General features: G+C 43.0%; 2 protein-coding genes across 4 annotated transcripts; both read right to left on the reverse strand.

Moving 5' to 3' along the window:
* Positions 1 to 3,274: 3,274 nt before the first annotated feature.
* LOC115205972 (sodium channel subunit beta-2-like) lies at positions 3,275 to 29,756 on the reverse strand. Of its 3 annotated transcripts, none has more exons than XM_029772430.1 (5): positions 29,411 to 29,756; positions 14,025 to 14,191; positions 13,076 to 13,286; positions 8,778 to 8,973; positions 3,275 to 6,208 (listed from the first exon to the last, which is right to left on the reverse strand). In XM_029772430.1, exons 1-5 carry the CDS (start codon positions 29,493 to 29,495, stop codon positions 5,995 to 5,997), a joined length of 873 nt encoding a protein of 290 aa, XP_029628290.1. In that variant the 5' UTR covers positions 29,496 to 29,756; the 3' UTR covers positions 3,275 to 5,994. The 3 variants fall into 3 exon arrangements, with proteins under 3 accessions (XP_029628290.1, XP_029628292.1, XP_029628293.1); XM_029772432.1 differs by having other exon boundaries at positions 6,114 to 6,306; positions 29,411 to 29,749; XM_029772433.1 differs by lacking the exons at positions 3,275 to 6,208; positions 29,411 to 29,756 and adding an exon at positions 15,978 to 16,064 and having other exon boundaries at positions 8,774 to 8,973.
* Positions 29,757 to 34,081: 4,325 nt separating this feature from the next.
* LOC115206782 (uncharacterized) lies at positions 34,082 to 39,166 on the reverse strand. Its single transcript, XM_029773982.1, has 8 exons — positions 39,013 to 39,166; positions 37,743 to 37,799; positions 37,405 to 37,559; positions 35,390 to 35,550; positions 35,071 to 35,236; positions 34,823 to 34,880; positions 34,428 to 34,514; positions 34,082 to 34,204 (listed from the first exon to the last, which is right to left on the reverse strand). Exons 3-8 carry the CDS (start codon positions 37,488 to 37,490, stop codon positions 34,082 to 34,084), a joined length of 681 nt encoding a protein of 226 aa, XP_029629842.1. The 5' UTR covers positions 37,491 to 37,559; positions 37,743 to 37,799; positions 39,013 to 39,166.
* Positions 39,167 to 72,089: the final 32,923 nt, after the last annotated feature.

Raw genomic sequence — 72,089 nt, forward strand, 5'->3', positions numbered from 1 at the left:
AGACTGTTTTATTTCTTTGCCACGGGGGAACTTGACAAGGTGAGTGATCGTCCTGTCTGAAGGTTTGAACCGCTACGTCGTGGAGTTGGTGAAAGATTGTAGCCATACATCCCTAATTATAGTTATACTATTGTATGTTCAGTGTTTTGCATCGGGTGATGGTAATCAAAGGTGTGTGTATGGGGGATTGCTGTACGTGTGGAGTAAAATAAAACAACGACAGGTTCAGGAGGTAGTTTGTCCAAATGATATGTTCTTGTGTAACGGCTGGCAGTGACGTCATTGTGTAAGAACGGATACTTTGTGCACCTGTAAGTTCTGATGGAGGCATGACTTGCTATATTGCAGTTATCATGTGATGAGTTAGGCCCCCCAAAAAAATCTATATTTCAGAACAAGCATAATTTGCTACAACGACTACAATATTTGAAGAATCATTGTCGTAAAATACTCGATATATTAAACTCTGTGTTCTTACGGTAAGCAATTGTAAACTGAATGCTCTCAGGCGACGGCTCCAAGATAACTTCAGTATCTTCATTTTCAGCACTGTGTGGTGTGCTTCTATGTGGGATAGTAAGAGTTTGCATGGAGTGCTATTACTAAAGTGTACATAAACTGCGTTCAGCCAATAACCTCTGCTTGTGGCATCCATAATTGAAGACCGGTCTCAAGTGAGACTGAAATGTATGGCTACTAAGAGCTTCGCAAATGTACTGTTCAGTGAGATGGACTGCAGTGTTCATGTTGGTGTATTTAGAAGTTGGGGTCAGTATGACTGTTGTAAAGAAATGGAGTACAGTAGGTCAGAGATTCAATAACTCCATGATTTTGATGGGCTACTGTAAGACATCACTGTGAAAAATGTTTACCGATGACATTTTTTGGGGACAAACATTGACCCTAACATCTGATGATTTGAATGACGTACAAATCTAATTGGTGCCTAATTGATGCCAGGATCAACATGTTTGGTCTATCTCGGTACAGCACTAAATTAAAACATCTGGGCTGTAAGAGTCACAGCTTGTTTTTCTGATGGACACGATCCGTTACAATTGGCCGCAATCTTTGCATGGACACAATGCATTTTGGGGAGTCCTCTGTAGACAACTTTTTTTGCGAGACAGGATTTACCATTAATTGTCGTCATGTCATCATGACGTTGTCAAGCTTTTATGCTTGTGATGGGTAAGTTAGTATGTGCATTGATGGCTAACCCACTAACAATTTGACAACACCACAATCATCAAAATAGACAAGTAAAGATTGTTTTAAAGCAGTTAACAGTATCATTCTGAGGTGTTTGGAAGTCCTGGTTTTGCTTCAACGCTGCAGTCAGATGACTGTGTTAAATGGCTGGTGTCCAGCAGGGATGTATCCTTAGCCCTACAGAGTTCCAGCATCCACCACCATGTTCTCTAGGGAGGCTTCCTCAGACCTGCCCAAGGCCTTGGTACTCTGGGAAAGAGGAGGCTAGGACTCATGTGGGGTTGGCTGTTTTCATGGTCAATAGTGAGTGGGCAAACCAGACAGAGTTCTGCACAACGGAGCTGAACCTATCAGTAGGCCACAACATGGAGTTTTCCAGGTAAATAAGACCAATCTTGTCTAGCACTGAGAAACAACAGTCATGTTGTAGCATGTTTGGGTAAGTTCATAACTATTTAATTCTGTTTCAAATTTGTTTACATTTTGTGATGCTCCTTGTTAATATTCATCAAGAGTGGTTTGAAACTATTCTATCTAAACTTTCACAGAAATAGTACATTTGTCTGAGACCAAAAAGTGCATATATTTGTCAGTTTGTGAAAATAATAATTTAAATTCACCATTGGGCTTATTATTCAATATGTAGCTCTCATCAGACCCAGTTCTGCTGAGGAATGTCTTTTATAATCAGCATGACAACCGGGAACTAAATATAGATTTTAGAGATGGAGTCCGATTTCAGATAAGCTTTATTTCTTTTGATCAGGAATTCCCGGAACTGAGAGGAGGTGTTTTAAAGGGAGCGGAGGAAAGAGAAAGCGAGAATAACTCCAATGGGCTGATGACTTAAGAGCTGAGGACTGGAGAGCTGCAGGAATTACTTGTATTGTGTGTTATGTAATGCAGTTAAGAGCCCAATAGAGAAACAATGAATAATGTAGCTTGGTTAGGGTCTTCCTAATTCTATATTCTGAGACCAGATTTACTGACGGCTATTTAGGAGTTTTGACTGTAGTGCACTCATGGCAAAATACTCCAGCTTTTAGTGTTGGCAGCTCCCTCTCCTTCCACACACACACACGCTCACACACTCTCACACACGCTCACACACGCTCACACACACACACACACACACACACACACACACACACACACACACACACACACACACACACACACACACACACACACACACACACACACACACACACACACACACACACACATAGACACACACACACACACACACACACACACACACACACACACACACACACACACGCTCCCACACTCTCTCTCACACACACACACACACACACACACACACACACACACACACACACACACACACACACACACACACATCTTTACCTAACTGACTAGCGCAAACGGCTAAGGTGACAGAATTTCTGAAACTGGACAGCAGCTGCTGCATTTTTGACCAAGCACGCCTGAGTAGGGTTTGACCTGTGAAAAGGAGTATGTGTGTCTATAACTGAGTTCGTGAGCATTCATTTGCATGTGTGTGTCACCTTCAGTCCTGTCTGTGCCGGAGACCCCTCTCTTGGCTTACCGCGACACACTCTGCAGTGATCTTTTGACCTTGCTGTTATCTTAACCCCTGCCAGGCCCATTGATTAAGAACCCTCCCACTGAGACCCAGATACCTGCACTACATGTGTTACATATCCATCCTCTCTCCCTCATCCCCCCTCCCTTTTTCTCCAGGCTCCAGCAGAAAAGCTGACCTTCCTCTCTCTATTTGTCTCACTTTCAGAGAGCCAGAGGGAGAGAAAAAAGGAAGTGTAGAGCGAGAGAGAGAGAGAAAGAGAGAGAAAGAATATCTGCAGCTTGAGTTGCTGTTTCTTTTTTCTCTATCCAGCAAGATTAAGTCTTTGGATGTTGCACACTGGTGCACTGGCCATAACCCAGCCTCACAGCCTCGGCACTTCACCTGCTATTATTAATCACCCCTTCTCACCAGTAGTAATTCCACAGGGAAGTTTTAGAGCTCATTTGTCAGAGGTTAGTAAAAAAATGGCTGACAATAAAAGGCACACTGTAATATTTCTATGCTCATTTTTATTTCAAAATACAATAATGAATACAGCTCATTATTAGAGACAAGCATTTCTGGTGTTCGGTGCGAGAGGTCCTGGTTAGAGCCATGCGTCACAGAGGAACAACTGCAGCAAAAACATGCTCGACCACACAGAGACAGACAGTCAAACGCAAAACTCTGGGACCTCCACTATCCCAGCTAGCTATCCCGGCATTCAGGAGTCCAGCGGAGACGTCAGAGTGAGTGACAGGGGAAATGGAGGTGAGGTTTATTTCATTAGGCTACATGTATTGCTTTGTCCCCTAGCCATCGGTAGCAGTGTGTGTAAGTGTGTGTGCTCGTGTATAAAATACAGTACAATCTAAATTATTATTATTTGTAATTCTTGAGGTTACTTTGGATAATTAAGTCTGATTGTGATTGTTATCGTCTCTGGTTGTGGCAACAAGCTTCCCAGACATTTCTCACCATGATTCTAGCTGTCTCAGACTCCCTACATACTGATTTACACACCACACACAATTGCACATAAGTTGAATTAATTTATATTAGTCATTAAGTACGTCTAGAATGGGAGCGTGTACGCCCTACAAATGGAGATCAGCATTGACCTTCCACTGTTTAATTAAAGATCTTTCAGATGTGAGCTCCCCAAACTCAGGCCAACTCCCCAAAGACCAAGTAATGATGGCTGCAACAATTTCAACAGCTAGAACAACCACAAAGTTATGGCATAAAGTACAAATTGCATGACTATGTGGTACAAAATTCAACAATATCAAAGTGCAATCCTCGACCAAGAGAGATCTAAACTAGAACGGCTAAGAGATCTGAGGAGACAAATAAAAAGTAGAAAAGAAAACATGCTTTGGCAGTGAATAACGTAAAGGCAGCCAATGAATGGAGTGGCCATTGCAGAGACAGGCAGAGACTATCTCCAGATGAGGTAGGGCACTCCTGGGCACAGAATCAGCGTGGCCCCTGGCTTTAGCCCTTTAAACCACATCAGACAATATCAGAGGCACCCAGTCATATAACTACAGTTACACTCCCATAGCCTGTTTGCTCCCCCAACAATGTCTGTTGAAAAAATATAAAGCCAAGACTTTTAGACATATTACAAATATTGACTAAAATAAATAATGCTACTAATTTGCAGTTGTGATGTTGTTTAGCAAATCCAAAGTTCATCTGTGCTTTTGGATACTTTTTGTGATCCTTCACAGACTTACATACATTATAATGCTCTTATGATAATGTCATTTAAGCCCTACATCTTTGAAGGTAGTTTGAAATGCAATGGGTGGAAAGTGGAATGATTGATTGTATATTAATTACATCTCACGTTGTCTCCCAAATACAATACTCTTTTAGCTAAATATGTAACATCCAAAGAGCATCCAATATCAATTACCTCAGACGAGAGAGGTCCCATACATTCAAACATTGATAGTTTAAGACAGTGAGGACCACACCTAAATAGCGACAGCAATCAAAGCACACCTCTTAAGTACAGCTTGTTATTAGGACAAAATGTAGAAATATATGTATCTGATATAAATGTTACTCTATCTTACTTTTTTTCTGTTTTCCCTGAAAGTGCTCAGCTTGTGTGTATGTGTAGGCCTCTTTGTGTGGACTTCTGATGTGCAAAACAGCTACGTGGCTGTATGTGGTGGTCGAAGCTTATGTGTTGGTTCAAGTATAGTCAATGTGTCTGCGTGCTGATTTGAGTGTCAAGGGTTACTGCAGGTGGACAAAAGGGGGACATCATTTGGGGATTGGACTTTTTGTGCAATGTATATTACAATATCATCAAAGACCAACAGCTTAATGATCCATCCATCGTAGGCAGAATTGTGCCTGTCATAATATGTGCAAAAAATATCATGCTAATATACAATACAGTAGTAACTTAGTATGAGGAAGCAACACAGGCTAAAATATCATATTGGAGGTGAAGCAAGGGTTCAGAAGGGTTGATTACTGATAAAATCATCCCTGGCTTCTCCATTCAGGGAGAGTCTGAGTTTGAAGAGAAGACACTCAAACACTCTAAGGACACTCAAACGCATATTCACACACGTGTATACACCCACACTGCCCGTAGTGACATCTAAAGGTCATTCACAAGCTTATACCCTGTACATAAAAAACGAACACACACAGACAAAAAAATCCATCCATACCATTCGCACACAGAACGGTTGTCATTTGGACACATACTAGCTGTCAGAAAAAAACAGGGAACTTTTTTTGCCTCAGCCATTATGCCTTGCTAAGTAATGTGATAGAGCAGGAAAAAGAGAGAGAGTGAGAGAGAGAGAGCAAGAGAGCGAGAGAGAGAGGGAGAGAGAGAGGGAGAGAGGGAGAGGGAGTGAGAGAGAGAGGGAGAGAGAGAGAGAGAGAGAGAGAGAGAGAGAGAGAGAGAGCAGGATCTTTCCCAGTAATCACGGCTGTCAAACCAATCCATTTACTCCGCAGATGCAGGATTTTAATTTGAGCCAGTTTGCTACAGTAGGAAAATAATCCTGCAGCAACAGGACATGTTAATTATTATGTGGATCATAATGAATTGATATTTCTCTAGGAGTTGATACATTTTTCGTAAGGGAAAATCAGGTCTAAAATGTCCAAGTGGAAATTACAAACTTCAGAACCCTTTTTAAACCTCAAATACAGTACACATTTTAAATGTCCTGCATTGCATTTTACATGTCCTACGTCTGTATTTTAAGAGAGACTAGAAGCGAGGAAAAAGTGGAAAGAGGAATGTCGTTTGGAGGCTGCCGTCCACTAGCCTCCTCCGCCTTTTGTGGCTTCTTGTCAAAGAAGAGAGAAGATAAGATGGCCGACTGAAGACAGAGGCAGGCGTGGGTGGCGTGGGTGGCGTGGCTGGCGGCTGGGGCTTCCCATAGCGGCAATCTTGTTTGGCTGGACAAGAGGAGGGAAGGAGGGGGCGTGGGGTGAGGCAGATGCTGGACAAGGATTCAAGGAAGGGTCACTATACATCTTCAGGCAGGAATGCTTTCCTGAAGGTTATGGTTCATCGGAAACAGAGAGGCAGGGAAAGAAGAGAGCAGAGATATATATGAGCTCAGCGATACAGTACATACAGTACATCAAATCCAGCTATTGAACATATACAAGGAAACAACACACCTAAGATCAACACACTAAAGATATGTCCCACAGAATAAAGTCACATGAGGGTAGAAGACAAGATAGTTTAAACATCTAGGTCAGTGCTTTCTAAAGTAGGCACTGGTTATCTTGCCAACCGGACTTGTTTTTAAATCGGATTTCCATGCTATTGCTGTTGTAGAGTATTTGCATCCCACTGTAGGATCAGGGGGAAAAGTCGGGACTAACTTGTACAATCCCATACACCAAACACAGACTGCACCACACACACCCATCACCACACCACATTGGCTAGGGCCACAATGCAAACACAGCAATAGCTACTGTGCAGAAACAGGCAGGGGTGGATCTCTCATAGAGTTAGTGTGGAAAACAGGTTAGATACTAGTCACTCAAAACCTAGTAAAAACATGCAAACACTCTGCCCTGAGACATGGCTGTAGACTCCTATAGTCTGCAAAAAAAGCTATGACACACATGTGCATAGTCCCTTTGTAGATGCTCTACAGACCATCTACTATCTACTATCAGTAATATTTCCACTAACTATCTACTAACCCTAACCCTATCTCTAACCCTAACCTTAACTCTTACAGTAACCCTAAACTTAACACTTACCCTAATCCTAGCCCTAACCATAACCCTTATTCTTAACCTAACCCTAACCCTACAAGCAGTTGCTTATCAACAGACGGTTTGCTGAAAGTACGACCATGAAAATCCAGGCCTATCCAAATAAAGTAGGACAGAAATTCATCCTTGAACCTTGCATGGCGGAGTCTACAGCCATGTGTCAGGTCAAACAAACACCTGACTGCAAACTAATGGACAAAATCTAACTTGAGATACAGTGAGCACACGTAACTTTTCCTTCCCCCGTGAATCATGTTAGACGACAGTTTGTGCAGAAAAGTTCTGTGTTTGTATCTGAAGTTAGGATTGAGACCTACAGGCATTCAGAATCAGAACTGATCAGATCTAAGGCCTGGAAGAGAGATCCTCAGGTAGAAAAGAGGTTGAAAGTAGAAGGGAGAGCAGACCAGAGAGGGAAAGGTAGAATAGAATTGACCGTTCTATTGGATGAGATCAGGACAGAGGTTGAGAGTGAGACTGTGTCTGAACAGTCCTTTCCATGTCTTCTGTCCTTCACGGCCACTGATACATGAGATGACAGCACACTGTTTTAATCTATTGTCCTTTCACATCAGTGGTCATACAGGACATGAGCCAAGGACACACTGCTATTATCGTAGCTAAATATCAAACAGAATTTGAAGTTCCCATCACCATGGTAACGAGAGAGCGGGATAAACAGCAAGGTTTGGGGAAGAAGGCCATAAGTGGCCACTTCTTCTTGGGTAACTGGGGTCACATGACCAGCACAAAACACCAATCACAGATTGTTACCAGCGTGAGGGAGGGGGTGTGGCTCCAGCGAACCTTGGGCCTCCAGGACCATGCAGGCCGGTTATAGCTGCCTGGCTCATGGCAATATACACACATACACATGGGGCACGAGCACGCACGCATACACACACACACACACAAGAACACACATACAAAACGCAGACACACATACCCGCAGGAACACACATTCAACACAAAGAAGAATAAAAGAAGGGGAAGAGGGGATATTTGGCAGCTTTGTTCAACCATTTGTGGTTTTAAGAGAAATGTATGAATCCACTTTTAACCGGACATATTTCTGGCATGTGTTTCTGGGGTTATTCCAAAATGTTGTGACTTGTTCGGTATAAATGATGGACCACCCCCATCTGCGCCTATACTGTACTATAGTATGTACAGCTGAAAAAGAAAGATAATGAAGTAGATTTTAAGACTCTCCAGTTTTGCCTCAAAAGCATTGCCTCAAGTAGATGACAGAAGATGAGAGCGAGAGCACTAGAGAAAAGGACAAACGGCAAAGAGAAATGAAAGCAAGAAAGAGGAGGATAGTGCAAATCAGGGTATGCGCTATTAGAATTTCACAACCTTAAGAAAGAGTCCTAGAGCAAAGCAATATAGAGATGTAGGATTTTAATATGATCACCCTGTTGCAGCACAACTTTCCTGAAATGCAGGAAAGTTGTGCACTTGTGCTATATTTGAGGTTTAAAAAGGTTTCTGAAGTTTGATATTTCCACTTTGAAATTTCAGACTTGATTTTCCCTTATACATACGTAAAACCCCAGAAGAATGTCCAACTTCCCATTTCCTGTTGCTGCAGAATTATTTTCATGCTGTAGAAAACTGGCTCAAATTAAGAGCCTACATCTGTAGAGGTATCGAGGAATAAATAGGATGGCTAAAGAAGAAGACATCACTTCAAGAGAAGGTTAAAACAAAGGGGGGTTCTCACTTGGTTCCCTCCTCGGTGCCCCCCTCTGCATCCAGCTTGCCCTCTTCCTCCATTTTCTGCTCGTCAGAGATGAGCTCCTGTTTCTTGTGGCGCCTTATACACTTCACCACCACCATGGACAGGATGAGCAGAGCCAGCGCACCGCCGACTGACGCCCCGATCGCCACCGCTATGGTCGAGTCCCGCGGGGGAGGCACTGTGGGGGGGAGAGGAGGAGGGAAGAGGAAGAGAGGGGAAGGAGGTGAGATAGTTCTGTAAATAGAGTGTACAGTTGGCAAAGGGCTGATTAAAACCAGTGTGAGGACACAAAAAAAACAGGATAGCAATGCTGAAATAGCCTTCTATGTATGTGTGTGTGTGTGTGTGTGTGTGTGTGTGTGTGTGTGTGTGTGTGTGTGTGTGTGTGTGTGTGTGTGTGTGTGTGTGTGTGTGTGTGTGTGTGTGTGTGTGTGTGTGTGTGTGTAAATGCATGTGTGTCTTCATGCAAACACGTGTGTGTAAAAGTGTGTATGTGTGAGACCAACATTTGTGTGAGGCAATGACTGTGAGCTGGGTTGGCACTCCCATCAATAAGTAAAAAGCTGTATAGTGTTGAGTCATCACGTCCTGGGCTGAAGGAAAGTTGAGACTGAGACCAGTGATGAACAGGCACACAACCAGACCAGGAACGTAAGGAGGGATGGATTGATGAGTGAATGGATTGATAAATGGATGAATGGCGAGGCCAGGACACATGAATTAATGGCATGAAGGCACACAAGCCTCAAAGCCAGGGATGGGCTAGTATGGATGGATGGATGGACCAGTTGTCCACAGATTAGTGCTGAGCGATTAGTGTTTTTTGAGGTCGGTTCGGTTTCAGTTCTATTATAAAAAAAAATAACCATGGTTTTCAATTTAGGTTTCAATATGTATTTTTTATACAGTAAACGCAGTATGCTTTATGTGGGATGAATAAACAACACTGAATAAAACAATGAATAAAAGCCCCATGTTGGCCCATTACTGCTTATCACTTACTAACCATCATTTACTTTAATAAAATAATTGTTTTCTTTGATTACTTTATTATTTCAAGTCGTAATTTCTATAGAGCTGCTGCCTATTCGGTCTGACAAAATCACAATTTTAGTAGATCTTCAAACAAATAAGGCATACTTTTATGACTGTTGAATACCAACTATCAAATCAAATCAATCACTTAGATCATGTATTTTCAGGCTCACGAAGCAACAGTGAAGTAACTTGCCCCCTGTCCCTCTTCTTGCTCCCTGCCTTGTCCTCTGTCCCTCTTCTTGCTCCCTGCCTTGTCCTCTGTCCCTCTTCTTGCTCCCTGCCTTGTCCTCTGTCCCTCTTCTTGCTCCCTGCCTTGCCCCCTGTCTCTCTTCTTGCTCCCTGCCTTGCCCAATGTCTCTCTTCTTGTTCCCTGCCTTGTCCTCTGTCCCTCTTCTTGCTCCCTGCCTTGTCCTCTGTCCCTCTTCTTGCTCCCTGCCTTGCCCCCTGTCTCTCTTCTTGCTCCCTGCCTTGCCCCCTGTCCATCTTCTTGCTCCCTGCCTTGCCCCCTGTCCCTCTTCTTGTTCCCTGCCTTGCCCCCTGTGGCTCTTCTTGTTCCCTGCCTTGCCCCCTGTCCCTCTTCTTGTTCCCTGCCTTGCCCCCTGTCCCTCTTCTTGTTCCCTGCCTTGCCCCCTGTCCCTCTTCTTGTTCCCTGCCTTGCCCCCTGTCCCTCTTCTTGTTCCCTGCCTTGCCCCCTGTCCCTCTTCTTGTTCCCTGCCTTGCCCCCTGTCCATCTTCTTGCTCCCTGCCTTGCCCTCTGTCCCTCTTCTTGCTCCCTGCCTTGCCCCCTGTCCCTCTTCTTGTTCCCTGCCTTGCCCCCTGTCCCTCTTCTTGTTCCCTGCCTTGCCCCCTGTCCCTCTTCTTGTTCCCTGCCTTGCCCCCTGTCCCTCTTCTTGCTCCCTGCCTTGCCCCCTGTCCCTCTTCTTGTTCCCTGCCTTGCCCCCTGTCTCTCTTCTTGTTCCCTGCCTTGTCCTCTGTCCCTCTTCTTGTTCCCTGCCTTGCCCCCTGTCCCTCTTCTTGCTCCCTGCCTTGCCCCCTGTCCCTCTTTTTGTTCCCTGCCTTGCCCCCGTCCCTCTTCTTGTTCCCTGCCTTGCCCCCTGTCCCTCTTCTTGTTCCCTGCCTTGCCCCCTGTCCCTCTTCTTGTTCCCTGCCTTGCCCCCTGTGGCTCTTCTTGCTCCCTGCCTTGCCCCCTGTCCCTCTTCTTGCTCCCTGCCTTGCCCCCTGTCCCTCTTCTTGTTCCCTGCCTTGCCCCCTGTGGCTCTTCTTGCTCCCTGCCTTGCCCCCTGTCCCTCTTCTTGTTCCCTGCCTTGCCCCCTGTCCCTCTTCTTGTTCCCTGCCTTGCCCCCTGTCCCTCTTCTTGCTCCCTGCCTTGCCCCCTGTCTCTCTTCTTGTTCCCTGCCTTGCCCCCTGTCCCTCTTCTTGTTCCCTGCCTTGCCCCCTGTGGCTCTTCTTGCTCCCTGCCTTGCCCCCTGTCCCTCTTCTTGTTCCCTGCCTTGCCCCCTGTGGCTCTTCTTGTTCCCTGCCTTGCCCCCTGTCCCTCTTCTTGCTCCCTGCCTTGCCCCCTGTCCCTCTTCTTGTTCCCTGCCTTGCCCCCTGTGGCTCTTCTTGCTCCCTGCCTTGCCCCCTGTCCCTCTTCTTGCTCCCTGCCTTGCCCCCTGTCCCTCTTCTTGTTCCCTGCCTTGCCCCTGTCCCTCTTCTTGTTCCCTGCCTTGCCCCCTGTCCCTCTTCTTGTTCCCTGCCTTGCCCCCTGTCCCTCTTCTTGCTCCCTGCCTTGCCCCCTGTCCCTCTTCTTGTTCCCTGCCTTGCCCCCTGTGGCTCTTCTTGCTCCCTGCCTTGCCCCCTGTCCCTCTTCTTGCTCCCTGCCTTGCCCCCTGTCCCTCTTCTTGTTCCCTGCCTTGCCCCCTGTCCCTCTTCTTGCTCCCTGCCTTGCCCCCTGTCCCTCTTCTTGCTCCCTGCCTTGCCCCCTGTCCCTATTCTTGTTCAATGCCTTGCCCCCTGTGGCTCTTCTTGCTCCCTGCCTTGCCCCCTGTCCCTCTTCTTGCTCCCTGCCTTGCCCCCTGTCCCTCTCCTTGCTCCCTGCCTTGCCCCCTGTCCCTCTTCTTGTTCCCTGCCTTGCCCCCTGTCCCTCTTCTTGTTCCCTGCCTTGCCCCCTGTCCCTCTTCTTGCTCCCTGCCTTGCCCCCTGTCTCTCTTCTTGTTCCCTGCCTTGCCCCCTGTCCCTCTTCTTGTTCCCTGCCTTGCCCCCTGTGGCTCTTCTTGCTCCCTGCCTTGCCCCCTGTCCCTCTTCTTGCTCCCTGCCTTGCCCCCTGTCCCTCTTCTTGTTCCCTGCCTTGCCCCCTGTGGCTCTTCTTGCTCCCTGCCTTGCCCCCTGTGGCTCTTCTTGTTCCCTGCCTTGCCCCCTGTCCCTCTTCTTGTTCCCTGCCTTGCCCCCTGTCCCTCTTCTTGTTCCCTGCCTTGCGCCCTGTCCCTCTTCTTGCTCCCTGCCTTGCCCCCTGTCTCTCTTCTTGTTCCCTGCCTTGCCCCCTGTGGCTCTTCTTGCTCCCTGCCTTGCCCCCTGTCCCTCTTCTTGTTCCCTGCCTTGCCCCCTGTCCCTCTTCTTGTTCCCTGCCTTGCCCCCTGTCCCTCTTCTTGCTCCCTGCCTTGCCCCCTGTCTCTCTTCTTGTTCCCTGCCTTGCCCCCTGTCCCTCTTCTTGTTCCCTGCCTTGCCCCCTGTGGCTCTTCTTGCTCCCTGCCTTGCCCCCTGTCCCTCTTCTTGCTCCCTGCCTTGCCCCCTGTCCCTCTTCTTGTTCCCTGCCTTGCCCCCTGTCCCTCTTCTTGTTCCCTGCCTTGCCCCCTGTGCCTCTTCTTGTTCCCTGCCTTGCCCCCTGTCCCTCTTCTTGTTCCCTGCCTTGCCCCCTGTGGCTCTTCTTGTTCCCTGCCTTGCCCCCTGTCCCTCTTCTTGCTCCCTGCCTTGCCCCCTGTGGCTCTTCTTGTTCCCTGCCTTGCCCCCTGTCCCTCTTCTTGCTCCCTGCCTTGCCCCCTGTCCCTCTTCTTGTTCCCTGCCTTGCCCCCTGTGGCTCTTCTTGTTCCCTGCCTTGCCCCCTGTGGCTCTTCTTGCTCCCTGCCTTGCCCCCTGTGGCTCTTCTTGCTCCCTGCCTTGCCCCCTGTCCCTCTTCTTGCTCCCTGCCTTGCCCCCTGTGGCTCTTCTTGCTCCCTGCCTTGCCCCTTGTGGCTCTTCTTGCTCCCCGCCTTGCCCCCTGCCCTTACGTTCTGTGACGACAAACATATTGATGATTCCGTGGCCTTGGATCCGGTCAGGGGGATTGCGCACGTAGCAGTTATAGATGCCCTTGTCCGACAGCTGGACATCAGAGAGGGTGATGGACAAGTCATTCTTTTCCAGATTACCCACAAACTGCACCCGGTCACTGAACCGGTCTGTCCGCAGGGGCATCATCCCCTTCTTATAGGTCATGAACTGGAGGAGAGAGGAGGAAGAAGAGGGGGATTAGCAGAAAGATAGACAGGAAACATGTCGTTTTTATTGAACCCAGGACTCCCTGGAAAACAGTGGAAATTGTTACTGAGTACAGATGTAGGATCTTCATTTGTTCACTCTTTTGTTATTGAGAATTTTCCTGCACTGCAGGAAATCCAGATGAGCTTCGTAATTTACATACATTCACTGAAAACTACACGGTTATATTAACAGTATTGCACTTTTCATGTACTTCAGTCTACTTTTGTCCAGCTCATAGCCTAACCACTGATGAAGCAACATTATGGACTAAACGTTAAAATCCTGTTGCGGCAGGATTATTTTGCTTCGACAATAATGAACAAATTAAGATCCTACATCTGTAGACTATCCTGGGTAAATAAATAAAATCAAATGAAAGACATCGAAATAGTTGGAGAAAGCATGGCTTTTAAAAAAGTAGATAGGAGACAGGAGAGAGAGGAGAGGGAGTTGACACCGGAAACGCAAGGAGGATGGAGAATGCAAAAGAAAAAAGATGAATCTTACTGTATATCATGGCAGCGTGAAGAAAGAGCCAGGCGTATGGTGTCCATTTTAGCCTTACATCTTACCCCTCCTTGAGCCAGTCCTCACCTTCCTTGAGTCAATCTGAGACTGAGGGTGTCCTAAAATGGACATGTACATCTGCCTGACATTGACACAAGACAAGGGCAGACACACAGTCTGATCTCTCACCATCTCCTCAGTCTTGTTGGTGTTCTCCTGGTAGGTCCAGTTCATGGCAAACTTATTGACGTCCATCTTGTAGCAGGAGGTGAAGATGCACTGGATCCTCACCATGGTGCCGTTCAGGACGTCGATCTGGTTATGGACCAGCACATCCATACTGGACGCAGGGCAGGCTGGGGGAAGGAGGGAGATGGAGGGGACTGGTTAAGAAACACATAGATCTGCTACCAATGGAAGTATGGGTATTGTTGTTTACTGCTCTACAGGAAGGAGTGAGTTCATTCACGAGAAAGAGCATTCTGATTATACACATATGTATGGCGATCATCACATAAACAAACTGCTACAGTATGTATTTCAAAAGTTCATTTTTTGGGGGGGGGGGGTCAGTGAAATCCTCTGTAAAGTGACCAACATTAGCAGACGGTGATAGCAGTATTAGAATACTGCTTTAGCAGTAGTGTTATAGACGCTATTTGTCCGCACAACCTGGGAGGCATTGCACAGCACAGAACCATACTGTAGCAACATCTCGGTATGCACACAGTGACTCACTCCTGCTCCGGTTACTCTTAACGCAGCTCTATACACCTTGCACTTCCTCCGCAGTGCCCTGAACCATACCGAAGGAGTATGTGAACGAACGCTTAGACAGCATTTTGAACAGCCGGTTGAAGCAGTGGTTCAGCTGTAGGCACGGAGGTATTCTACCCGGTAATTCTGCCCTGTAATTGTTTCACTCATCGGTATAATGGAAATCATTGTTTGCGGATTGGCGTTTGTTGCGGCGATGGCTTATGCATGAGCATTGGCTAAAGCTGCAGAAAAATAGTCTGGCTGAATCTCCTGAATACATAACTCATTGAGGCATTGAGGCAGAACTGTGCTTTATACCTGTGTGTGTCTATACTGCTGTGTCTGTGTACAGCGTATGATGACAATGCACAGTATCAGTGTGCATTGTGTGTTTGTCTGTGTGTGTTTGTGTGTGTTGTGTGTGTGCTGGGCAGGCACCAGAACGAATAGGTTGGAAGGGCCTTTGATATCCATAGGTGGCCATGTTTTTTCACGGGTCCTCCTATGTGTGCACCCGCTTGCATTGGAAAGATTTTTCAAATACTGAGGAACTCATTCGCAATGGATGTTAAAAAAAACGGACTTTGTTTACAATGTGTGAGGTAAAGAAAATATTGCTGAAAACCTCAGCTCAGCATTTCAAATCATTGTCACAGGGTTAATCATAAAATTATAAAAATATAAAAGTAAAAATTAAACTAAGGCCATATGGACACGTTGATACACTGTGGTCCATTGGCGGCTAAAGAAATTAGCGCATATAACCCAGAGATAGCCTACTGGCCAATGCAACAGTAGACCTATAACTACCATCGTCAAATAAGTAAATTCATAAGCCTACAAATAAAAACAGTAGAACATATAGCATGATGAAAATTCTGGTTCTTTCAATCACATTCATCTCTCTACTCTGCCTCCCTTTGACTTGAGCTATTGATAGTGCAAAAATGTATCAAATCATCAACTGGGTCCGCCAATAATGTCGCTAGCGCACTTCTAGCATTGTATCAACTAGCCCCTACCAGGCTCTCATAGTTTCCCATGCCAGTGAGCTTGGGACAGACAGCTGTTTTTATAAAGTTTCCAATGGGATCATCAGCTCATGATATTTTGCATTTCCGACCGAGGCTTGGTGATCGAGGACAGGAGTGTTGTAAAGAGCTTTCAAATACTGAGGAACTATCATTCGCAATGGAAAAAAACAGACTTCGTTTACAATGTGTGATGTGAAGAAAAAATGACTGAGAAGATTGGCTTATTAGTGGTGGACGTGGTGAGTTAAGACATCAGAAATCAGACATTGCCAAATGGGCATTTTGCTACATTTGCATGCAGCAGGCCAGGTAAATTACTGTAATTAATACATGCATTAACAGGAATTACTGTAAGCAAATGACGTGCTCCCTCTGCCGTTTTCTGAAGTCCATGATCAGCTCTTTCGTTTTGTTGACGTTGAGGGAGAGGTTATTTTCCTGGCACCACTCCATCAGGGCCCTCACCTCCTCCCTATAGGCTGTTTCGTCATTGTTGGTAAACAGGCCTACTAAATCAAATCAAATCAAATAAAAGTTTATTTGTCACGTGTGCCGAATACAACAGGTAGACCTTACAGTGAAATGCTTACTTATAGGCTCTAACCAACAGTGCAAAAATAGTATTAGGTGAACAGTGTAAAGAAATAAAAACAACAGTAAAAAGACAGTGAAAAATAACAGTAGCGAGGCTATATACAGTAGTGAGGCTATAACAGTAGCGAGGCTACATACAGGCACCGGTTAGTCGGGCTGATTGAGGTAGTATGTACATGTAGATATGGTTAAAGTGACTATGCATATATGATAACCAGACAGTAGCAGTAGCGTAAAAGAGGGTTTGGCGGGTGGTAGGTGGAGGGACACAATGCAGATAGCCCGGTTAGCCAATATGCAGGGGCACTGGTTCGTCAGGCCAACTGAGGTAGTACGTAGATGAATGTATAGTTAAAGTGACTATGCATATATGATAAACAGAGAGTAGCAGCAGCGTAAAAGAGGGGTTGGGGGGGCACACAATGCAAATAGTTCAGGTAGCTATTTGATTACCTGTTCAGGAGTCTTATGGCTTGGGGGTAAAAACTGTTGAGAAGCCTTTTTGTCCTAGACATGGCACTCCGGTACCACTTGCCATGCAGTAGTAGAGAGAACAGTCTATGACTGGGGTGGCTGGGGTCTTTGACAATTTTTAGGGCCTTCCTCTTACTCCGCCTGGTGTAGAGGTCCTGGATGGCAGGCAGCTTAGCCCCAGCAATGTACTGGGCTGTACGCACTACCCTCTGTAGTGCCTTGCGGTCGGAGACCGAGCAATTGCCATACCAGGCAGTGATAGAACCAGTCAGGATGCTCTCGATGTTGCAGCTGAAGAACCTTTTGAGGATCTGAGGATCCATGCCAAATCTTTTTAGTTGCCTGAGGGGGGATAGGTTTTGTCGTGCTCTCTTCACGACTGTCTTGGTGTGTTTGGACCATTCTAGTTTGTTGGTGATATGGACACCAATGAACTTGAAGCTCTCAACCTGCTCCACTACAGCCCCGTCGATGAGAATGGGGGCGTACCTACCCTCACCACCTGGGGGCGGCCCATCAGGAAGTCCAGGATCCAGTTGCAGAGGGAGGTGTTTTGTCCCAGGATCCTTAGCTTAGTGATGAGCATTGAGGGTACTATGGTGTTGAATGCTGACCTGTAGTCAATGAATAGCATTCTCACATAGGTGTTCCTTTTGTCCAGGTGAGAAAGGGCAGTTGGGAGTGCAACAGAGATTGCATCATCTGTGGATCTGTTCAAGCGGTATGCAAATTGGAGTGGGTCTAGGGTTTCTGGGATACTTGTGTTGATGTGAGCCATTACCAGTCTTTCAAAGCACTTCATAGCTACGGACGTGAGTGCTACGAGTCTGTTATCATTTAGGCAGTTTGCCTTTGTGTTCTTGGGCACAGGGACTATGGTGGTCTGCTTGAAACATGTTGGTATTACAGACTCAATCAGGGACATGTTGAAAATGTCAGTGAAGACACCTGCCAGTTGGTCAGCACATGCCCGGACAACACATCCTGGTAATCCGTCTGGCTCTGCAGCCTTGTGAATGTTGACCTGTTTAAAGGTCTTACTCACGTCGAATACGGAGAGCGTGATCACACAGTCGTCTGGAACAGCTGATGCTCTCATGCATGCATCAGTGTTGCTTACCTCAAAGCTAGCATAGAAGTGATTTAGCTTGTCTGGTAGGCTCATGTCACTGGGCAGCTAGAGACTGTGCTTCCCTTTGTAGTCTGTAATAGTTTGCAAGCCCTGCCACATAAGACGAGTGTCGGAGCCGGTGTAGTACGATTCAATCTTAGACCTGTATTGACGCTTTGCCTGTTTGATGGTTCATCGGAGGGCATAGCAGGATTTCTTATAAGCTTCCAGGTTAGAGTCCCGCACCTTGAAAGCAGCAGCTCTACCCTTTAGTTCAGTGCGAATGTTGCCTGTAATCCATGGCTTCTGGTTGGGGTATGTACGTACAGTCACTGTGGGGACGACGTCCACGATGCACTTATTGATAAAGCCAGTGACTGATGTGGGGTACTCCTCAATGCCATCGGAAGAATCCCGGAACATGTTACAGTCTGTGATAGCATAACAGTCCTGTAGTTTAGCATCTGCATCATCTGACTACTTTTTTATAGACCGAGTCACTGTTGCTTCCTGCTTTAATGTTTGCTTGTAAGCAGGAATCAGGAGGATAGAATTGTGGTCGGATTTACCAAATGGAGGGCGAGGGAGAGCTTTGTACGTGTCTCTGTGTGTGGAGTACAGGTGATCTAGAATTGTTTTCCCTCTGGTTGCACATTTAACATGTTGATAGGAATTAGGTATATCTGATTTAAGTTTCCCTGCATTAAAGTCTCCGGCCACTAGGAGCGCCAGCTCTGGGTGAGTGGTTTCCTGTTTTATTATTTCCTTATACAGCTGACTGAGTGGGGTCTTAGTGCCAGCATCCGTCTGTGGTGGTAAATAAACAGCCACGAAAAGTATAGCTGAAAACTCTCTAGGCAAGTAGTGCGGTCTGCAATTTATCACAAGATACTCTACTTCAGGTGAGCTGTTGTTTACAAATATGCACAGACCGCCCCCCCTCATCGTACCGGAGTGTGCTGTTCTATCTTGCCGGTGCAGCGTATATCCTGCTATCTGAATATCTATGTCATCATTCAGCCACGATTCCGTGAAACATAAGATATTACAGTTTTTGATGTCCCGTTGGCAGGATATTCTTGATCGTACCTCGTGTAATTTATTGTCCAATGATTGAACGTTGGCGAGTAATATTGATGGTAATGGCAGCTTTCCTACTCGCCTTCTGCGGATCCTTATGAGGCATCCCACTCTGTATCCTCTGTACTTGCGTCTCTTCCTCTTGCAAATAACTGGGATGTTGGCCTTGTCGGGTGTTCAGAGAATGTCCTGTGCATCCTGCTTGTTGAAGAAAAATCTTTGTCTAATCCAGGTGAGTGATCGCTGTCCTGATATCCAGAAGCTCTTTTTTTCCCACGAGATACGGTGGCAGAAACATTATGAACAAAATAAGTTACAAATAACGCAGAAAAAAATACATAATAGCACAATTGGTTGGGCGCCCGTAAAACTGCTGCCATTTCTTCTGGCGCCATCATACTGTTGTAAGACGTTGTAAGATACTGTTGTATCGTCTGCAAGCTTGATGATTGAGCTTTAGGCCTGCGTGGCCACGCAGTCATGGATGAACAGGGAGCACAGGAGGGGGCTGAGCACGCACCCATGAGGGGCCGTTGTGTTGAGGATTAGTGAAGTGGAGGTGTTGTTTCCTACATTCACCACCTAGGGGTGGCCCGTCAGGAAGTCCAGGACCCAGTTGCACAGGGCAGGATTCAGACCCAGGGCCTCAAGCTTAATGATGAGCTTGGAGGGTACTGTGGTGTTGAAGGCTGAGCTATAGTCAATGAACAGCATTCTTACGTAGGTATTCCTCTTGTCCAGATGGGATAGGGCAGTGTGATTGCGATTGCGTCGTCTGTGGACCTATTGTTGCTGTAAGCAAATTGGAGTGGGTCTAGGGTGTCAGGTAGGGTGCAGGTGATATGGTCCTTGACTAGTCTCTCAAAGCACTTCATGATGACGGAAGTGAGTGCTCCGGGGCGGTAGTCATTTAGCTCAGTTACCTTAGCTTTCTTTGGAACAGGAACAATGGTGGCCCTCTTGAAGCATGTGGGAACAGCAGACTGGGAAAAGGATTGATTGAATATGTCCGTAAACACACCAGCCAGCTGGTCTGTGCATGCTCTGAGGACGCGGCTGAGGATGCCGTCTGGGCCTGCAGCCTTGCGAGGGTGAACACACTTCAATGTTTTACTCACATTGGCTGCAGTGAAGGAGAGCCTGCAGGTTTTGGTAGCGGGCCGTGTCAGTGGCACTGCATTGTCCTCAAAGCGAGCAAAGAAGTTTAGTCTGTCTGGGAGCAAGACATTGTGTCCGCGACGAGGCTGGTTTTCCTTTTGTTGTCTGTGATTGACTGTAGACCCTGCCACATACCTCTCGTGTCTGAGCCGTTGAATTGTGACTCAACTTTGTCTCTATACTGCCGCTTAGCTTGTTTGATTGCCTTGCAGAGGGAATAGCTACACTGTTTGTATTCGGTCATGTTTCTGGTCACCTAGCCCTGATTAAAAGCAGTGGTTTGTGCTTTCAGTTTTGCTCGAATGCTGCCATCAATCCACGGTTTCTGGTTTGGGAATGTTTTAATAGACGCTGTGGGTACAACATCACCGATGCACTTGCTAATAAACTCGCTCACCGAATCAGCGTATTCATCAATGTTGATGTTCGACGCTATGCGGAACATATCCCAGTCTACGTGCTCGAGTTGCAACATGCAATGCCCAAGTTGGGAGCTTTCCAAATAGACATAGGCCTACACACTTGGGATTTGAAACAAGTGTTTCACTTCTTCATCTCTGCTGAAACTCTCTCATTGGGGAAAGCATTAATGAGCGAAACAGCGCCCCTCTGTCTTACTGTATGTAGCCCATGTATTTGATGCTGTCTGGACAGAAATAGTATGACATGCCATTCTCTTTTGGTCCAGACAGCATCAAATACATGGTCTATACATACTGAGACAGAGGGACGCTGTTTTGCTCAGTCAGATGCTTTATCTGAGATTGATGCATCTTTCTGTCAGCGCACATCTTGGTCAAATAAATCTTTATTTCAATATTTTACTTGGATGGGCAAGGAGGTACAGTAGGATCCCCTAAGGGGGCACTGTGTGTGTGTGTGTGTGTGTGTATGTGTGTGTGTGTGTGTGTGTGTGTGTGTGTGTGTGTGTGTGTGTGTGTGTGTGTGTGTGTGTGTGTGTGTGTGTGTGTGTGTGTGTGTGTGTGTGTGTGTGTTCTGTGAGTGCCTCAGTGGGATGTCTATGTATTGGTCTGAGAGTGGCTGTTAGTGAGTGCAAGCACGTGCTTGATCGCCGGGGTGGGATGGGTGTGTTAGCTCTGCACCATTCGTTCCCTCTGCAGTCTGCCGAGTTTTGTGTTCCTGGACAAGTTCCCACTGCTGCACTCACTCTTCATCGTACCGGGTCTCTGCTACAGATAGACCTTCTACTCACACATCTCTATCTCTCTCTCTCTCTCTCTCTTTCTCTCTCTCTCTCTCTCTCTCTCTCTCTCTCTCTCTCTCTCTCTCTCTCTCTCTCTCTCTCTCTCTCTGTTTGTGTGCTGTAGTGGTGCAGTTAGTGTCCTGTCCCTCGGCTCCTTCACTTCCTCCCTATCCTCTTGCCTTCCCTCCCCTCCCTTCCTCTCTCTGAATCAGGTGTTCTCTGGAAGTACTGCAGCACAGCACCTTCTTAGATAGGAGGGAGGGACAAATAGGCTGACACCCCCCCCCCCCCCCCACACACACATATGCTCACATATAGACCCATATAGACCCATAGCTACACAGTGGCAAAACATATGCACAATATATACGTCACACACACACACAGCACACAGCCCACAGCACATGTACTTGCAGAGTCAGCACTCAGCCATGCACGCTAGTATTTACTGGTGATATGTGAATGTCTTCCCAGACTATGCCTTGCCCTTGAATATTTCCAATTAGCTATATACAGATGTAGGATCTTAATTTGAGCCTGTTTGCTACAGCAGAAGAAATAACCCTGCAGCAACAGGAAAAGTGAATTATTATGTGGATTATAATTAATGGCCATTTTTTTGTAAGGGTTGATACATTTTCCCTTAGGGCAAATCAAGTCTGTTTGTAATTTACGGTGGAAATTACAAACTTTAGAAGCCTTTTCAAACCTCTAATACACTACAATTTCTGCCATGTAGGGAAATTCTCAGCAACAAAAGAGTGATCAAATTAAGATCGTACATTGTACTGTATCTTGTGCACCTACATGGTGAGTACATTCCCACACCGAGGAGGGGGTTCATTTACAGTAGGTGCATCACATCCTTATACTGTACATACACAATCAGCTAATCCCATCCATGCTTAGTCAGCTGACATGTCTTAATGACGCTCAAAGTCTACATCCCCAATGTAACGGGAAGTAATTGGAAGTTACTGTAGCTCACTGCCAATACTAAGAGATTAGCTAACCTAACTTGAGTAGCATCTGGTTCTGCAGTTACTTAAAGGGGGAGTCCAACGAAAGTCTCCTCTATCTCTTGTGCAAGAGGCTTTGGTTGGGAAAGTTACATCATGTCAGTAGGGAGCACATGCATGATGAGTTGACGTTGATCATACATGAACATTGCGTTGCGCTAACTTTGACACACTTCTTCACTGCTGAAGGTGAACTCTGAGTTAAACGCTATCTTGAACAAATGTACATGTTTTCTGTACGTGTTACTGGGAGTTAAGAATATGTCTGATGCCAACATCATTGTCTAAAACTATAGGCCTATACACACACATATTGAACTATAATCTCACAGTATGTGTAGCATTCTGAGAGAGATTATCTCATCCTATAAGGCAAGCGTGTCAATAATGTGTAACACCCATGTGACCGTATGCTTATGCTGCACTACTTTATCTGCTATCACAAGGCAGGAAATACTGCAGTGTAGCGCCCTCTCCCTCCCTCCTCCCTTCTTCACTCTCCCTTCCTCTCCTCTCCCTCCCTCTGTACACCCTAGATCTCCCTCCCCCTCTCTGTCTTTCAGCTTCTTTTTTTTTACAGAGGCTCGAGGTCATCGTAAAAGAGAAGGTAAAGACAAGATGCTCTGCGGTGCTGTAGAAACGACTTTCAAATGTCATTGGATTACTGTGTGGCAGCTAAATACATACGGTCGCACACACACACACACACACACGCACCGACACGAACAGTTGCGTTCTACATCAGATGCCATTCTCTCAATCAGGAACTCTCTCGCTCTCATCTCATACGCAAAGTACAAACACATTAGGCACGCACGCACGCACGCACGCACACACACACACACACACACACACACACACACACACACACACACACACACACTGCACCAAGATAACTTCAGGTCATCAAGATGTGTTCTCTACAGTTAACATCACATATTGCAAACACAATAAAAAAAGGTTACGCTCTTAGAGAAAAGGTTTCCAAAAGGGTTCTTTGGCAGTCCCCACAGGTGAACCCTTTTTGGTTAATTCTAAAACCCTCAGTACAAAGGGTCCTACATGAAACCCAAAAGGGTTCGACCTAGAACCAAAAGGGTTATTAAAAGGGTTCTCCTACGGGGACTGCCAAAGAACACTTTTAGGTTCTAGATAGCACCTTTTTTTTAAGAGTTTATATGCAATACTGCACTAATACACCTATCATTTCAGATGCAGCTGTGAAACTAGCCAAAACACTAATGCATGGAAGAGAATGTAAGCTTTTGTTGAGGTTCTACCATACCACCTCTACTAATCTCTGAGTGTGTTTTGCGGGGAGAGTGGGATTGTAGTTTCCTGTGGTTTCTTAGCTAACAGGACATTGCATTCACCCACTGTGTGTGTGTGTGAGCATACATGTGTGTAGGACACACTATCTACCGAGAGAGTGTTCATCTATGTTCTTCGTAGCTGTCGATTTACCACCACAAATCGATGCTGGCACTAAGACCGCACTCAATGAGCTGAATACGGCCATAAGCAACCAGGAAAACACTCATCCAGAGGCGGCGCTCCTAGTGGCCGGGGACTTTAATGCAGTTTTACCTAATTTCTATCAGCATGGTAAATGTGCAACCAGAGGGAAAAAAAACTCTTAGACCACCTTTACTCCACACACAGAGACGCGTACAAAGCTCTCCCTGGCCCTCCATTTGACCAATCTGACCATAAATCTATCCTCCTGACTCCTGCTAACAAGCAAAAATTTAAGCAAACAGGCAAAGCCTCAATACGGGACTAAGATCGAATCGTACTTCACCGACTCAGATGTGGCAGGGCTTGCAAACTATTACAGACTACAAAGGGAAGCACAGTCGAGAGAGCTGCCCAGTGACACAAGCGTACCAGACAAGTTAAATTACTTCTATACTCGCTTCGAGGCAAATATGACTGAAACATGCATGAGAGCATCAGCTGTTCTGGGCAACTGTTTGATCACGCTCTCAGCAGCCGATGTGAGTAAGACCTTTAACCTGTTGGGGATAGGGGGCAGTATTTGCACGGCCGGATATAAAACGTACCTGTTTTAATCTGGTTACTACTCCTGCCCAGTAACTAGAATATGCATATCATTGTTTGATTTGGATAGAAAACACCCTAAAGTTTCTCAAACTGTTTGAATGGTGTCTGTGAGTATAACAGAACTCATTTGGCAGGCCAAAACCTGAGAAGATTCCAAACAGGAAGCGCTCTCTCTGACTATTTCTTGGCCTTCTTGATCATCTCTATCCAAAACAGGGGATCTCTGGCATAACGTGACATTTTCTAACGCTCCCATAGGCTCTCAGAAGGCGCCAGAACATTGAATGGTGACTTTGCAGGCCATGGCTGAAAAACAGTAGCGCATTTGGATAGTGGTCGATCTGAGAACAATGAGACTGGGGCGCATGCATGCATGTTTTTATTTTTTCGTCTTTCAAGAAAACAGGGTTTCCCGGTCGGAATATTATCTCTTTTTTCCGAGAAAAATCGCAAAAAAATTTATTTTAAACAGCGTTTGACATGCTTCGAAGTACGGTAATGGAATATTTTGAATTCTTTTGTCACGAAACACGTCGGGCGCGTCACCCTTCTTTACCCTTTGGATAGTGTCTTGAACGCACAAACAAATGCCGCTATTTGGATATAACTGTGGATTATTTGGAACCAAACCAACATTTGTTATTGAAGTAGAAGTCCTGGGAGTGCATTTTGACGAAGAACAGCAAAGGTAATCCAATTTTTCTAATAGTAAATCTGAGTTTGGTGAGTACCACACTTGGTGGGTGTCAAAATAGCTAGCCCGTGATGGCTGGGCTATCTACTCAGAATATTGCAAAATGTGCTTTCACCGAAAAGCTATTTTAAAATCGGACACCGCGATTGCATAAAGGAGTTCTGTATCTATAATTCTTAAAATAATTGTTATGTTTTTTGTGAATGTTTATCGTGAGTAATTTAGTAAATTCACCGGAAGTGTTCGGTGGGAATGCTAGTCACATGCTAGTCACTTGCTAATGTAAAAAGCTGGTTTTTGATATAAATATGAACTTGATTGAACAAAACATGCATTTATTGTATAACATAATGTCCTAGGAGTGTCATCTGATGAAGATCACCAAAGGTTAGTGCTGCATTTAGCTGTGGTTTGGGTTTATGTGACATTATATGCTAGCTTGAAAAATGGGTGTCTGATTATTTCTGGCGGAGTACTCTGCTGACATAATCTAATGTTTTGCTTTAGATTTTGCTTTAGATTAACAACGATGAGACAGTCTATAGGGAGGAGGTGAGAGACCTGGCCGTGTGGTGCCAGAATAACAACCTCTCCCTCAACGTGATCAAGACAAAGGTGATGATTGTGGACTATCTGAAAATGAGGACTGAGCACACCCCCATTCTCATCGACGGGGCTGTAGTGGAGCAGGTTGAGAGCTTCAAGTTCCTTGGTGTCCACATCACCAACAAACTAACATGGTCCAAGCACACCAAGACAGTCGTGAAGAGGGCACGACAAAACCTATTCCCCCTCAGGAGACTGAAAGATTTGGCATGGGTCCTCAGATCCTCAAAAGGTTCTACAGCTGCAACATCGAGAGCATCCTGAAGGGTTGCATCACTGCCTGGTATGGCAACTGCTCAGCTTCCGACCGCAAGGTACTACAGAGGGTAGTGTGTATGGCCAAGTTCATCACTGGGGCCATGCTTCCTGCCATCCAGAACCTCTATACCAGGCAGTGTCAGAGGAAGGCCCTAAAAATTGCCACCCCAGTCATAGACCGTTCTCTCTGCTACTGCACAGCAAGCGGTACCGAAGCGCCAAGTCTAGGTCCAAGAGGCTTCTAAACAGCTTCTACCCCCAAGCCACAAGACTACTGAACATCTAATCAAATGGCTACCCAGAATATTTGTATTGCCCCCCCCCCCCCACCCCACCTATTTTATGCTGCTGCTACTCTCTGTTATTATCTATGCAAAGTCACTTTAATAACTCTACCTACATGAACATATTACCTCAATTGCCTCGACTAACTGGTGACTCCGCACATTGACTCTGTACCGGTACCCACTGTATATAGCCTCACTATTGTTATTTTACTGTTGCTTTTGTTTATTTTTTTGTTGTTATTTTTCTTAAAACTGTATTGTTGGTTAGCGGCTTGTAAGTAAACATGTCACTGTAAGGTCTACAACTGTTGTATTCGGTGCATGTGACAAATACAATTTGATTTGATTGTCAGCAGAATGTTTGTTTAGTGTGTATAGAAATATGAAACTTAATGGTTCAATAAGTGTGTGTGTGTGTGTGTGTGTGTGAGCATACTTGTGTGCAAAGGATTTTAAAGTGGTATGTCAGTGTTGGGAAATGTCACGAACTAGCAAACATCTCCAATCCACTGTGGTTCTGCCTTGGTACTCTTTCACCTGGTTCAAGACTATTTCGGACCAGAGCCATGTATTTTGAGAGTGGGGCCAACTTTTCGAATTTTGAACATTTTTCTAATTCTAGGCATTCAGTTACATAGCATTATTTAAATATTCTCCATGTAAAGTAATGGGGTGTTATGCCTAACATAGCTACCATAGAATTTGTACGTTTTCTGCAAATGTACCATAATGCAGAAACCTCAAGGGCACAACTTTCTAAACACTACCTGCCTGCTGACAAGGTGGTTGATGGACCAGGTTGTCTCATAGACCGTGACCTCCCCATGACCTCTGGGCCCATTAGCTGCCCAGTGATACATAGCCTTGAATAAAAGTGACTGCCAATGTCCTTGGTCCTGTGTGTGTTCAGTGTGAATGTGTGTGTGTGTGTGTGTTTGGCTGTAGGCAACGGCTCAGCATACTCAATGACTGGTGAGTTCAATAGGGGAAAGGATGATGTGGTGGAATACATTACTGAGGGACTGACCTAAATATGGTGGTCGTAATGTTTTTACGTTTGGCTTTATGGAGGTAACAGTGGTCAAAATCTATTGGATCTCTGTCTTTTCATGGCTGAGGTACATGTATTTGATATGACACAGGACACAATATTAGGTGAACCTGCTGACAGGCAAGGTCCTCGTGCAGGAGTCTATGGGATCACAAACGACGCCTGTACCTTACAGCTCAATCTAATCATGTACCCTACCTCATCCCTTCCATGATGAAGCAGCTACTCCTAGTCTCTACTTTCTCACATTCAAAAGGAGCCTTATGGCACTATCCTGAGAATGAGAATTTATGATCTATCCTATGAAATAAATGCTGCCAGCTCCAAACTAAAATGCTGCATAGCCACGGTATGGTACAGACTACAGTATGGGCTATACAGTGGCTGTGGATTAGCCTGCCCCCTTGTGGATGAAATTATAAAGTGCACTCAAAGATCCCAACACCGAATGGATATTACAAATACTCTTGGCTGTTAGTCTGCAACCGGTTGACATCCAGTGTTGCCTAGTCCTCTATATCAATCATCCATACTGTTGTTAAATAGCATTTGTGAGCTCCTAAAAGTCTACTATTACCAACTGCTCCTTGAAATAGTATGAGAGGATGTATACGTGAGCTCAGCAGGCCAGCATTGCCTGCTAGACATTGCTGCTGGTCTATGAAGTACAATGTGTGCGTGGCAATGTCTCCCTCTGGTGTAAAAGTCTAGAAGGTGCAGCAGCATGACAATACACGACTGTTCTGAAATGGTGAAGGTTTCAGAGGCTGTTGTGGTATTAGTCATCTCTTCTGCTGCATACTGCACAATGACCAGACAGTGTGAACCAGGTGACACACACATACAGTCGCATCATCACAACAGTTTGAAAGTGTTAGGTTATAGGCACTGCATGGCAATGCTATTTTTCCAATATATATTTTCCACATTTTTCACCTATTTTTTATTTGTAATATTCTACAACATTATGATAACACAGATATGAACAGGCATATGTTGAACATAAAGGTTTAGGCTACTGCATAGGCTTAATGGTGTCATGGCATCAAAATTACAGTTCGTCAAATTCATCTCATGAGCTGTCATTACTCATCAGTAGCCTGTTGCCAAGCAGGCCTCTGCTGAGCATAAAACAGCGCTTTCACTATCCATCTTTACCTGAGTGCTATTTGGGATACGAATAATAAAGTGTAGGCTATGTAAATGAACGGGAAATATAAGCTAAACTAGTGAGGCAATGTGAATAGATTATTGTATCCGCCCAGATGCGCTAAACTCAGTATAGGCTTCGTCATAGCCAGTTGACCGAGGCACAGCAAGCTGTCAGTCACGCTTGGACCCGCTATTATGAGAAAGCAAACACTATGAAGATTTCTTTATTTTAAATTGAGGATAAACGACAATTTTTTTCAGATTCAAGGCCTGTTTACAAATAGCCTGTACGCAAGGCGATGTTGCTAGTGATGCGTCTCTAGTGCAGAGATGATGGAGATATGCGGTGTCCGTGCGTCAGCGTCCATCCACTCCACCCCGCACCTGCATCAGTAGAGAGAGCATCACTGGATCTGCCTGAGTCCTGATACTTACACGACTGTTACACATTCTGAATAAGCTATAGGTAGATAGCGGGCCAATAATAAATCCCCACGTTGTTTCGGTTTTTCCTCGATATAGATCAGGCGTTGGGACGTTGGAATTACGCTTTTTGTGATTCACTACGTTTGTCTCTGGAGTAAAACAAACAAAAAAACATATCGTTTAGCCTACTGTTATGGTTACTTGACAGAGTCTGTTGACATAGCATACAGACGTATTAGATCGAATTACTAATGGTGAGGGGAAAGTGTTAGCCTTAGAGGTGAGGAAGTTGGTAATTTATAGTGATGACAAGCGGCGGATTTCGTGAGCCACCAGTCTATTAATTAGGTAGCCTACCATAATCATACAGGATTTCAGGAATATCTAAATGTCGCTCATCTACCATAATCATACAGGATTTCAGGAATATCTAAATGTCGCTCATCTACACACACACACACAAACACAAGCACACTTACACACAACGCGCGAGAAAACGGAGGACATTTGATCCAAGTGAGTACAATTGCGCCTGTCACTCATCTTTCCAAATATCGATCCGCAGTTAACTTTACATTAGACGCTTCTGTAGTAACCTACTTACCCATAATATAAACCATCAACCCCACGATGCTGAAATTGATAGCTGGCATCCACGTCTTATTTCGCTTTTGTAATGTAAAATGCATTGTATCTCCTTGTAGTAAAACGTCACGATATATGATATATAATAAAATAGAAATGTCGTAAAATCTTCCTTTTTACTTAAAAAAAATCTTCAAATATGTGTTATTCTATCAGTGCTATGATATTGCTGGCAGTGACTGTAGCTGTAGAAATAGTTGATTATATGGTTGTGGGTGTCTCTCAAAAGAAGGCAGGGAGGTTGGAAATTGAATCAAATCCCCTACTCTTAGCTCCCTCCCTCTCTAGCTCTCCATTTCCCCATTTCATATCTCATATTTCAATGTACAATTATTCAACTACATTAACTCGCAATGATCTACAGTTTCAGCTTAATAGCATCATTTGGAAAAGCACTTGATGTTCATAACTCACTGGTGCCCTTAGATACGCTACTGAGATGTAATCATACAGTATAAGAGCATCTTTCCTTGTATGTTTGATCAGGCTCAAAATAGAATCACATCACGTGTCAACTCTCATTCTCCCATGAAGTAGACTATGTGTATCTTGCTTTCAGTATAGACGATGAATATAAATATGGAATATAAATATGCTATAGGCTAGCGAACGGAAACAATTCTACTGATCTCTTATTATCTCTGTGTGTCCTAGACCAGGGATTTGACATCTTTTCCTTGAGGGACCTACAGCAGTTCCATGTATTTGACCTATTCCACAGTTATTGACACAACTGATTCAACTTGTCAACTAATCGTCAGCCCTTGAATAGGTGGATCGGGTCAGCATAATTGTGAAACGTCTGTGGGGCCCAGAGAGGATGGAAAACAACTGTCCTAGATTAAAGGAAACTTGGCTTCTGTCTGTCTGTCTGTCCGTCCGTCCGTCCGTCCGTCCGTCCGTCCGTCCGTCCGTCCGTCCGTCCGTCCGTCTGAGTGATAGTCTTTGCATTGGACTGTGTTTTACTCTTTGTGTGTTACCCTTTTTTTCTTTTCACTGCTGCATCCCTCTCTCCCTCTCTCCCTCTCTCCGTCTGTCTCTGTTGTATGGGACATCTGTGTGTGCCAGTGCTGAGCTAATCCTGCCAAAGACAGTGCTGTGGTCTAGCTGGAAAGAGAGTCAGAGTCAGTGGAGCAGGCCAAGTTTCCTCGTCTGGAACACACGGAGATAGTCTGACCATTGAGGGAAGGACAGGAATATTTTCATGACGTCATCATCCCGAGACAAATTAATAAAGACCATTGTTTGATTGCAGTCATAGAAATTAAATTTTGAAATTGTATTTTTGCACTATTTTTGACACGTGTGTCTAGGGGTTATGCACGAAATTATCTTTGAAAGGCAAATCAAATGCCCCCCCCCTATTTTTTATCAAAGTGACGGCCCTGCTTACTTTGTGGGCGTGTGTATTTGTATATAGAGTTTCCAGTTATCGAAGTACCCTGGGAATTCTCATGAATAAAGGATGTTGTTTGTCAATAATTGATGTTCTAATTGACTACTGAGCAGTTGGACTGCTATACACATAAACAACGCCCAATAACACTGACAGAAACTGTCCGGGATTCAATCCGACAAATGCGTTGGTCTTGTTTAGGCTTGTTTAACCTCTAAAAGTCAAAGCCTTTGGCCTTTACTACTATGGCCCAAAGAAATGCATTGAATAACACATTTATAAAAAGACAGTAAAACAACAAATCATGAGGAATAATGTGTTGAGGTGTCTGTCCTAAATCTATGAGATGTAAGAAACCTCCGGAAAATTTGATGGGACACAAATGTAACCTCTTTTTTTGTTAGAAGACTACCTCCATACTTCCATTCATTTGCATGGGTTACCTTCAGACGAGTCCCATGACACTTGTGCGGGTGATAGAGCAAAAGGGAGCACACCATCATGTCTGTGAGAGTCTCGTCTTTCCATAGAGTGGTATTAGTTATTAGGCCAAACCTGGTTGGACACTACAGACGTTTTCATGAGAGGACGGATTTGTGGGATATCTCCTGCTCTGACAAACAGCGCTGTAGCTCTGCCGCTTTCCACCGCAGATGTGGAAGGTCGGCATGGGCTGATGTGGTGGACTGAGACGCAGCCCACGTAAAACAGCAGATATCTTTAGCTTAAACTGACCCATTTTGCTGGAGATTTTTTTACTGTGGGGTTTAGATTGACGCACAGGTGACTCTTCTAAAAGGTCATTTAAACTTGAGATGACATTCGCAGCGTTCACCATGAACGCGATCTCCGTGAAGATCGGGGAAATTCCCTTTATAGGGCACATTGTTGGTAATTCAGTGTGCAGCGGTAGAATGCGCTTTCACACTGGTAAAACACAGTTTGAATGAATACTGGCCATCTTTTAGCATAGCCTGTGGACAACAGACCTCATGACCTTTTAGGCTGAGTTGAATTGGATTATAAAAGGCTTAGCATTATTAAAGTCTTTGTTTGCAACGATTGAGAGGAGTTCACTTTGCTGTCTGTCAACATGTTGTATTACGTCACAAGCAGAGCAACTCCTATATAGTATCAGAAAGCTTCCAAGGAAATTATAGATGATCTTTAAGGTCATGTGATTCTTAGCATTTTACTCGTGATATCTCTACACGGGGTCATAGAATGAACAGAGACATGCAAAGGTAAAGGATGCGTTTATGAGCACTGTCTCAGTTTCCTGGGAGGAGGAGTTTGGGAAGTCTGGGAAAAGATCATGTGAAGAACGAAGTGGTCGTGGTAGCTAAACAAACAAAATATTCAACCTGCTTGCAGCAAGACCTTACTACCCCTCCCTTTCGGTTCACAATAGCAAGTTCAGGAAGAAATATGTACTTTATTTTTATTTATTTTATTTCACCTTTATTTAACCAGGTAGGCTAGTTGAGAACAAGTTCTCCTTTGCAACTGCGACCTGGCCAAGATAAAGCAAAGCAATTCGACACATACAACAACACAGAGTTACACATGGAATAAACAAAACATACAGTCAATAATACAGTAGAACAAAAGAAAACAACAATTCCATATACAGTGAGTGCAAATAAGGTAAGTTGGTGGCGAAGTAATTACAATATAGCAATTAAACACTGGGATGGTAGATGTGCAGAAGATGAATGTACTGAGGAAGAACACAAGGGAGTAAGGGAGCTCTAATGTGGAGGTTAAGGGATGTGGCGAAGAGATAGATAGCAGGGAAAGAGTTGGATGAATGGATGAGGATGAAAAGATCAATAATGACAAAAGAGAGATTTCAGTATTTAAGCCCTTACTGATCAGTCAAGCACAATGGTGCTACACACGAATAGCTACTGCAGGGAACATATGGGAAATGCTGAAGATAGAGGATTAAATTAAAGTGATACAAATATAAAAAGGGATGAGCAATTAATCATAGAAAAATCATGAGGACGGATCTAATCTTATCAAATACAGCCCTATCACTCTTTGTAGAACATTCCTCCTGCTACAGTAAAAACAGCCCAAAATAACCCACAGGGGTACTCAGGTGTGCTACTACAGTAGTAACTATGAGTGTAAAGGACTCCACGGCTCTAGTTTGGCGATTCCAAAAGATTGCACTTTGTGTGTTTGTTCGTGTGCCCTTTGAGAGAAGGCAGCATTTGACAGCAGGCGGTGCCATTTGGAAAAGACCTTCAACATAGATGAGAACGCAATCATTCTGGGGATTCAGGGGATGAGTCGAGAGGCTTTAGAGCAGAAACAAGTAAATAAACAAGGATGTTCACACATCACACTGGAAAAGGGCAGAGAGATAGAGAGACAAAAAAGAGAGGGAAGGGTAAGCATTAGATAAACAGTGGAGGCGATTGATAGGAAGATGATATGATGATTTTTTTGTATGTACTATCATAATTTCATAATCTTCCTATTTCTCTAACTGTCATGTACAAGACAGGCAAGCCAGTTTTGAACAACAGTTTTATCAAAATCATTGTTGATAGATTTTTTTATCAATAAAAAACAACTTAAAAACTTCACACCAAGACAGCCCATCGTAAATTAGGAAAAACAAATCACACCCTTGCAAAAAGTATCTACAGGAAGGTCACATGGAATGGATTTTCCTGTGCGTGGTTTGTGAATGTCCTATGCAATGCTCTGTGAATTTCCAGTATATATCCTGTGGGATGTCCCCAGGATAATTGCTACAGAGAGTTACAGCTGGTGGATGAAACCATGAGCAAGATGAGCTCTCCTCACTTCCTGTTTTTAAAATCCCTACCGGTCAACAATAATAACTGTTCCATCTCTGTTAGGGTTACACTTAAGAGCTGAGAGGGCTCCTCTGCACCCAGGGGACCATTAGCAAGAAGGAAGGATCTTGTAAGTAATCGTAATACGTCATCTTTATATAGCTACATTATAGGAATCTTCTTCTTCCTAACTTCAATAACCACTCTGATTATAGTGTCAGAGATGAATTTGGATAAGGGTGGTTCTGGATTCTCTTCCAAAGTAATAGATTTTCACCCCTTTTGAAATGATTCAAACATAGTGGCTCTTCGGCAATGGCGCAAAGGAACAATGGGGGGATTTGAAATAGCCAAGCTATTAGTCTCAACACAGCAGTTCCCTGTGTCTAAGTCTTTGAGGAGGGTTGGTTGGAGGTGTTCAAGGGAAGTGTTGGGGCTTTGTGGGTATTTCCTGATGCAGCCACTCCTCTGGGAGAGTCTTTCTGCTGGGGTGAGTCTGAGGCTTGGAATGGACACCTGAAGGCCCAGCGGGAGTGCCGTGCTAGATGCAGGAAGGAGAGAGATACGTAAGAGATTACTCTGATGCATCGCAAACACGCATACATGCACATGAGCTCACGCACGTAGACACACACACACATTCATGCGCAAGGACAAGCAAGTGATAAAAAAAAAAAAACCTGTCTATTGAATGTCAGAAATGGCTGTATGATCATCTCGAAATATATGAATTAAAGCCTCTGTTCTGTACACAGTGTGCTTACCATGGTAACATAGATGCCCTCTCCTCTAGAGGGTGTGGGAGGAGGCGGGGCCCTGAACCTCTGGAGCGTGACATAGCAGTTTGTGTCCTGTGTTGTGTTAGAGTGAGCAGGTACAGTCCGTGTTACAGAGGGAAATGTTACACAGCTGGGACATCAGAGTGGATGAAAACACCAATGCAGCACATAGGGATGGGTTATCATTGGTTTATTAATTGACTGCGAGGGAAGCAGCGAGAAGAAGTGAGGGAGAGAGACTCAGACGATGAGTGTTACCTGAGTTTTTGCATGCAGGTTTGTGTGTTTGCATTAATGCTTGTATGTTATTGTTTGCATGTGTTTTACATTTTTTTAATTTAACATTTATTTATTTAGGCAAGTCAGTTAAGAACAGTTACCTTGTTTCCATTGACTTCCTGTGTGTCTTCTCCACGTATTACGTTCACCTGGATGTGACTGAAAGAACATACCAAAAAATGTAGCTTTCATTGGTTTTAGTATGGCGTTTCATGTTTCCAATATATTTGTCCTATTTTTCTCTGCCTCTAAAATAGGCATATCTTGTACATGTTTTTTGACTCTGCTCTCTCCCTGTCTTCTCCTTTCTCTCTTGTCCACCTGCTGGTCTCTCTCAGCATAATCTCACCACTGGTCATTTTGTTGCCGTGGTGACCTCCTCCGACACACCCATATTCCCACTGTGACTCCGCCCACCAGGCACAGTGAAAAAAGCCCGCAGCAGAGAGGCAACAGCCAATCAGGATGGGTTACATCAGGTTTATGGAAATCTCCTGGGAAACTCCTGTGCTGCCCTGGGAAGTCAAGGTGTAAAGACGAAAGATAATCTGTCAACCTGATTTGCTCCTTTTTCAGCATATACACATAGAATTGTTTTTTTTTTAATATAATTGTTTTTAATGCTTGCTTAGCAATCCAGTTGTTATCTTTCAAGATAAAGTATGTACCTGATCTTTCCACCACTGTGACCTGTGTGTGACTCTGATGGATGTGTGGATAGCCGGGTGCAGGACCCAGGCGACACATGTAGGTGCCACTACATTGGACTGTCACTGACAGCAGCAGGAGCGAGAAGTCACCTTCAGAGATGGTCCCAACCAAAGACACTCTGGGTTCAACGGTGACAGTTTGGTTATGGTAGTGGTATATGAGATAGTGCTGGCTGTTATCCATTGACCCCTGTTATTATGAATTTTTTGGTGCTCAAGATTAGTACAAATACAAATAGTACTGAACATATACTACATGCTACAGTTGAAGTCGGAAGTTTACATACACCTTAGCCAAATATATTTCAACTCAGTTTTTCACAATTGCTGACATACGTATAATCATAGTAAAATTCCCTTTCTTAGGTCAGTTAAGATCACTTTATTTTATGAATGTGAATAGTCAGAATTATAGTAGAGAGGATGATTTACTTCAGCTTTTATTTCTAACATCACATTCCCAGTGGTGCTACCAAATACACTCAATTAGTATTTGGTAGCATTGCCTTAAAATAGTTTAACTTGGGTCAAACGTTTTGGGTAGCCTTCCACAAGCTTCTTACAATAAGTTGGGTGAATTTTGGCCCATTCCTCCTGACAGAGCTGGTGTAACTGAGTCAGGTTTGTAGGGCTCCTTGCTCGCATATGCTTTCTCAGTTCTGCCAACAAATTTTCTATGGGATTGAGATCAGGGCTTTGTGATGGCCACTCCAATACCTTGACTTTGTTGTCCTTAAGCCATTTTGCCACAACTTTAGAAGTATGCTTGGGATCATTGTCCATTTGGAAGACCCATTTGTGACCAAGCTTTAACTTCCTGACTGATGTCTTGAGATGTTGCTTCAATATATCCACATAATTTTCTCTCCTCATGATGCCATCTATTTTGTGAAGTGCACCAGTCCCTCCTGCAGCAAAGCACCCCCACAAAATGATGCTGCCACCCCCGTGCTTCATGGTTGGGATGGTGTTCTTCGGGCTTGCAAGCCTCCCCTTTTTTCCTCCAAACATAACGATGGTCATTATGGCCAAACAGTTCTATTTTTGTTTCGTCAGACCAGAGGACATTTCTCCAAAAAGAACAATCTTTGTCCCCTTGTGCAGTTTCATAGTCTGGCTTTTTTTATGGCGGTTTTGGAGCAGTGGCTTCTTCCTTGCTGAGCGGCCTTTCAGGTTATATTGATGTAGGACTCGTTTTACTGTGGATATAGATACTTTTGTACCTGTTCCCTCCAGCATTTTCACAAGGTCCTTTGCTGTTGTTCTGGGATTGATCTGCACTTTTCGCACCAAAGTACGTTCATCTCTAGGAGACAGAACGCGTCTCCTTCCTGAGCGGTATGATGGCTGCATGGTCCCATGGTGTTTATACTTGCGTACTATTGTTTGTACAGATGAACGTGGTACCTTCAGGCGTTTGGAAATTGCTCCCAAGGATGAACCAGACTTGTGGAGGTAAAAAAAAAAAGAGATCTTGGCTGATTTCTTTTGATTTTCCCAAGATGTCAAGCAAAGAGGCACTGAGTTTGAAGGTAGGCCTCAAAATACATCCACAGGTACACCTCCAATTGACTCAAATGATGTCAATTAGCCTATCAGAAGCTTCTAAAGCCATTACATCATTTTCTGGAATTTTCCAATCTGTTTAAAAGCACAGTCATGTAAACATGTAAACTTCTGACCCACTGGAATTGTGAGACATTGAATTATAAATGAAATAATCTGTCTGTAAACAATTGTTGGGAAAATGACTTGTGTCATGCACAAAGTAGATGTCCTAACCGACTTGCCAAAATTATAGTCTGTTAACAAAACATTTGTGGAGTGGTTGAAAAACAAGTTTTAATGACAACAACCTAAGTGTATGTAAAATTCCGACTTCAACTGTATGTCACTTTTTAGAAAACATAATATTACTGCAGCAATCCTAAATGCTACATTTGTTGTGACATTATATATTTTGAGGGGATTACCTTGTCAGTGAACCCCCACTCCACACTGATGTTGTGATGTCCCAGACTTTTGAAACACTGAGTGAGGTTGCAGGGCAGTCGGACATTAGAGCCCACAGGAACCTCCTGGTCTGGGCCTGTCACTACACAACCTAAAGCACTATACACTGTGGATACTAACACACACACACACACACACACACACACACACACACACACACACACACACACACACACACACACACACACACACACACACACACACACACACACATGCACACGCATATGTATTTCGTTTTAGGTACATAAGAGTGATACTACAATTCAAGATTCACACACATGCATAAAAACTTGCTCACCACAGACAATTAAGGTTCTCAATGTGGTCTTCCCCATTGCTTGACAATATTTGTGCTCTACAAAAGAAACAAACAAAGAGTACTTTCATTATATCTCATGTTTCACTAAACGTGAATACATTTCAAGAGATTCATTCCAAAATGGAATACATCCAAGTTCAGAAATGTTGGTAAATTAGCTTTTATTGTATAAAGAAATTCTGAAAGAGATTGGTGTGTTTTTTCATTATCTAAACATGGCATGGGTTTGTTAAATGACAGACATGTATTTGTTGAAAATCTGTCACTGGTTTAATTTCAGAAAGACAAATAATCATGTTTTTAATTGCAAATTGCTATATATCCGTCTCACTCTCAGAGAAATAAGTAGTACTGCTAGGTTTGACACTGTCAAATGTAACAAATAACTACATTTTTAATAAAAAAATGTACAAATTCTACATTTGTGACATCAATATTTAAAAAGTGCTATAAAATGTATGTAAAACATTTCCATTTCACATTTTACTAATTTGAAGGCTATTCCATGCGAGAAATTGCCAAGAAATTGAAGATCTCGTACAACGCTGTGTACTACAAAGGGTTTTCTAATGATCAATTAGCCTTTTAAAATTATAAACTTGGGTTAGCTAACACAACCTGCCATTGGAACACAGGAGTGATGGTTGCTGATAATGGGCCTCCGTACGCCCATGTAGATATTCCATTAAAAATCGGCCGTTTCCAGCAACAATAGTCATTTACAACATTAACAATGTCTGCACTGTATTTCTGATCAATTTGATGTTATTTTAAAGGACAAAACATGTGCTTTTCTTTCAAAAACAAGGACATTTCTAAGTGACCCAAAACTTTTGAATGGTAGTATGTATGATACACATCTAAAATCCATGAACAAAACATCTGAGAACAGTAATATATTACACAACCATGAATGTGCCCATAGGCAATAATTTCTGACAAAAAAAACCCACAATTTATAAAAGTTGTGGATATATCGTTTCGTAAATGAACTCTTCATTTAGACTATTACCACAGCTGAATACAACTTGTATACAACAGCAAATGTACAAAATGATTCAAAATGTAATTTGCACTAGTCTGCCTATCATATACGTACAGCATATCTCCTTCACAGATAGATGAGCCATGCTGCCAATGTGCCAACCATTATATTTCCATATTCTTGGGTGACCAACACTTTCAATAATGCTCCTTTTTTTTAAAACATTTTAACATTACCATTGTCTTACCTCTCTAATTGTCTTACCTCTCTAATGGATTACATATTTGTTTCTCTGTTTTTGGCTTTTAAACGAAGTCCACCCTGGTCTCTTTGGCCAACGAGCCTCTTCACTTTGTCACAGTTGAAATGCTTACAGCTACAAGGTTCAACAAGTTACAGCAAGATACTGGTGGTTCGCCTTCCCTGAACTGTGCGTATGTGTGTGTAGGTGGGACGGGGTGGGACGGGGGGACGGGGACGGGGGGGGGCAGTTTAGCATGTCTGGCTGTGGTCAACAGAGCTCTTTCGTTTCAGGAAAGAAGAAGAAGAAAAACACACACCTACAGAAAGTGTCTCAGATGTGTCCTTTTTTCAGTACGATGGAAAACACATGCATGCCATCATGAAAGAGCTGCGAAAGCCACATCTGCTTTTTGTGGTTAGACTCTCTTGATAAACCTGTGAGATATTTAGTGAGCATAGTCTGGACTACTATTTAGTTACACATATTTATTAATGTGTGACTAAGGTTCCTTTTATCCCATTTGATAGAAGAAGAAAACTTGACATTTTCCTTAAAAGTAATACATGTCATGGACAAAAACACACAGTGGAAACCTTTACTCGCCACTGTAACTAAAATAGTTCTACTTTCTCACATCCTCTTAGAGCGTTATGAATAAATGGTTTCAAGATGCATCTGTTTTGTCTGAAATACGACTTTACTTTCTGCTTCTTTTTAAATCAATCTTCCTTTTTCTTCTGACTGACCCACATACATACTCACTTTCTCTTTCTATATACATTATATACATTAGATCACGTGTACTATGTAGGAAATTCAAAAAGAGAACATATTACTTGTCAGAATTCTCTCTCTCCACCCCCCCTCTCTTTCTCTCAATTCAATTCGATTCAAGGCTTTTCACTGGCATGGGAAACATATGTTAACATTGCCAAAGCAAGTGAAGTAGATAATACACAAAAGTGAAATAAACAATACAAATGAACAGTAAACATTACACTCACAGCAGATCCAAAAGAATAAAGACATTTCAAATGTCATACGATGTATATATACAGTGTTGTAACGATATGCAAACGGTTAAAGTACAAAAGGGAAAATAAATAAACATAAATATGGGTTGTATTTACAATGGTGTTCGTTCTTCACTGGTTGCCCTTTTCTTGTGGCAACAGGTCACAAATCTTGCCGCTGTGATGGCACACTGTGGTATTTCACTCAGCAGATATGGGAGTTTATCAAAAGTGGGTTTGTTTTCGAGTTCTTTGTGGATATGTGTAATCTGCGGGAAATATGTGTCTCTAATATGGTCATACATTTGGCAGGAGGTTAGGAAGTGCAGCTCAGTTTCCACCTCATTTTGTGGGCAGTGTGCACATAGCTTGTCTTCTCATGAGAGCCAGGTCTGCCTACGGTGGCCTTTCTCAACAGCAAGGCTATGCTCACTGTGTCTGTACATAGTCAAGGCTTTCCTTAAGTTTGGGTCAGTCACAGTGGTCAGGTATTCTGCCACTGTGTACTCTCTGTTTAAGGCCAAATAGCATTCTAGTCTGCTCAGTTTTTTTGTTAATTCTTTCCAATATGTCAAGTAATTATCTTTAATTCTCTAAAAAGTTTCCCCTTCACCAGAACACCCACTGACTAAACCACATTGTGTGTTCTCAGTCTTCTGAGAAGTTTGACAGCAGTTCATGGGCATTTTAAAGGCTGTTATACACATCTTTTATGTCCCAGTTGGAAGGATACAAAAGCAGTAATATGTCCTGACCATGTATAGTTCCTTCAGTAATATTCTCATTCAAACGAAATGTCCCAGCTGTGCCTCTTTCTGCAGACTGTAGATTAGCCTGTAGTGCCCTCTGTCTATGAGGAGGTGACGTAGAGCTGCTGTTGCCATGGAGATGCAGCATCCCCTTTGGCTCTCTGTTCCACATATCTGGGGTGTATTCACTAGGAACCGAACGGAAGCAAATAAAAGCAAACGTAATGAAACGGGGAGTGACCTACCTGAATTTGTCCAATAGAAACCCTTGTTTTCGTTGCAAAAAAAAAGTCTGTTGCGAAACGTTTCGCTACGGTATGCACTAATTAATATACCCATGTTGGTGTTCCAGTGTCTGCCTCAGGTGAGAGTAGGACTGTCCTCTTCTCTGACTATGATGGATGGGGCTCATCATGTACACCTCACAGGAGTAGATCAAAGCTCTCTCCATCATAAACTCTATTTGAATGAACTAATTGAAGATACTCTGAGCAGGTAGGTATGGGACAGAGCAGGTGCAAAACCTAAATCCCTCAGAGTAGGCCTATGCTTGTTCCATTCTAGCATTTTAATCAAACATCAAAGATGGAATCTGTAAATTGCTAAACAGGTGAGTGTCTTCCGTTACACTAAAGACACCAACTGGTCAATTCATTACCAGGTAGACACAGAAAAACAACGAGATAAAACGGACATGACACAGCATATAAACAACCACGAAGAAAAATGTACATCTGAATCATGAACCTTGAATAAAAGCATAATCAGGAAATGAACTGATGTGGTCATCAGAGGTATTGTATTTGTCCATCACAGGAAATTCTTCCCCACACTGGCCGCGTGGTGCTGATTTACCTCCACTAGATGTCAGTCTGGTATTATATCAAACTCCTATGGGAGGTCAAAAACAGAGGAGCTCCACAATGTGTGTCGACGATTTGTTAATAATTAATCAAGAACGTGTACGCTTTCCTTTAATCATCTCATGAATATTCCATGAGACCACACACACTCATAAAATCTGAGATACGCCACATTTGGAGATAGGAGAGAGGAGCCGCACCTCGGGCCCATCCCATTTCATCATGTTACCATTAATCCATGTCCTAGTTTGACCATATGTCTCTAAGCATAGCATCAGGGTAAGATTGGATCCTGGCTTGTAATGGGCACAGGGTTGGCATCAAGGATACAGATCACCAGCTTACCAGCTTTTAGGGGTTTGGAACAGACAAAACAAAAACAAATGGAGATGTACTGCATGGATAAACCACTTCTCCAACCTTTTCGGTCACAACACAGAACCAAGAGCAAAAACACATAGTTGATCATTTACAAAACTTAGAAGCACAATTAAATACTACCAGAACTCACTGGATTCTCCAATTACATTGAATGAGTACAGGACAAAATACAAACCCTCCAATACAAAAAGGCATGTGGTGTTGATGGTGTCCAAAAAAAAATACATGCCGAAAATTCAAATTGGCTGTTCTTTAACTCTTCAACATTATCCTCAGTTCTGGCATCATCCCCAATATTTGGAACCAAGGTCTGATCACTCCAATCCACAGAAGTGGAGACAATTATGACCCCAATAATTATAGTAGAATCTGCGTCAACAGCAATCTTGGAAAAATCATCTGCACTATCATCAACAGCACACTTCAATATTTCCCCAGTGAAAACAATGTCCTGAGCAAATGTCAAATTGTCTTTCTACCAAAATACCATACGAGAGACCGTGACACTAATTGACAAATTAACAAAACAAAAGTCTTCTTATGCTTTGTTGATTTCAAAAAAGCTTTTCACTAAATTTGGCATGAGGGTCTACAATGCAAATTGATGGAAAGCGGTGTTGGGGGAAAAAACATATGACATTATAAAATCAATGTACAGAAACAACAAGTGTGCAGTTAAAATAAACACACATATTTCTTTCCACAGGGCCATGGGGTGAGACAGGAATGGAGCTTGAGCTCCACCCTCCTCGACATCAATGAATTGGCAAGGGCACTAGAACAGTCTGCAGCACTACTGGACCTAATCTATGGATTTCACATGATTGGTCAGGGGTGCAGTCATGGTGGGCTTGAGAGGGCATAGGCCCACACAAATGGCAGCCAGGACCACCCACTGGGGAGCCAGGACCAGCCTATCAGAACAGGTTTTTCCCCACAAAATGGCTTTATAACAGACAGAAATACTTCTCAGTTTCATCAGCTGTCCGGGTGGCTGGTCTCAGACAATCCCACAGGATGTGGAGCCAGATGTGCTGGAGGTCCTGCACTGGCGTGGTTACATGTGGCTGCAGTTGTGAGGACGGTTGGACGTACTGCCAAATTTTCTAAAATGACGGAGGCGGCTTATGGTGGAGAAAATAACATTCCATTCTCTGGCAACAGCTTTGGTGGACATTCCTGCTGCCAGCATGCCAATTGCACCCTCCCTCAAAACTTGACACATGTTTTGTGTCAAAACAGCACGTATAGAGTGGCCTTTTATTGTCCCCAGCACAAGGTGCACCTGTGTAATGATTATGCTGTTTAATCAGCTTCTTGATATGCCACACCTGTCAGGTGGATGGATTATCTTGGCAAAGGAGAAATGCTCAATAACAGGGATGTAAACACATTTCTGCACAAAATTTGAGAGAAGGAAATAAGCTTTTTTGCATATTGAACATTTCTGGGATCTTTTATTTCAGCTCATAAAACATGGGACCAACACTTTACATGTTGCGTTTATATTTTTAATCAGTATTTTTGACTCAGTGGAAAAAATCAACCCAAAAAAAGAGAGCAGTTTGGAATGCTATCTGGCCCTAAACATAGAGTACACAGTGGCAGAATAACTGAGCACTGACTGACCCAAAATTAAGAAAATCCTTGACCACTGTGCATTTGGAAAGTACTCAGACACCTTGACTTTTTCCACATTTTGTTATGTTACAACCTTATTCTAAAATTAATTAAATATTTTTTTCCCTCATCAATCTTCACACAATACCCCATAATGACAAAGCAAAAACAGGTTTTTAGACATTTTTGCATATATATTAAAATAAAACAACAGAAATACCTTATTTACGTAAGTATTCAGACCCTTTGGTATGAGACTGGAAATTGAGCTCCGGTGCATCCTGTTTCCATTCATCATCCTTGAGAAGTTTCTACAACTTGATTGGAGTCCACATGTGGTAAATTCAATTGATTGGACATGATTTGGAAAGACACACATCTGTCTATATAAGGTCCCACAGTTGACAGTGCATGTCAGAGCAATAACCAAGCCATGAAGTCAAAGGAATTGTACGTAGAGCTCCGAGACAGGATTGTGTCGAGGGGCTGATTTGGGGAAGGGTACCAAATAAATTCTGCAGCATTGAAGGTCCCCAAGAACACAGTGGCCTCCATCATTCTTAAATGGAAGAAGTTTGGAAACACCAATACTCTTCCTAGAGCTGGCAGCACGGCCAAACTGAGCAATCGGGGGAGTAGGGCCTTGGTCGGGGTGATGACAAAGTACCCGATGGTCACCCTGACAGAGTTCTAGAGTTCCTCTATGGAGATGGGAGAAGATTCCTGAATAACAATCTGTCATTTATGGTAGAGTGGCCAGACAAAAGCCACTCCTCAGTAAAAGGCACATGCCAGCCCGCTTGGAGTTTGCCAAAAGGCATCTAAAGGACTCTCAGAACATGAGAAACAAGATTCTCTGGTCTAATGAAACAAAGATTGAACTCTTTGGCCTGAATGCCAAGCGTCACGTCTGGAAGAAGCCTGGCACCACCCCTACGGTGAAGCATGGTGGTGGCAGCATCATGCTGTGGGGATGTTTTTCAGCGGCAGGGACTGGGAGACTAGTCTGGATCGAGGGAAAGATGAACTGAGCAAAGTACAGAGAGATCCTTGATAAAAACCTGCTCCAGAGCGCTCAGGAACTCAGACTGGGACGAAGGTTCACCTTTCAACAGGACAACGACCCTAAGCCCACAGCCATATTCTTTTAAAACTTTATTGAGTGCAACGTTTACACACATCCCTTGTTTATTTCCCTTTTGTTTATTGTCTATGCCATTTGCTTTGGCAATATAAACATATGTTTCCCATGACAATAAAGCCCTTTGAATTGAATTTAGAGAGAGAAAGAAAGAGAGAATGCTGACAAGGGATATGTTTGCTCTTTATAGTGCACATGTTTATTTAGTAAGGTGATATAATATAATTTACATATTACAAACAATCACACCAATAATCAATGCAATAAAGCTTACTTATTTTAATACCCTGAAATCATAGCAGCATACCACCTCATGAATATACCCCTTCTTGAATGCAACCGCTTGTCTGTTCAGGATGTTTAATTGCTTATCTGCAACTTCCAAACTGTCCTTTGTTCCCCCCCATAATCTGTCTAGGGTCTACATGTCATCTTTCACCGCACCGCCTTCCTTCTCCCTCTACTTTCCTTCTCTCCTCTCATCTCCTCTCAAGCTCTCTATGCAAGTCTCTTTCTAGTCGAATCACTCACTCTCTCGCCCTTTGTGCTGTCAAAACCTTTCACTGTGCAAGTCATGCTTCTTATTCCATCCATCTCCAGCCCTCTCTCTCTACACCCTACCTCCCCTTCACGCACTCTCTCCTTTTTCCTCTGGTTCCATGTGCTATATTTCTGCTTAACGCCTCTAAACTGTCCTCCTCTGATCACCCTCTGCTCTCATCTTCTCTCTCTGTAAATCTCTTCCTTCCTTCCTCCTTATCTTGCTCACTCTGATGGTACTTGTTCAGTGCTATTCATTCCCGTAGTGTCAGTCTCATCATCGTAAAGGCTAAATATTGTGCATGCACAGAACACAGGGGCTTATAGGATTGCTGAGAGGCACAGTCAAGGGATTATTTTGCATTTTATTGATACAATGAGTCCACCTCTACTCTGTGGTGGAGTACTTTTGGACAGTGTCTGCATCGGATTATACTCAGTTTTTTCAGGTTTATTGGGTACATGAACTGCTTGCTGCTGTCGGCTTTCAGAGACTCACAGATTTATTTTACAACATGTTTCCACACTGCAGCAATCTGCACTCTTGCAACGACTGTTAGTAATGACAGCTGCACAAACTGTAACATCTCTTTCACTTAGTCAGTGGTTCAAGCTGCTTGCTTGAGATCTCAGGCCCCATAGTCAGTGGTTCAAGCTGCTTGGTTGAGATCTCAGGCCCCATAGTCAGTGGTTCAAGCTGCTTGGTTGAGCTCTCAGGCCCCATAGTCAGTGGTTCAAGCTGCTTGCTTGAGATCTCAGGCCCCATAGTCAGTGGTTCAAGCTGCTTGCTTGAGATCTCAGGCCCCATAGTCAGTGGTTCAAGCTGCTTGGTTGAGCTCTCAGGCCCCATAGTCAGTGGTTCAAGCTGCTTGCTTGAGATCTCAGGCCCCATAGTCAGTGGGTCAAGCTGCTTGGTTGAGATCTCAGGCCCCATAGTCAGTGGTTCAAGCTGCTTGCTTGAGATCTCAGGCCCCATAGTCAGTGGTTCAAGCTGCTTGGTTGAGATCTCAGGCCCCATAGTCAGTGGTTCAAGCTGCTTGGTTGAGCTCTCAGGCCCCATGTGCTTTATTGGATGAAAACGAGGCAGCCATGTATTTGCAGCGAGTGAAAGGGTGAGAAGAGGGACCCTTCTACCTCGTTGTGGTGGGTGGGTGCACTGGTTGACCCTGTGCTGAGGGAAAGGATGGATTGGCACATGGCTTAAGACCTCCACTGCACCTTGAAAAGGCCTCAGAGGAAGACCACTGATATTGTATCTGTTTGATGTATGAGAGCAGGTGTGGATGTTCAGCGCAGAGGGAGGTAGACTAGTTTAACCAACTGGATCCAAGCACCGCAGTTATTTTTTCTTTGCAATTTGCAAGGTGTCTGTCTCAAGTCTTACTTAAGACTTTAGAAATCCTGTTAAGGCGACAAATCTGAGGATGAAACTTTCAAAGAGCTTTGGCACTATGGGCAAGCTATCTTATAGCCTACCATGTCTTTGCCTGGAAACCCGACCAGTGGTGATTTTAGCATGTATATCTTGGTGGGGCAAACTCCCCAAAAATGTTTTACATGCATGCCAGCAAAGCCACTACACAACATAACACAACACTAAACAATACATTATTGTATTAAAACAGTGACAAACAGTAGCCACAAACTGTTAGGGCCTACTTAAAGCTGTCCCAAGAGCAGAGTACCAAGACAGTCCCAAAACCAACAGCGAAGCCTTGTCTAGCAGCAAAACAGTGCATACAGCCTCATTTACTGCCAATTAAAAAACATAGAACTATTATAGAACTAAAATACTATGTCAGTGTCCAGTTGCAAGTGGTATGTTTGAATTGAGAAAGTGCTCTGTTATTCAAATAAATAAATGTTTTGCTCCATGAAGTAATCCATGTGTACGCCACCATCTTGTCTATTTCAAATCTTCTCTCATATACTGAGACAGGTGGATCCACCCCAAAGTGCTGCATGTCATGATGACCTGTCTTGGTCAATGAGAGAAGATTTGAAATAGACAAGATGGCAGAGTTTACATTGTTGGATAACTTCATGGCGCAAAACATTTCTTTATTTCAATAACAGAGCAATTTCTAAATTCAAACATACCACCTGCAACTGGACACTGACATTTTAGAAGATATATGTTTGGCCGAAACGAGAACGAATATAGTATTACCAATAGCAGTTTACTTAAAAAATATATGGCAACGTTTTGTATAGGCAATCCTGTAACGCCCAACAATGGACACCAAAAATCTTTGGTAATATCACATTATCTGGCATACAATCCGTAGCTACTTTATGAACAGCCTCATGGACGGGCAGAATGCGGCTGGATGCTAGTGTGAGCCATCTCTCCCTCGCCTCTGTGGAGGATCACGGACATCAAGCCCAGGTCCTCTTGGCCCTGCAGAAGAGGGAAGTCTGGGAATGACATAAGAGTGTTTTTGTCATAGCTACCCTCTCTGCAAACATAACATATTTATCTACAGTCCATTCGGAAAGTATTCAGACCCCTTGACTTTTTCCACATTTTGTTACGTTACAGCCTTATTTTAAAATAGATTAAATAAAACAAATCCTCATCAATCTACACACAACAGCCCATAATGACAAAGTAAAAACGGGGTTTTAAAAAGATTGCAAATGTATTAAAAATTAAAAACAGAAATTCTTTCTTTGCATAAGTATTTAGACCCTTTGAATGACACTCAAAATTGAGCTCAGGTGCATCCTGTTTCCATTGATCATCAATGAGGTGTTTCTACAACTTGATTGGAGTCCACCTGTGGTAAATTCAATTGATTGAACTTAATTTGTGACCGACCGGCTCAAATCGGTTTTATGTACTGCAACACAATTTGAAATTGTGTTTTTTACATTGGATAAAAGTGGAGACTCAAAATTGTTTATAATACGCTGCATTTGAGGAACAATGGGAACGTTATTTTGCTTTGAAAGTTGATAAACTTGTAAACTTTTGAGAAAATGGCCTTTGAATGTTTTGGTACTACTACTGGAGAGCCCTCCTTTGTCTACACCCATTCAGCATCGTTCACCCCCTTTTAAGCTTTAGCCCCACCCATCTCTAAGATTTGATCCAAGCATACTGTACCAACAGCAGCAGTCAATCACCCCTGTAAAGACCTTTATTATACACAGATTCAAAATAGCTATTGATAACAAATGTGTATTTTGTGGTTGTGACCCAGAGACTCTCTGACCATTTATTTTAGGACTGTTCTTATGTCAAAAGATTTTGGAGTGATTTAGAATACTTTATTTTAAAAGAAACAACTATTAATGTTAATCTGAGAGACTCTGATATTATGTTTTATTTTCATCCCAATTATATGGACCCTGATTTAACTTTCATTGTTAATTTCTTTATTTTTCACGGCAGATTCTTTATCCATAAAAGACGTGGGCGGAGAACAAACCCCTCTTCACATTGTTTAAGATAGAATTGAAATATTATTTAGAAATTATCAGTAAGTGTAAAAACAAAAAAGCAATACGTACCATAAAACCTTTTGACAAATTGAACATGTATCTCGATATGTAATACCCCTGTCTGCTAGGTTTATGTACTCTTGTTTGTATATTTCTGTTTTGTATTTGTTTTGTTCGTAATACTTAAAAAAAATGTAATAGCAGTAAAGCACCCAAGCTAACTTGCTAGCTACTTCCAGACACAAATGAGAGAACAGCTCACTGAACATTACTTGCCTTTAGCAGAGCTGGTTAGGCTGTTATGTTATCCAGAGAGTTGGTGACTGCAACTCTGCTGTCAGATTGCCTGTTCTCGGAGAGTTCAGGAGCGCACACTGGACGCTCTTGCCGATGACTAGGGTTGATCCGAACATTCTGACCTCACAACGGCAGACAAGAAACCGGAGCTTACTGGCTAAAATTGGCTAACTTGCTAGCTACTTCCAGACATATAATGAGAGAACACCCCACTCTATCATTTTACTCGCCTTAGCAGAGCTGGTTAGGCTGTTTTCATGTTATCCAGAGCATTGGAGACTGTAACTGTGCTCCTGGCAACAATTTAATTCCGTTTTCTTGCTAATGTTTCCTGACACCGGCCATATTCAACTGGTGTTGAGCTTTCATAAATTCGTCAGTTATTATGTGCTCTGGCACACTCAGACGAGAGTGCTCTGAAATAAGAGTAAACGGCCAGACTGAATTTACAAACGCACCCAAAATGGATACGTGCATGGTGGAGTATTTTGTTAAGACATGTAGCTAGCTAGCGAGCTAAAAAATTGCCATAATCACAGCTCATGACTTTACTACCCTGCAGTCTTTACTACCCTCCAGTCTCCAGACCTTAATCCCATAGAAAATCTGTGGAGGGAGCTGAAGGTTCGAGTTGCCAAACGTCAGCCTTGAAACCTTAATGACTTGGAGAAGATCTGCAAAGAGGAGTGGGACAAAATCCCTCCTGAGATGTGTGCAAACCTGGTGGCCAACTACAAGAAACATCTGACCTCTGTGATTGCCAACAAGGGTTTTGCCACCAAGTACTAAGTCATGTTTTGCAGAGGGGTCAAATTCTTATTTCCCTCATTAAAATGTAAATCATTTTATAAAATTTTTGACATGCGTTTTTCTGGATTTTTTTGTTGTTATTCTGTCTCTCACTGTTCAAATAAACCTACTATTAAAATTATAGACTGATCATTTCTTTGTAAGTGGGCAAACGTACAAAATCAGCAGGGGATCAAATAATTTTTTCCCCCACTGTACCTCCTAGCTGTGTAAGGGCTATTTTATCAAGAAGGAGGGTGATGAAGGGCTGCATCTGATGACCTGGCCTCCACAATCACCCGACCTCAACCCAATTGAGATGGTTTGGGATGAATCGGTCAAAAGACTGAAGGAAAAAGTGCCCAGCATATGTGGGAATTCCTTCAAGATTGTTGGAAAAGCATTCCAGGTGAAGCTGGTTGAGAGAATGCCAAGAGTATGCAAAGCTGTCATCAAGGCAAAGGGTGGCTATTTGAAGAATCTCAAAAATAAATTTGTTTACACATTTTTGGTTACTATATAAATCCATGTGTTTTTTTTCATAGATTTGATGTATTCACTATTATTCTACAATGTAGAAAATAGTTCAAATAAAGAAAAACCCTTGAATGAGCAGGTGTTCTAAAACTTTTGACCGGTAGTGTATATATTTTAAAGCCTTGGCTCACGGAATTCATGCTATAAACTAACTCATTTCCAATAGGCTATTGCAAAGCCAAAAATCACAGAAAGCTGGCAGCTGTGTTGTTAACCTACTTAACCTTTACCTTGTGGAAATGCTCCCATTATTTTGATTTCATTGAGGAGAAAGAGAACAACATTTCAGTTAAATGTAAACTCTGCTAAGTTAACATTGATCTCAAAATGCCCATATAAACAATTTAAATGTCTGATAAATGCAATTCGAAACGGCAATAATAACTTATATTGCTAAGAATTTGAGAGAAGGATGTCTCCCCTGGCATGTCTCAAACCCAGACCGCTAATGACGAGCACCCTTACCACTGTCACAATAAGTGACTTCTCTTGGGCAAGTGCTTATGGGCCAGTATTAGGCCCTGTTCAGAATAAATCTTGAATGTGATGTGTAATAAAACAATTTGGGGACCAATCAATCTTCTTTCAACATTACCATGGAATGTGTCTAGGACATTAATATCTTATATTCTGAGAATATGGCAGCTATGTTCTGTATATGTTTGGTGGGATGTTAATGGAATATTCTAATACCCCTCAGAAAAATGGATACATTGATGTTTTTCCTACATTCCCATGAGACGTGTCTAGAACATGACTATCTTAAGTGCTGAGAACATGGTAACCACATTCGAGATAAGTTCTATTTGATATTAAGGGAATGGTCTCTTGGAAACATTGCTTGCACGTCATGGGAACATCAATCAATCAAATGTATTTATAAAGCCCTTTTTACATCAGCCGATATCACAAAGTACTGTACAGAAACCCAGCCTTAAACCTCAAACAGCAAGCAATGCAGATGTATAAGCACGGTGGCAGGAACCTAGGAAGAAACCTAGAGAGGAACCAGGCTCTGAGGGTGAGCAGTCCTCATCAAGCTGTGCCGGGTTGAGATTATAACAGTACATGGCCAAAATGTTCAAATGTTCATAGATGACCAGCAGGGTTAAATAATAATAATAATCACAGTGGTTGTAGAGGGTGCAACAGGTCCATACCTCAGTAGTAAATGTCAGTTGGCTTTTCATAGCCAAGCATTCAGAGTTAGAGACAGCAGGTGCGGTAGAGAGAGAGTCGAAAACAGCAGGTCTGGGACAAGGTAGCACATCCAGTGAACAGGTCAGGGTTCCATAGCCGCAGGCAGAACAGTTGAAACTGGAGCAGCAGCACGACCAGGTGGACTGCAAGGAGTCATCAGGCCAGGTAGTCCTGAGGCATGGTCCTAGGGCTCAGGTCCTCCGGGAGGGGAGGGAGAGAGAGAGAGAATTAGAGGGAGCATCCATAAATTCACACAGGACACTGGATAAGACAGGAGAAATACTTCAGACAAAACAGACTGACCCTAGCCCCCTGACACAAACTATTGCAGCATAAATACTGGAGGCTGAGACAGGAGGAGTCGGGAGACACTGTGGCCCCGTCCGACGATACCCCCGGACAGGGCCAACCAGGCAGGATATAACCCCACCCAATTTGCCAAAGCACAGCCCCCACACCACTAGAGGGATATCTTCAAACCACCAACTTACCACCCTGAGACAAGGCTGAGTATAGCCTACGAAGATTTCCCCATGGCACGAACCCGAGGGGGGCGCCAAACCCGGACAGGAAGATCACATCAGTGACTCAACCCACTCAAGTGACGCACACCTCCTAGGGACGGGATGGAAGAGCACCAGCAAGCCAATGACTCAGCCCCCGTAATAAGGCTAGAGGCAGAGAATCTCGTTGGAGAGAGGGCAACCGGCCAGGCAGAGACAGCAAGAGCAATTCGTCGCTCCAGTGCCTTTCCAGTCAACTTCGCACCACCAGGCCAGACTACACTCAATCATAGGACCTACTGAAGAGATGAGTCTTCAATAAAGACTTAAAGGTCTGTCACATGGGTAGGCAGACCGTTCCATAACAATGGAGCTCTATAGGAGAAAGCCCTGACTCCAGCTGTTTGCTTAGAAATTCTAGGGACAATAATGAGGCCTGTGTCTTGTGACCTAGTGTACATGTAGGTATGTAAGGCAGGACCAACTCGTAGAGATAGGTAGGAGCAAGCCCATGTAATGCTTTGTAGGTTAGCGGTTAAACCTTGAAATCAGGCCTAGACTTTACTTTAAGCCAATGTAAAGAGAGAGAATTAGAGGGAGCATACATAAATTCACACAGGACACCGGATAAGACAGGATAAATACTCCAGACATAACAGACTGACCCTAGCCCAAACTATTGCAGCATAAATACTGGAGTGGCAGGTAGCCAGGTGGTCAGAGTGTTAGGCCAGTAACTGAAAGGTTGCTGGATTGAATCTGCGAGCTGACAAGGTAATAGTCTGTCATTCTTTCCTTGAACAAGGCAGTTAACCCACTGCTACCCGGTTGGCCATTATTGTAAATAAGAATTTGTTCTTAATTAACTGATTTGCCTAGCTAAAAAAATAGAGAGGCTAGCACTGGAGTAATATGATCACATTTTTGTGTTCTATTCAAGATTCTAGCAGCCGTGTTTAGCACTAACTGAAGTTTATTTAGTGCTTTATCTGGGTAGCCAGAAAGTAGAGCATTGCAGTAGTCTAATCTAGAAGTGACAAAAGCATGGATTAACTTTTCTGCATCATTTTTGGACAGAAAGTTTCTGATTTTTGCAATGATGGAAAAAAGTTATCCTTGAAATATTCTTGATATTTTCATCAAAAGAGAGATCAGGGTCCAGAGTAACGCCAAGGTCCTTCACAGTTTTATTTGAGACGACTGTACAACCATCAAGATTAATTGTCAGATCCAACAGAAGATCTGTTTGTTTTGCCGCCATCCACTTCCTTATGTCTGAAACACAGGCTTCCAGGGAGGGCAATTTTGGGGCTTCACCTTGTTTCATCAAAATGTAGCAGTGAAAGTTAAAATTATGTTTCTCATATGACATCACCAAGAGGTAAAATATATAGTGAAAACAATAGTGGTCCTAAAACGGAACCTTGAGGATCACCGAAACTTACAGTTGATTTGTCAGAGGACAAACCATCCACAGAGACAAATTGATATCTTTCTGACAGATAAGATCTAAACCAGGCCAGAACTTGTCCATGTAGACCAATTTGGGTTTCCATTCTCTCCAAAAGAATGTCATGATCAATGGTGTCAAAAGCAGCACTAAGGTCTAGGAGCACGAGGACAGATGCAGAGCCTTGGTCTGACCCCATTAAAAGCTAATTTACCACCTTCACGTGTGCAGTCTCTGCTATGATGGGGTCTAAAACCAGACTGAAGCATTTGGTATACATTGTTTGTCAACAGCTTTTTCAATTTTTTTTGAGAGGAATGGGAGATTCGATATAGGCCGATAGTTTTTTAAAAATATTGTCTGATTCAAGGTTTGGCTTTTTCAAGAGAGGCTTTATTACTGCCACTTTTAGTGAGTTTGGTACATTTCCGGTGGATAGGGAAACGTTTAATATGTTCAACATTGGAGGGCCGAGCACAGGAAGCAGCTCTTTCAGTAGTTTAGTTGGAATAGGGTCCAGTATGCATCTTGAAGGTTTAAATGCCATTACTATATTCATGAATGTGTCAAGAGATATAGGATTAAAACACGAGTGTCTCCCTTGATCCTCGGTCCTGGCAGTGTTGTGCAGACTTAGGACAACTGAGCTTTGGAGAAATACGCAGATTTAAAGAGGAGTCCATAATTGGCTTTCTAATGATCATAATCTTTTCGGCAAAGAATTTCAGGAATTTATCACTGCTGAAGTGAAAGCCATCCTCTCTTGGGGAATGCTTTTTAGTTTGCTTTGTGACAATATCAAAAATAAATGTTAAATTGTTCTTATTCTCCTCAATTAACCCTTGTGTTGTCTTAAGGGTAGAAAATGGCCCGACACTATGTTTAACAACAGAGAAAACTCCCTACATTATATTTTTTCAACATGAAATTTGATGACTTTTCCCAGAGTGACCCAAACATTAGAAAAAGTGAAACATCGCCTTTGTTCATATTTCCATGAAAGTTGTACACCACCAGGGTACAAAGATGGTCTTAGGGACATTTTTGACCCTGCAGTTATAAATTAATTTACACAACACAAAAAACACAAAGACACACACACACACACACACACACACACACACACACACACACACACACACACACACACACACACACACACAATGAGAAATTGAGATTATGTGTGCTACTGGTTGAACTCGACAAACTAAAACTTTCTTGTGCATGTGCAGCATCTCCCCTCCACGACCCCACACATGACTCAAGTTCACAGACAAAATAAACATTTCTTGAAAGCATTGTTTACTAATGGGGAATGCAGTCAGAGGCTAAGAAGGTGCTGCAGAAGACAGTCCCCCCAATTCTCTCTTTGCTGAAGCCATGAGTGCACGTTTCAGAGCCCAACAGGTCGTAGATCTGATTTTTTCAGATGTCCAGGAGGAACAAGAGAACAATGATTTAGAAGAGGATGAGGTATCTGAAGAAGAAGATGGGGAAGAATACAACTCAGAGCACGATGCATCATCTTCAGATGAAGAAGAAATCCCCCAAACTGAAAGAGAGACATTTTGTCAAAGAACAGCAAAATAACATGGTCCTTGTCACCATATGACAACCAGGGCAGGATGGCAACAAAAAATGTCATAAGGATGACTCCAGGGCCCACAAGACATGCAGTTGCCCATGACCAGGACATCACCTCAACATTCTAAATGTTCATCACACCAGCCATCGAAAAAATCATCCTGGAAGGTTTCCATAAATATGGAGACAATTGGAAAAAGATGGATGAGATTGACCTGCATGCCTACATAGGGCTGCTAGTCTTAATGGGTGTGTATAGGTCTTGAGGCGAGGCTACATGTAGTCTCTGGGATGCAGAGAGCGGAAGGGCAATTTTCCATGCCCCTGTGGCACTGAAAGTCTTTCACACTTTCTCAAGAATGCTACAATTTGATAACTGTGAGTCAAGACCTGCAAGACATGTGAGAGACAAACTGGCGGCCATAACAAAGGTCTGGGAGAAGTGGGTGGAGCGTCTACAACCCTCGACCTGAAGTAACAGTGGATGAGCAACTGGTTCCATTCAGAGGTACATTTTTATTTTTATATCTGTAATGTAAGTGATTTTCCCTGTTTTTAATTTTATTATGTATTGCTGTAATATAATTGATTTATGTGATTGTTTTCTGTGACACTGATACTAATTACTGATAGCAATCTCTTTTGTCAAAAGGTCACTGTCCTTTCTGGCAGTATACGCCCAGCAAGCCAGCAAAGTATGGCATCAAGATATGGGTGGCCTGTGACGCACAATACAGCTACGCTTGGAAGATGCAAGTCGACACAGGGAAGCCGACCAGTGGATGCCCAGAGAAGACCCAGGGGAGGCAGGTTGTGCTTGATGTGACAGATGGACTGAGGGGGCACAATGTCACGTGTGACAATTTCTTCACCTCTTATGAACTCAACCAGCAGCTCCAAAAGAGGAAGATCACCATGGTTGGCACAGTTAGAAAAAACAAGCCTGAGCTCCTCCCTGCACTCCTCACAACAAGGAGGAGAGAGGCCTTCTCATCAAAGTTTGCCTTCCCCCCATGACATCTCTAGTTTCTTACCTCCCAAAGAGGAACAAGAATGTGTCCTCCTGAGCACACTGCACAAAATGGCTGAGATCAGTGATCGTGAGGACAGGAAGCCAGCAATCATCCTGGACTAGAACCACAACAAAGGAGGCGTGGACAACCTGGACAAGGTGATTGGAACTTACAGCTGTAGGAGGATGACATCATTGATGTGTCATCATACAGTGCCTTCGTGATACAGAACAAGATCAACCCTACCTGGATGCCTGATAAGCAAAACAAGAGGAGGGTGTTCCTGGAGTAGCTGGGAAAGGCTCTTGTAACCCCACACATTCAAAGAAGGGAGCGCCTCCCCGCACAGCAGCCTCTGCAGCGCTTGTGAAAGCTGTTCAGGGGGCTGAATCTTTTCCTGATCCACCTAATGCTGCAGTTGGGGCAGCCAAGAGGAGGAGATGCCAATTCTGCCCCCCAAAGAAGGACAGAAAAACAAATACTATATGCTGCACACGTGAGAAATAAATCTGCAAAGTCCATGCACACACATGTGCATACTGTCCTCTTCTCTGACTATGATGGATGGGGCTCATCATGCACACCTCACAGAAGTAAATCAAATCTCTCTCCATCATAAGCTCTATCAGAATGAATTAATTGAAGATACTCTGAGTAGGTAAATATGGGACAGAGCAGCTGCAAAACCCAAGGCCCTCAAACAGAGTAGGCCTATGCTGGTTCAATTTGAGCATTTTAATCAAATATCAGAGATGGAATCTGTATATTGCTAATCAGGTGAATGATAGCTCTGGCACGTCAAAGACACAATTAATCAGGGTTAGGTAGGTTACTTTCTAAATGTAATCCGCTACAGTTACATGTCCAAAATTGTAATCAGTAACTAACTTTTGGATTACCCAAACTCAGTAACGAAATCTGATTACATTCAGTTTCATTTAGATTACTTTCCCCTTAAGAGGCATTAGAAGAAGACACAAATGTATGTTACCAATTGAACGATTTCTATTGCAGGATAAGTCAATGTTCAGGTTTACATAGCTGGTCATATATGGATGTTACATTTTACTTTATGGGTTGGTTATGTAGGCTTCTTCCAACCCATCGCTTTCTACTACATATAATAATACAATACAACTATATCTTTACATTAACCTCTCTAGGGTCGGCGGGACGAAATCGTCCCACCTACGTAACAGCCAGTGGAATCCTGTGGCGCGTTATTCAAATACCTTAGAAATGCTATTACTTCAATTTCTCAAACATATGACTATTTTACACCATTTTAAAGACAAGACTCTCGTTAATCTAACCACACTGTCCGATTTCAAAAAGGCTTTACAACGAAAGCAAAACATTAGATTATGTCAGCAGAGTACCCAGCCAGAAATAATCAGACACCCATTTTTCAAGCTAGCATATAATGTCACATAAACCCAAACCACAGCTAAATGCAGCACTAACCTTTGATGATCTTCATCAGATGACACTCCTAGGACATTATGTTATACAATACATGCATGTTTTGTTCAATCAAGTTCATATTTATATCAAAAACCAGCTTTTTACATTAGCATGTGACTAGCATGTGACTAGCATTCCCACCGAACACTTCCAGTGAATTTACTAAATTACTCACGATAAACGTTCACAAAAAACATAACAATTAGTTTAAGAATTATAGATACAGAACTCCTTTATGCAATCGCGGTGTCCGATTTTAAAATAGCTTTTCGGTGAAAGCACATTTTGCAATATTCTGAGTAGATAGCCCGGCCATCACGGGCTAGCTATTTTGACACCCACCAAGTGTGGTACTCACCAAACTCAGATTTACTATTAGAAAAATTGGATTACCTTTGCTGTTGTCGTGTCTTTGGCTATGCCGGATTAAGTGATATGACATGCTAACCTATAAAATGATTTATCTGTAATTAATATTACCTGATTAAGCTAATCATGTAAATGTAATTAACTAGAAAGTCGGGGCAACACAGAAGAACGTTTATAGAGCCGTTATCTTCCGAATAAACTCTTAAAATACTTTGTAATATTTTACATCGATAGCAGTCAATATTAACCCTTGTCTTATTTTCAGTCTCATAATGAAAGTTGTAAATTCTTGGTTATCTTCACGAACCCTGGCTAACAAGTTGAACCAGCAATACAAAATTGGGTTTAATTATTTATTTACTAAATACCTAAACCAATCACAGAATTACAAATACACAGAATACAATGATGTCATACAGAAAACATCCCTGGTGGACGGAACCTGTATGAAAGCTGGTTACACAAAGGAAAGGGGGTTGGGCTTGAATGAAAGAGCGGGAAGACTTAGGAACAAAGAAACAGCAGCTATGCTATCGTAAATACATTATCTTATGCATTACTAAATTACCGCCCATTTGGAAAAGGAAAATGCAATAAATATTTACTCTGAGCTGCGCTTCGGTAGATTGGTCGTAGATGCTGGCCTGGGTTGGCCAACAGATCTTCCTGTCCTCGGAAGAATGTCTCTGGTGGTAAATTGGATACGTGGTGGTATCTTCGTCTGTTTGTTAGACTGGATCCGTCGTCCGTTCTTTCCTAGCCCACGTCTACAGCGGCCGCTGCTAACTCAACGGCTAGGAAGTATCACTTCTGTAGTGAATAAGCTCAAAGTTCATACCATTCGCCACCAAAGCTCACGCCGAGGTTGGCTTAGTTCTGTACTTGATGTGTGTCCTTCTAACGTAGAGGCTGCAGACCTCACGTACTGGAACATGTGGTTATCTTTTCGTCAAAGGCTTATATAGTGGAGAGGGGGAAGGATGTGTTTCATCGTTTATAACCCCTGTCTCTTCACAGGGGTGGGCCACTGATCAAGCAGGGCACTTTCCTTATGAAAACCCAATTCTCTCATTTGGAAGCTAAAATTACATTTAATCTCCTAACAAACAATTTCAATATCGAACATTTCAATTGCATAACAATTCCATGTGACTCTGATAACTAGAGGGTGTATACTTTCCCAGGTACAGTTTATGTCATCCTGTCATCAGTCATGTCTCAGATGACAACCGAACTGACATCCATACTCATTACGTTCCAAAGCATATTTCCAACTGGTTTTATTACCAAAATATGGTTCCTTTCCCCATTTGTTTGATGTTCCCAGACTCTCTATATTTAACAGGACAGCAGTCCTTCAGGACAGCAGTCCTTCAGTAGGGTCAGAAAGAGAGGGGAAGGGAGAAAGGTATTTATGGGGGGGGTCATAAACCTTACCCACAGGCCAACGTCATGACACTGTCCTTCATCAGAATGCACTCCCAGGACTTCTACTTCAATATCAAATGTTGGTTTGGTTCCAAATAATCCATAGTTATATCCAAATAGCGGCGTTTTGTTTGTGCGTTCAAGACACTATCCGAACGGTAAAGAAGGGTGACGCACCCGGCGCGTTTCGTGAGAAAAAAATTCAAAATATTCCATTACCGTACTTTGAAGCATGTCAAACGCTGTTTAAAATCAATTTTTTATGTGATTTTTCTCGTAAAAAAGCGATAATATTCCGACCGGGAAACCCTGTTTTCGTTCAAAGACGAAAAAATAAAAACATGGTGTCGGCTCGTGCATGCGCCCCAGTCTCATTGTTCTCAGATCGACCACTATCCAAATGCGCTACTGTTTTTCAGCCATGGCCTGCAAAGTCACCATTCAACGTTCTGGCGCCTTCTGAGAGCCTATGGGAGCGTTAGAAAATGTCACGTTATGCCAGAGATCCCCTGTTTTGGATAGAGATGATCAAGAAGGCCAAGAAATAGTCAGAGAGAGCGCTTCCTGTTTGGAAACTTCTCAGGTTTTGGCCTGCCAAATGAGTTCTGTTATACTCACAGACACCATTCAAACAGTTTTAGAGACTTTAGGGTGTTTTCTATCCAAATAAAACAATTATATGCATATTCTAGTTACTGGGCAGGAGTAGTAACCAGATTAAATCGGGTACGTTTTTTATCCGGCCGTGCAAATACTGCCCCCTATCCCCAACAGGTTAATGCAGGGAAACTTAAATCTACATTTCTATCAGTGTGTTAAATGTGCAACCAGAGGAAAAAAACTCTAGACCACCTTTACTCCACACACATAGACTCATACAAAGGTCTCCCTCGCCCTCCATTTGGCAAATCTGACCATAATTATATCCTCCTGAGTCCTTCTTGCAAGCAAAAACTAAAGCAGGAAGCACCAGTGACTAGATCAATAAAAAAGTGGTCAGATGAAGCAGATGCCAGACTGGAATATGTTCCGGGATTCCTCTGATGGCATTGAGGAGTACACCACATCAGTCATTGGCTTCATCAATAAGTGCATTAATGACGTCGTCCCCACAGTAACCGTACGTACATACCCCAACCAGAAGCCATGGTTTACAGGCAACATCCACACTGAGCTAAAGGCTAGGAGCGGGACTCTAACCCGGATGCATATAAGAATTCCCGCTATGCCCTCCGACGAACCATCAAACAGGCAAAGCATCAATACAGGACTAAGATCGAATCGTACTACCCCTACACATCGTCAGATGTGGCAGGGCTTGCAAACCATTACAGACTACAAAGGGAAGCACAGCCAAGAGTTGCCAGTGACACTAGCCAACCAGATGAGCTAAACTACATTTTTGCTCGCTTTGAGGCAAATAGCACTGAAACATGCATTAGAGCACCTGCTTTTCCGGAAGACTATGTGATCACGCTCTCCGCAACCGATGTGGGTAAGACCTTTAAACACGGTCAACATTCACAAGGACGCAGGGCCGGACGGATTAACAGGGCATGTACTGCGAACATGCACTGACCAACTGAAGTGTCTTCACTGATATTTTCAACCGCTCCCTGTCCGAGTCTGTAATACCAACATGTTTTAAGCAGACCACCATAGTGCCTGTGCCCAAGAACACTAAGGTAACCTGCCTAAATGACTACCGACCCATAGCACTCACGTCTGTAGCCATGAAGTGCTTTGAAAGGATGGTCATCGTTCACATCAACACCATTATCCCAGAAACCCTAGACCCACTTCAATTTGCATACCGCCCAAACAGATCCACAGATGATGCAATCTCTATTGCACTCCACACTGCCCTTCCCCACCTGGACAAAAGGAACACTGGTGTGGGAATGCTGTTCATTGACTACAGCTCAGCATTCAACACCATAGTGCCCTCAAAGCTCATCAATAAGCTAAGGACCCTGGGACGAAACACCTCCCTCTGCAACTGGATCCTGGACTTCCTGACGGGCCACCCCCAGGTGGTAAGGGAAGGTAACAACACATCCGCTACGCTGATCCTCAACAAAGGGGCCCCTCAGGGGTGCGTGTTCAGCCCCCTCCTGTACTCCCTGTTCACTCATGACTGCACGGCCAGGCATGACTCCAACACCATCATTAAGTTTGCCGATGACAACAGTGCTAGGCCTGATCACCGACAACGACGAGACAGCCTGTAGGGAGGAGGTCAGAGACCTGGCTGTGTGGTGCCAGGACAACAACCTCTCCCTCAACGTGATCAAGACAAAGGAGATGATTGTGGACTACAGGAAAAAGAGCACCGAGCACGTCCCCATTCTCATCAATGGGGCAGCAGTGGAGCATGTTGAGAGCTTCAAGTTCCTTGGTGTCCACATCACCAACAAACAAACATGGTCCAAGCACACCAAGACAGTCGTGAAGAGTGTACAACAAAACCTATTCCCCCTCAGGAGAATGAAAAGATTTGGCATGGGTCCTCAGATCCTCAAAAGGTTCTTCAGCTGCACCATGGAGAGCATCCTGACTGGTTGCTACAGAGGGTAGTGCGAACGACCCAGTACATCACTTGGGCCAAGCTCCCTGCCATCCAGGACCTCTGAAATGAGATTTTATTTTATTTGATGAATGCCTGATTCAAGCAGTCGCCTCTGAACAGTTGATGTTGAGATGTGTCTGTTACTTGAACTCTGTGTAGCATTTATTTGGGTTCTAATTTCTGAGAATGGTAACTCTAATGAACTTATCCTCTGCATCAGAGGTAACTCTGGCTCTTCCTTTCCTGTGGCGGCCGTCATGAGAGCCAGTTTTATCATAGCACTTGATGGTTTTTGCGACTGCACTTGAAAGGAACTTTCAAAGTTCTTGAAATATTACGCACTGACTGACCTTCATGTCTTAAAGAAATTATGGACTGCTGTTTCTCTTTACTTATTTGAGCTGTTCTTGCCATAATATGGACTTGGTCTTTCACCAAATAGTGCTATCTTCTGTATACCACCCTTACCTTGTCACAACACAAGTGATTTGCTCAAATGCATTAAGAAGGAAAGAAATTCCACAAATTAACTTTCAACAAGGCACACCTGTTAATTGAAATGCATTCCATGTGACAACCTCATGATGCTGGTTGAGACAATGCCAAGAGTGTGCAAAGCTGTCATCAAGGCAAATGGTGGCTACTTTGAAGAATCTCAAATATAAAATATATAACATATAACACTTTTAAGGTTACTACATGATTCTACATGTGTTATTTCATTGTTTTGATGTCTTCACTATTGTTCTACAATATAGACAATAGTAAAAATAAAGAAAATCCCTTGAATGAGTAGGTGTTCTAAAACATTTGACCGGTGGTATATATATATATTTTTTTTTTTATTCTTTTTTTTTTTATTTTAAGTCCAAAAATGGATGTAGCAACTTCAGCTTGCCCCTTTAAGTCTATCAAAAGTGTGCGAGTTTGAGCATGTGTCCATTAGGCCTATGGATTTATTTATTTTATCAGCATGAATTAGATTGAGCAATAAAAGCCCCACTTTTATTCCATAGGCTGGGATTCGCACTATGTAGCTCTTGCAAGAGCACATTTTTCACTGGCTGTCCACTGGTTTCAAAAACAATCATTGGTAGGCAGCTTAAAACTTCTTAATAAGGCTCAAATCCCGTTAACGGGATCGATTTGACAACATCTGGTGAAATGGCAGAGCGCCAAATTCCCCAAAAATTATTTAAAATATTTAACTTTCATACATTCACAAGTGCCATACATCAAATTAAAGCTGAACTTCTTGTTAATCTTGCCACAGTATTAGATTTCAAAAAGGCTTTACGGTGAAAGCAAACAATGCTATTATGTGAGGACAGCACCCCATCAAACAACACAGACAATCATATTTCATCCCGCCAGGCGCGACACAAAACTCAGAAATAACAATATAATTCATGCCTTACCTTTGACGACCTTCTTCTGTTGGCACTCCAATATGTCCCATAAACATCACAAATGGTCATTTTGTTCGATTAATTCCGTCGTTATATATCCAAAATGTCCATTTATTTGGTGCGTTTGATCCAGAAAAACACCGGTTCCAACTTGCGCAACATGACTACAAAATATCTCAAGTTACCTGTAATCTTTGTCCAAACATTTCAAACAACTTTCCTAATACAACTTTAGGTATTTTTTTTACGTAAATAATTGAAAATTTAAGATGGGATAAACTGTGTTCAATACCGGAGGAAAACAAAGTGGAGCGTGCTTTTCAGGTCACGCGCCTCTATCATACAGTATACTTCCCTCGAGCCTCATTCTGAACAGGGCTACTTCTACATTATACAAAGGAAAAACATCAACCAATTTCTAAAGACTGTTGACATCCAGTGGAAGTGATAGGAACTGCAAGCAACTGCCTTCGAATTATGGATTCTCAATGAATACCCATTGCTAAGAGAGTGACCTAAAAAAAAAGAATCCTGGATGGTTTGTCCTCAGGGTTTCACCTGCCAAATAAGTTCTGTTATACTCACAGACATCATTCAAACAGTTGTAGAAACCTTAGAGTGTTTTATATCCAAATCTACCAATTATATGCATATCCTAGCTTCCGGGCCTGAGTAGCAGGCAGTATACTTTGGGCACACTTTTCATCCGGACGTGAAAATAGCGCCCCCAAGCCATAAGATGTTTAAACTTCTTGAATTCAACCATTATTGAGTTCAAATACACATTTAGATTTGTGAACAACAACCACAATCTGTAAGGCGCAAATAGCTAAATGAGAGAGCAGCAATGTGATTCACTTCAACGCGCTATGTAGATGTTAATAATAAGTGATATCCGTATCGCTGTAGACTTCACCACTGCTGTCATCCTTACCTCCAAGCGTTTATTCATGTTGGATAATCTTTGGATGCCAACAGCAGTCACATCATTGGAAGACATAGCTTGGACTGTAGCCTACAAAAGCCTATTCTTGCTCTTTTCCCACGATTGATCATAGTGGTCTCTGACTTCTGGTCAGACTCGCTCAGGTGGAACAAACTTAAACTTGTGCCTTTTTTCAATGCTGATTTGAATGTCATTGAGAAAACAGAGAAGTGCCAGAATTCTTTTCCGCAAAAATCCTTTCTGAATTAAAAAGTATTCCAAGAAGTAACCATCTAGTTATTCAAAGTATCTGTAATCTGATATTTTTGCTGGTACTTTAACCGATTACAGTTACCGTTTTTTTGTAATCCGTTACTCCCCAACCCTGAAATTAATTCATTACAATTAACTGGTCAAAACTAACCAGGTAGCGACAGAAAAACAATAGGATCCAAAGGACTGGACACATCATAGAAACAACACAGTAAAAAAAAGGTAACTCTGAATCATGAGCCATCAATAAAAGCATAATGAGGAAGGGTATTGATAAGGTTGTCAAAGGGACTGTATCTGTCCATCACAGACAGATTCCTTCCCTTTCTGGAGGTGTAGGACTGATTTAATTCCAGTAGATGTCAGTACGGTATTATATCAAACGCCTCTGCGAGGGATAAACTACCATAAGAGCTTGACCATATGTGTTGTCAATTTGTTAATAACTTATCAAGGATTAATACACCTTCCTCTAGTCACCTGATGATTATTGAGACCACACACTCATAAAATCTGAGATTGGCCACAGTTGGGAGAACCTGCAAATTGTGCCCATCCCACTTTATAAATGTACCCATAATCCCTCTCCTGACTATATGTCTCTAAGTATAGCCTCAGGGTAAGGTTTGATCCTGGCTTGTAATGGGCACAATGTTGGCATCAAGGATACTATGCTAGGGGCTATGCTAATTTGTTAAAGAGCAGACCTAACTCACTAGAAATTCAAAAGGAAATGATCTCAACAGAGAAAAATGTCCTCCTGTGTGCTACCTATATCCCCCCACTAGAATCCCCATACTTTAATGAAGACAGCTTCTCCATCCTTGAGTGGGAAATCAATCATTTCCAGGCCCAGAAACATGTACTAGTCTGTGGCGACCTAAATGCCAGAATTGGACAAGAACCGGACACACTCAGCACACAGGGGAACAAACACCTACCTGGGAGATGACAGCATTCCCACCCCCATATGCCCCCCTAGGCACAATTAAAACAACATAACCAAGAGAAACGGGTCACAACTCCTGCAGATCTGTTGCACAGTATGTACATAGTCAATGTTAGGCTTCGAGGGGAGTCCTATGGTAGTTACACCTATAACTAATCTGGCAGTAGTACTGTATATGACTTTATTATTGACCTCAACTCAGAGTCTCTCAGAGCATTCACAGTCAACCCACTGACAACAATATCAGATCACAGCAAAATCACAGTCTACTTGAACTGAGCAATACTCAATCATGAGGCATCAAAGCCAAAGGACCTGAATAATGTTAAGAAATGCTATAGATGGAAGGAAAGTCATTTGGAAACCTTCCAAAAAACAATTAGGCAACAACAAATTCAATCCCTTTTAGACAACTTCCTGGACAAAACATTGCATTGTAATAGTGAAGGTGTAAACTTGTCAGTAGAAAACCTAAACAGTATATTTGATCTCTCAGCTTCCCTATCAAATCTAAAAATGTCAACAACAATAACAGATGGTTTGATGAAGAATGCAAAAACCTTAGAAAGAAATTGAGAAGCCTATCCAACCAAAAACATAGAGACCCATAAAACCTGAGCCTACACCTTCACTATGGTGAATCACTAAAACAATACAGAAATACACCACAGATAAAGAAGGAACAGCACGTCAGCTCAATCAGCTCAATGTACAGTATTTGAAGAATCCATAGACTCTAACCACTTCTGGGAAAACTGAAAAACACTAAACAAACAACAAAACAAAGAGTTATCTATCCAAAATGGAAACGTATGGGTAAACCCCTTCTCCAATCTTTTTGGCCCTATACAGTGCCTTGCAAAATAATGTATTTTTCCTATTTTGTTGCATTACAACCTGTAATTTGAATGGATTTTTATTTGGATTTCATGTAATGGACATACACAAAATAGTCCAAATTGGTGAAGTGAAATGAAAAAAAGAACTTGTTTCAAAAAATTCTAATAAATAATAAACGGAAAAGTGGTGCCTGAATATGTATTCACCCCCTTTGCTATGAAGCCCCTAAATAAGATCTGGTGCAACCAATTACCTTCAGAAGTCACATAATTAGTTAAAGAATGTCCACCTGTGTGCAATCTAAATGTCACATGATCTGTCACATGATCTCAGTATATATGCACCTGTTCTGAAAGGCCCCAGAGTCTGCAACTCCACTAAGCAAGGGGCACCACCAAGCAAGCGGCATTATGAAGACCAAGGAGCTCTCCAAACAGGTCAGGGACAAAGTTGTGGAGAAGTACAGATCAGGGTTGGGTTATAAAAAAATATCCCCAACTTTGAACATCCCACGGAGCACCATTAAATCCATTATTAAAAAAAGGAAAGAATATGGCACCACAACAAACCTGCCAAGAGAGTGCCGCCCACCAAAACTCACATACCAGGCAAGGACGGCATTAATCAGAGAGACAACAAAGAGACCAAAAATAACCCTGAAGGAGCTGCAAAGCTCCACAGTGGAGATTGGAGCATCTGTCCATAGGACCACTTTAAGCCGTGCACTCCACAGAGCTGTGCTTTACGGAAGAGTGGGAAGAAAAATAGCCATTGCTTAAAGAAGAAAATAAGCATTTCTTCAAGAAAAAAATAGGCAACCACATTTGGTGTTCGCCAAAAGGCATGTGGGAGACTCCCCAAACATATGGAAGAATGTACTCTGGTCAAATGAGACTAAAATTTAGCTTTTTGGCCATCAAGGAAAACACTATGTTTGGCGCAAACCCAACACATCTCATCACCCCGAGAGCACCATCCCCATAGTGAAGCATGATGGTGGCAGCAACATGCTGTGGGGATGTTTTTCATCGGCAGAGACTGGGAAACTGGTCAGAATTGAAGGAATGATGGATGGCGCTAAATACAGGGAAATTCTTGAGAGAAACCTGTTTCAGTCTTCCAGAGATACGAGACTGGAACAGATGATCACTTTCCAGCAGGACAATGTGCCTAAGCATACTACTAAAGCAACACTTAAGTGGTTTAAGGGGAAACATTTAAATGTCTTGGAATGGCCAAGTCAAAGCCCAGACCTCAATCCAATTGAGAATCTGTGGTATGACTTAAAGATTGCTGTACACCAACGGAACCTATGCAACTTGAAGGAGCTGGAGTAGTTTTGCCTTGAAGAATGGACAAAAATCCCAGTGCCTAGATGTGCCAAGCGTATAGAGACATACCCCAAGAGACTTGCAGCTGTAATTGCTGCAAAAGGTGGTTCTACAAAGTATTGACTTTTTTTGGGGGGGGGGAATAGTTATGCACGCTCAAGTTCTCTGTTTTTTTTGTCTTATTTCTTGTTTGTTTCACAAAAAAATATTTGCATCTTCAAAGTGTTGTGTACATCAAATGATACAAACCCGTGCAATTACATTAAATGAACTACAGGACAAAATACAAACTCCAACCCAAAAAGGCTTATGATGTTGATTGTAATCTCAACGAAATGAGGATACATATCTTCTACTCTCCTTCTCTCCTCTCAAGCTCTCTATGCAAATCTCTTTCTCGTCGAATCACTCACTAACCCGCCCTCTGTGCAGAGAAAAATAATTCACTCTGCAAGTCATGCCTCTCCCTCCATCCATCTCCAGCCCTCTCTCTCTACTCCCTACCTCCCCTTTTCTCCCTACCTCCCCTTTTCGCACTCTTCTTTTTTCCATTGGTTCCATGTGCTATATTTCTGCTTAACTCCTCTAAACTGTCCTCCTCTGATTCACTCACTGCTCTCATCTTCTCTCTCTGTAAATCTTTCCCTTCCTTCCTCCTTATCTTGCTTACTCTGACTGTACTTGTTCAGTGCCATCCATTCCCGTAGTTTCAGGCTCATCATCGTTCTGTACATGCACAGAACACCGGGGCTTATAGGCTTGCGGAGAGGCCCAGTCGAGGGATTATTTAGCAGTTTATTGATACAATGAGTCCTTCTCTACTCTGTAGTGGAATACTTTTGGACAGTTTCTGCACTAACACTGATCGTCAGTTCTGCATTGGATTATACTCAAACATTTCATGCTTATTGGGACCAGAGGATGCTGGTGGGAGGAGCTATAGGAAGACTATAGAAGGCTATAGGAGGCTGGAATGGAATAAATGGAACGGTATGGTATCAAACACATGGAAACCACGTTTGACGCCGTTCCATGAATTAAATTCCAACCATTCCAATGAGCCAGTCCTCCTATAGCTCCTCCCATCAGCTTCAACTGATTGGCACATGCGCTTGCTGCTCAGTTGTCTGCCAGACTTTATTTTAGAATATAGTTCCACACTTCAGCAATCTGCAGAATATTGAAACGACTGGTAGTAGTGACTGCTTCACAAACTTAGCCCGTTAATGACTCGCCCATACACTATGGTAAAACATCTGCTAAACCTCAGAATTAACCCTAGATTATGAAACAATCTAGAAGAGAAAAGTGATTTATATGCATTTCCTTCGTCAGCTTTAGTCTCAGCTGGTGGTGGGCATAGTGGTCATGCTTCACAAAATGTGAACGCTGCTGTGTGTAACATCACACAATTAAGTAACAACTGGAGACAATTCAGCCAAGAGAGGAAAACATCAATAAGTGTAGTGAGCTTTTTTTCTCTGCTATAGTTTTAACAACTGTAATCAAACACCTTATCTAAAAAATGAGAATGTGATAAGCAAACATGAGGGAGGAACATCCTTTATGAACAGCCTCCTGGATGGGCAGAAAGCAGTTGCCTCCTGGTCCGGCTGGATGCTGGTGTGAGCCATCTCTCCCTCGTCTATGTGGAGGATCACTGACATCAAGCCCAGGTCCTTTTGGCTCTATAGAAGAGGGAAGTCTGGGAATGTCATCAGTGTGTTTGTGTCACAGCCCCCCTTCCTACAAACGTAACAGATTCATCTATTATACAAGACACAGGGAATGTGTCAGACACATCCTCTACCCCTCTCAAAGGAAATGGGGCCTGAGAAATGGGGGCTGAGTTGTTTTTCTGAGCAGGGAAAGGGAATGTTGTTGTTTGTGTCATCTTGGTCTTTGACATCAACACTAGCATCATCACCATTTCCTCTTTTCCATCAAAATAAATCAGAATAACCTCCATCGTCGTCATTGTTACACTGTCATCATCCATCAACATCATCATCACAGTTATTTAAATCTGGTTGCCGCTGCCCATTCGCAGGGAATTCATTTCAAATAATCTTCCACTCTCAGCATAACCACACTCCACCCATACATCATGTGAAATGCCAAAGTTTTAGCACTAAGACAGAGTTTCAAGCAAATTCTTTAGCTATGCTCTATCCAGGGATTTGGTTATGGTGCCGATCAAGACTCCCATCAATCTCTTATTCCCTTCATCTGTCTCTATATGCCATGTGATGCAATGGCACGTCTATTGTTCTGTTACAAGAGTATACTTTTTGGGACATGCTTGTCTCCCCCTGCTGGTGATTTTAGGTAAGCAGTTTCTTCATTCAGTGACCTTGACGATAGCTGTCATGTGACCTTAGTAACTAGGATGGTTTTTTTTCTTCAGTGATGGAGGATGATACTTGTGTTGTATTGACAGTACCTATGTAATCTCCATTAATCTGCAAGTGTCTTGTGCCTTTCATAGCGTTGTTGGTATGTAACATATTCTTTGTTAATTACTTACCGGTTATTTTGGTGAACTTACATTTCAGTGGTTATCTATATTTCTCAGTTTCACCATTTCACTGTCAATAAACCTGAGGACAAATAGATATCCTATCTCCAGACTCTCTGCATACAAGGAGGACAGAACCTCTGTGAGGTTTCTGTGGAGTGGTCGCCGGTCGTCAAGTGTTAATGGCAGGAAAGGACATCAGACATCTGTCAGGTATTATGCCTTGTTCAAAACAACTGGGAACTTGGAACTTGTGAATTTCCGACTTCAATGCTTTCAAGGCAACTTGGAACTCGGGAAAAAAATTTGCTCCGACTGGGAAAAATAACTTTGAATGGTCATCCAACTCAGAATGCCAAGTTGGAAACTCTGTCATCTTTCTAGGGCTCTGACTCGAAAATGTCAGACTTGCTAACTGGCTGTAGTTATACACGTGTTTAACCAGTTAGCAAGTCAAACATTTCAGAGTTCCGACTACCACGTGACGTTGCACCAGTTGTCTTGTAAGCACCATTAGAGGTTCCCTGATGGGGATGACAGGATGTGACAAGTCAGTGACAGGCATAGACTTAGACAGACATTGCATTGTATCTTTCCCTTTTGGCGTCTGTGAGAACATGGGCAGCACCATTGGGACCATTTCCATTTTGAAGTAGTTAATTTTCTTCTTCTACTGCTTGAGTTGGCAAACAAACTGAAAGGGTGCATACTGCCACTTGGTGTGTTGTTTGAACAGGTATAAAGCCAAGGTTGGTTATGGAACGTTTGCTCACAAGCATAATTCATTGACTGATCCCTCCTGATGACCTGGATGGATTCATGTGATCCTTCCTTAACCTATAGGAAGTTCCACCCAGTTGACTACTTCACAATGATGAAAGTCCTCAATGGCTCTGCCCATGCTAAAATTGGCTTTTTGGCACTAGAGTCCTCTGTCTATACTGAACAAAACTATAAATGCAACAACTTCTACAATTTTACTGTGTTACAGTTCATATAAGGACATGAGTCAATTGAAAAACATTCATTAGACTCCAATCTATGGATTTCACATGACTGGGCAGGGGCATAGCCATGGGTGTAGGCCCACCCACTTGGGAGCCAGACACGCCCACTGGGGAGCCAGACCCAGCCAATCAGAATGAGTTTTTCCCACAAAAGGTCTTAATTACAGACCTAAATACTCCTCAGTTTCATCAGTTGTCTTGGTGGCTGGTCTCAGACGATCCCGCAGAAGCCAGATGTAGAGGTCCTGGGCTGGAGTGGTTACACGTGGTCTGCGGTTGTGAGGCTGGTTGGACGTACTGCCAAATTCTCTAAAAAGACGTTAGAGGTGTCTTATGGTTGAGCAATTAACTTTAAATTATCACGCAATATTCCTGCAGTCAGCATGTCAACTGCATGCTCCCTCAAAACTTAAGACATCTGTGGCATTGTGTTGTGTGACAAAACTGCACATTTTAGAGTGGCCTTTTATTGTCCCCAGTACAAGGTGCAGCTGTGTAATGATCATGATGTTTAATCAGATTCTTGATACTCCACACCTGTCAGGTCAATGGATTAACTTGGCAAAGGAGAAATGCTCACTAACAGGGATGTAAATCAATTTGTGCACAAAATTTGAGAGAAATAAGCTTTTTGTGCGTATGGAACATTTCTGGGACCTTTTTTTTAGGTAATGAAACATGGGACCAACACTTTACATGTTGCGCTTATATTTTTGTTCAGTATATTTTGATGGTGACAGGTGACATAATGGTCCTGACAAATGACCAGGGAGATGCCTGACCTCATAGTGGGGGTCAGGAAAGACATATGCTATTCATAAAGCGTGGGCTGATTGATTCACTCATTATTACATGAATAAAACAGAGCATGTGTTCAAGCAATACAAC

This window comes from Salmo trutta, chromosome 13, assembly GCF_901001165.1.
Source record: "Salmo trutta chromosome 13, fSalTru1.1, whole genome shotgun sequence".
NCBI lineage: Eukaryota > Metazoa > Chordata > Actinopteri > Salmoniformes > Salmonidae > Salmo > Salmo trutta.

Coding starts and splice junctions, on each gene's coding strand:
- LOC115205972 (XM_029772430.1), bottom strand. CDS start 29,495: ATGCATTTTACATTACAAAAGCGAAATAAGACGTGGATGCCAGCTATC. Junction 14,192..29,410: donor GTTGATGGTTTATATTATGG/GTAAGTAGGTTA, acceptor TCCTTCCCCCAG/CCTGCCCTGCGTCCAGTATG. Junction 8,974..13,075: donor TATGTTTGTCGTCACAGAAC/GTAAGGGCAGGG, acceptor TCCCCCCCACAG/TGCCTCCCCCGCGGGACTCG.
- LOC115206782 (XM_029773982.1), bottom strand. CDS start 37,490: ATGTCCGACTGCCCTGCAACCTCACTCAGTGTTTCAAAAGTCTGGGAC. Junction 35,551..37,404: donor AGTGGGGGTTCACTGACAAG/GTAATCCCCTCA, acceptor CGTTGAACCCAG/AGTGTCTTTGGTTGGGACCA. Junction 34,205..34,427: donor AGGGCATCTATGTTACCATG/GTAAGCACACTG, acceptor TCCTGCATCTAG/CACGGCACTCCCGCTGGGCC.